At 35.4% G+C, this 60948-nt stretch overlaps 1 protein-coding gene across 1 annotated transcript; it reads left to right on the top strand.

Annotated features, from left to right (window-relative positions):
• The first annotated feature begins 569 nt into the window (after window positions 1–569).
• Window positions 570–45069, top strand: LOC136031783 (pre-mRNA-splicing factor RBM22-like). The gene is made up of 7 exons (XM_065711560.1): window positions 570–727; window positions 21312–21365; window positions 27856–28119; window positions 33725–33947; window positions 39126–39273; window positions 41504–41640; window positions 44572–45069. Exons 1-7 carry the CDS (start codon window positions 674–676, stop codon window positions 44985–44987), a joined length of 1296 nt encoding a protein of 431 aa, XP_065567632.1. The 5' UTR covers window positions 570–673; the 3' UTR covers window positions 44988–45069.
• The last annotated feature ends 15879 nt before the right edge of the window (window positions 45070–60948 follow it).

Here is a 60948-nt window from a genome sequence, read left to right as displayed (position 1 = left end):
TTGCGGAAGTCATTTAGCTGTTCAAAGGCAACGAGATACTCGGCGACATTCTGGACTATATGAAAAATATCCATGAACTGTTAAACATCGGTCTTACAACTCTTTTTGTATCTTCGTGGGGGGGGGGGTCCTTAGTTTCATTAAAAACACGAAAAGGGAGAAACAAGATGCGAACTCGGAAGACAACTCTGGGTAAGAACGCACTTACTGATTTGCAATGCAGCTTGACGATATTTTTGGTGAAATTCAAGTAGCCAGCGCATCATTTGTCAAACCATTTCATTTATCCTCTTTCACACCACCTTTTACAAGGAATGACTAAATATAATCTTTAGCTTCTTTTTCTTGTGTGACTGTCCACGGATCCAATGGAATCTTTTTGGAGGGCAGCATTGAACTCCCGGAAGTATTTCAACAGTGCATACTGCTCTGCTTGCAGCAGCTTCTTACCACAAGAGTTCCATTGGAACAGATTTTTGTTATGGATTCTTTTAACGGAAAATGTGACGGATTTTTCGTTCTCAATCATCGGAATTTTATGGATTTTCGGTCTACCAGAACGGAAAACTTGCCATCATAAAGTGCAAATACCATAAAGTGCTTGTGAGGGATTTGCTGAAATTGAAGAAGGAATTGGAAAAATAGGACAGGCTAAACTTGTACAGCAGCTAAGATGGCTATGTCAAAGAGTACAAATACCTATAATAGACAAACATGGGAAGATGCAGTAAGTATGACCATCCAAGCATTAACTAATGGTATTTTGGGATTTTAACTAGCCTAACAAAAAGACTAGCCTATGAATTTCCAACCCATCTCCTTGGCTGTATCATCTTTGTCTCCAATCTTTTTAAAGCTTTTCTTGAGCTTTTTTACCTGTAAAATAGCAAAGCAACTGGAAAGATATTCTTTGCACCCAGATTATGAAAATAGGTCTAATGTGGTGCAATATCTTGAGAATAAACTTGGGGGGTCAAGGTGAAACTTTCAAGGGGTGCTGGGGGAAGGAAGGAGCCTCCCATTTTTGGTGAAAATCCAAATAGACTACTTTTGACTATCTTGGAGAGGGGTAGGTCAGGAAAAGGAAACTCAGTAACAAATCCTAGGCCAAAAACATACTGTTGGAAGGCATTGCAAAGCTTTTAGGCTACATGCTAGATTGGTAGCCTATTTCCAAGCTATATTGGTAGCCTATTTCCAAGCTAGCTGGTAGAATTTCACAAAACAAAATTATACCTTAATTTTCAGCTTTCAGTTTCTTTTTTTCTTGTTTTAGTTTTGAAAATGCAATTCATTTTGTTTGAGTAGAGTTTTAGGTAAATATATCCCAGTTCATATTATTGACTTACCAATAAAAAGAACATAGCCTACCACTTGGTGCCTTTTTTATACTCTATGAATATAATAATTGCTTCTATTGCAAATTCAAATTTAAGCACTTTTTGACTTTGGAGCTGAATAATTTTGGAAATAATTTTGGAGCTGAGAAAAGGTAGTATTATTTTTGGTAAAATTCTAGTTGACTGACTTCTTGCTATCTCTGAACAGGTTTAGGTTAGGAAAATGAAACTTTCATGGATGGGTCTACAGGCTAAAATATGTCACAGGAAGGTATTTTAAAGTGCCCACCTCCACTCCTTCTCCCTCTAGAGGGCCTAGAAATGTGCCTACATGACAGGTCTATACCTATTGGAATTTTGACATAACTACATTTTACCTTAATTTTCAGTTACTAGTTGCTTTTTCTCTGCTTTTAGTTCTGAAAATCCCATTTCTTTTATTTGAATAGAATTTTGAGCCATATCACTGTTTTTTTTTCAAAATTTAGGAAATGTATTTGCATATCTTTAAAACCTTATAAAATGGGATTGAGCAAAGTTATGAAGCTGAAAACAATTTTGTTGTACTTCAATTAAGCAGAAGATCTATTTTGCAACATTACACTTTTATAACACACATATTTTTAAAGGTCATCAAAGGTCAGGGCCCTCTAGAGGGAGAAGGAGTGGAGGTAGGCATTTCAAAATACCTTCCCAGGACATACTTTAGCCTGTACACCCATCCCTGAAAGTTTCATTTTCCTAACCTAAACCCTTTCCAAGATAGCAAGAAGTCAATTAACTATAATTTTACCTTATATTTTTGAAAACAACCAAGAAAATAACACTGAGAAAGCATAATATTATTTTCTCAAAAACAATGAATAACTCATACTTTAATTGAAAATTCATCATTTTTAAGAGCTCAGAAAGTGCTCAAATTTGAATTTGCAATAGAAGCAATTATTATATTTGTAAAGAGCTAAAAGGACATTGAGTGGTATTTTCAGTTTATTGGTAAGTCAATAATATGAACTGTGATAGATTTAGGATATCACTGGATTTTTTTTTTTTCTTCTAAATTTTTGAAATGTATTTGCCAATCTTTGAAATCTCATATATTTTGATTGAGCAAAGTTGTGAAACTGAGATTACTTTTTGAACTTCATTTAAGCAGAAGATCTATTTTGTTAGGTTCCACTTTCATAACACAAAGATTTTTAAAGGTTAATGCCCTATAGATAGAGAAGAAATAGAAGTAAGTATTTCAAAATATCTTCCCAGGACAAACTTTAGTCTGTAGACCCATCCCTGAAAGTCTCATTTTCCTATCCTAACCTCTTTCTAAGGTAGTAAAAACTAGCTGGTCTAGAATTTTACCCAATTTTGTGTCAGAGGTAGGAATGTTCAAAATATTAGGTTAGGCCTAAACAAATATTGAGCTGCAAAATAGCCAAAAACTGTTTTTGAAATACAATTAAAACTATAGATAAGGTTTTTTTCAATCTTTGAAAGCAGTTGAGGAAGATGAATGAAACTCTCAGAAATGAATCCAAAGCCTTAATAATCCTCTGGGAAAGTATCTGAAGTATCTGCCTCCACCTCTCCCCCTTCTAAAGGACAATGACCTTAGGTGACCTTTTACAATATGTGTTAAAGAAATGAAACTTTGAGAAATAGATATACTCTTCAAATGAGCATCCAGCTTATTTTAAGGCTCAAAATTTTGTTCAATCCTGATTTGTAAGGTTTGAAGGATTTGAAAATTTATTTTCTGTTATAAAAGTTAATGATATCAATTTGTGATGTCCTAAATAGGTATACAAATTTTGACAACTTTTTTATTGACAAATCATGACTGGAATGTTCAACAACAGCTTTTTCTCTCTAATATATTAGACCATATTATCAATTGAAAGTTCATAATCCTTAAAATGTTTTGATCTTTTGTCTAATTAAATCTTATGCCTATTTGAGTGAACTTGTATTCCATAAAGAATTATCAAAATAGTTTTTTCATGTATGTGAAGAGTTCTCATTAGGAATTTGTTTTTACTTTTAAAAATGTAATATTTTCAGTCAACAGATATTTCTCTCTTATTTTGATATTTTTTATTATTGATAGATATTAGAAGTCATTCAGTAATCCATGGTTCCCTAGGTAGAAATTATATATGATACATTTTTTCAAAAGGGCAGTGATGATAAACCAGTACTTGATCAAGCAAAAGCCTTTGATAAAGCACAACATCAATCTTTTTTCCTGAAACTGGAAGCATACAGTGTACTAAGGATACAGTTGCCTGGATTAAAGCCTTTTTTACTGGAAGCTTTCAGAGGGTAGTAGTTTATGATGCCACTAGTAAAACTTTATTTTGATGAGATTCTGTGAATGGAGTTCCACAGGTCACAATACTGAGGCCCATGTTTTTCAGCATATATATTAAAAACTGTACAACTGAACTGAAAAACCCACTGACACTATATGCCAATGATTGTAAGTTCTTAAGACAGGTCTGAATTAGCCCTGATCACTCAACAATGCAAGAACATTTAGATGGTCATCTGAGTGGGGTTTGCAGTTCAACATGTCAAAATGCAAAGTCCTGCATCTTGGACATGACAACCCTATACAACCTCACCATATTGAAGATGGCCTACTTGAAGCTGTAAGTTAGGATAACAACCCAAGGGCTGTTGGTGATGATGAACTCAAGCTTCATAGCCATACAGGAGCTCAAATTGTCAAAACCAAGCCATAGAGCTCATATAACAAATGTTTACCACCAGGAAGACTTGGGTGGTCAAGAAGCTGTACAAAGCTATTGCATATCCACATCTGGAATTAGGAATGAAACTAGTGTCTCCCCATCATAAATAGCTGTTAAAGCAATCAAGATTGTCCAAAGGCAAGCAACAAAGCTGGTACTAGCTTTGCGAGACAAGCTGTATGAGGAGTGTCTTGTTTCCCTCAAACTCCCCACTCTAGTCTATTGAAGGAAGAGAGAAGATGCAATCTACTACATCTGCTGTTTTCTGCTCATCTGTATTAATGCTGCTCTTTACTATCAGCAGTAAATTAATGCTCTGTGCTGATGATTCTGCTTCTTGGGCTAGCCTTATCTTGTGAAGATCATGCCCATTTACAACTGTTTAAATGATCTTAGACAGTTTTAGTCAATGGGCTAGGGCTTTGCTTTTTGAATTCAATTTTGCCTTGTCATTCACTTTGACAAAACGAATATTTCTTGCTCTTATTGTCTCACAGGCTATCTAATCTCCTGTGTAAATAATAAGCAAGATCTTGGACAGTGAATTAAGATTCAGTGCCCATGCTAAGAAGTCTGTTGTTGGTGCTACTTCAACTCTTGGGCTGATTAAGCATACTCTTTCCAATAATTCCCCAAAAGTCATCACTCTTCTGTACAAGGGACTTGCTTGTCCCAACCTTGAAGTTGGAATGTCTCTAGCATGCTTATATTTAAAAATGACATAAAAGTATTCAAAGATGTGCGGAGAAATATCACCAAAGTGATATCTGGCATGCAGTAGCTTTCCTACTCTGCAAGACTAGATGAGCTGAAACTCCCAATACTTTGCTACACTGGGATGAAACTATCCTACCTCCAAATGGGTGTCAAATCAAACTATCCTATGTCCAAAAATGGATTAATAGTCTATCATATGCTGAATCCAAATTTGCTGTCAGAATTGGCACTATGCTGCTAGATTCCCTTTTTCTTTCTTATCCTATGGTGCAAATTTGCTTTTCTCACACTATGAAACTATTCTATGTCCTTATTTGGACTTGGGCTAGTTTCAAGCAGTAAATCTAGTTTCAAGCCTAGCCAAATATTGAGCTGCAAAATAGCCAAAAACTGTTTTTGAAATACAATTAAAACTATAGATAAGGTTTTTTTCAATCTTTGAAAGCAGTTGAGGAAGATGAATGAAACTCTCAGAAATGAATCCAAAGCCTTAATAATCCTCTGGGAAAGTATCTGAAGTATCTGCCTCCACCTCTCCCCCTTCTAAAGGACAATGACCTTAGGTGACCTTTTACAATATGTGTTAAAGAAATGAAACTTTGAGAAATAGATATACTCTTCAAATGAGCATCCAGCTTATTTTAAGGCTCAAAATTTTGTTCAATCCTGATTTGTAAGGTTTGAAAGATTTGAAAATTTATTTTCTGTTATAAAAGTTAATGATATCAATTTGTGATGTCCTAAATAGGTATACAAATTTTGACAACTTTTTTATTGACAAATCATGACTGGAATGTTCAACAACAGCTTTTTCTCTCTAATATATTAGACCATATTATCAATTGAAAGTTCATAATCCTTAAAATGTTTTGATCTTTTGTCTAATTAAATCTTATGCCTATTTGAGTGAACTTGTATTCCATAAAGAATTATCAAAATAGTTTTTTCATGTATGTGAAGAGTTCTCATTAGGAATTTGTTTTTACTTTTAAAAATGTAATATTTTCAGTCAACAGATATTTCTCTCTTATTTTGATATTTTTTATTATTGATAGATATTAGAAGTCATTCAGTAATCCATGGTTCCCTAGGTAGAAATTATATATGATACATTTTTTCAAAAGGGCAGTGATGATAAAGCAGTACTTGCTCAAGCAAAAGCCTTTGATAAAGCCCAACATCAATCTTTTTTCCTGAAACTGGAAGCATACAGAGGATATAGTTGCCTGGATTAAAGCCTTTTTTACTGGAAGCTTTCAGAGGGTAGTAGTTTATGATGCCACTAGTAAAACTTTATTCTGATGAAATTCTGTGAATAGAGTTCCACAGGTCACAATACTGGGGCCCATGTTTTTCAGCATATATATGAAAAACTGTACAATTGAACTGAAAGACCCACTGATACTATATGCCAATGATTGTAAGTTCTTAAGACAGGTCTGAATTAGCCCTGATCACTCAACAATGCAAGAACATTTAGATGGTCATCTGAGTGGGGTTTGCAGTTCAACATGTCAAAATGCAAAGTCCTGCATCTTGAAAATGACAACCCTGTACAACCTCACCATATTGAAGATGGCCTACTTGAAGCTGTAAGTTAGGAGAACAACCCAAGGGCTGTTGGTGATGATGAACTCAAGCTTCATAGCCATACAGGAGCTCAAATTGTCAAAACCAAGCCATAGGGCTCATAAAACAAATGTTTACCACCAGGAAGACATGGATGGTCGAGAAGCTGTACAAAGATATTGCATATCCACATCTGGAATTAGGAATGACCCTAGTGTCTCCCCATTATAAATAGATGTTAAAGCACTCAAGGTTGTCCAAAGGCAAGCAATAAAGCTCATACCAGCTTTGCAAGACAAGTTGTTTGAGGAAGGTCTTGTTTCCCTCAAACTCCCCACTCTAGTCTATTGAAGGAAGAGAGAAGATGCAATCTACTACATCTGCTGTTTTTTGCTCATCTTTATTAATGTTGCTCCTTACTATCAGCAGTAAATTAATGCTCTATGCTGATGACTCAATGCTTCTTGGACCAGCCTTATCATGTGAAGGTCATGCCTATCTACAAAAACAATCTTGGACTGTTTTAGTCAATGGGTGGGGGCTTGGCTTTTTTAATTCAATTTTGCCTTGTCATTCACTTTGACAAAACGAATATTTCTTGCTCTTATTGTCTCACAGGCTATCTAATCTCCTGTGTAAATTACAAACAAGATCTTGGACAATGAACTAAGATTCAGCCCCCATGCTAAGAAGTCTGTTGTTTGTGTTACTTCAACTCTTGGGCTGATTAAGCATACTCTTTCCACTAATTACCCAAAAGTCATCACTCTTCTGTACAAGGGACTTGCTTGTCCCAACCTTGAAGTTGGAATGTCTCTAGCATGCTTATATTTAAAAATGACATAAAAGTATTCAAAGATGTGTGGAGAAATATCACCAAAGTGATATCTGTCATGCAGTAGCTTTCCCATTTTGCAAGACTAGCTGAGCTGAAACTCCCAATACTTTGCTACACTGGGATGAAACTATCCTACCTCCAAATGGGTGTCAAATCAAACTATCCTATGTCCAAAAATGGATTAATAGTCTATCATATGCTGAATCCAAATTTGCTGTCAGAATTGGCACTATGCTGCTAGATTCCCTTTTTCTTTCTTATCCTATGGTGCAAATTTGCTTTTCTCACACTATGAAACTATTCTATGTCCTTATTTGGACTTGGGCTAGTTTCAAGCAGTAAATTTTGATGAGTTGCTGGATTTAGGATAGTTTGTTGATATTTAAGGATGGTTCAGACAGCGTTCGTAAATTTCGTAAAGTTGTTTGCAAAGTTCACAAATTTGCTTTGTTAACGTTCCGTAGACCTTTACGTGAGCAAGCCTCAAAGTTAAACTTTTGTTAACTTTTTTTGTAAAGTTCATAAAATTGACCAATAGGGAAAGAGTTCCAGAGCAAAACTTTTAAACAGATTTGGAAATGTGGAATCAGGAAACTGAAGATATGCTGTTTTCTCTAGTCTGAAAAAAGCCTGGCCGCATTTCCTCTCTTTTGATGTCTTTTCTCAGACCAAGTTAAATTCAGTCAGCCAAGAGCTGGCATGACTAATTACATACAGGCATCTAGTGGAAGTGGTAACATCTAAAGCAAAGACCAAATAGCAACAGTCAGCCTGTCCCTAGAAGCTGAAGAAGTATCACAGGACTCTTCAAAAGAAACTGATGCAGAGCAAGCATTCCAAGCAGATTCAAAGTCTGAGAGGTAATTTCCATCTCATTTATGCATAAGGCTAAAGTGATATCACTGGATTTGGTCACTATTTTGGCTTGTTTTGTATTGTTTGAGAACAAATTGACAGAATGCATTCATACAAGAATGCAAAATTCCCAAGCATCAGCTAGGTTTTAAATGTAAAGCGGCCTAAAGTGAGAGGAAAAAGAAATTTATTGATTAATTGTTTGACCCATTATTCATAAGACATCATGATGCTTTAGTCTCATTATATTCAAACCAAATAAGCATATCTTTCTTGACTTAGCCCTAGTCTGACTTGTGGGGCTCTCCCATACTAAGTAACGAATTGTAGCACACAATTGTTCAGCAGGAGATATGGGTTTCTTATATTTGTTGTAGTTTTTTCCAACTTATTGAATACCTTGCCAAGAAGGTAATTCCAACTTTCTGAAGTCATTCTGACATAATAAGCAAATAAAATCACATCTTTTGAGATGATTAGCTCATTCATCAAGTTATGAGCTGGGCCCTGATCTATCTTTTTTGAAACATCAAAAATCAGTCTAACCTACACACTTCTTTTCGTTTTTCTGGTTTTCTTTCTCTTCTTCAAAAAAAAGAAGCTGCAGCAACTGCAGGTTTAAAGGTAGCTCTTCAGCTCTTTTTCCATTTTGACCTGGAAATGAGAAAAAAATAAGCTAGGGTTGGCTTAATGCATAAAGCCTAAGATTTTCCAGAAATATGATCAACTAGCCTTTATGGTTTCATTAGAAAAAGCAAAGGACAATAAACCAGATAACTATTTGAATGAATCCTCCTAATTTCTGTCATTTGACATTGCTTGGACTCAGATGATAAGTCTGTTTTGTCAACAGCAAATTGAAGGTTATGATGATGGCTTGACAACACCTTGACAAGACTAGGAGCTGACTAGGAGGAATGGTAGGAATTCTCTCTTGAGTATGGCAAAGTGTATTAGACATCAGTGATTTGGAATTTGGTTTCCATATTTTACACTAAATATCTAGGGTGCTATGGAACTGAATTCTTGCCAGGATTTTTGGCACCACTGCCAACTTTACAAGAAAATAGGAAAAACTAGGGAATCTTGATATGCTTGATCCGGAAAACAGAATATGTGACAAGCCTAATGCCTCATTAAATTATATTCACACCCCAAGCTCCATATTTCTTCAAGACCTTTTCTCCAAAATATGAAATGCTTCAGAAATTTGAATAGTTTGCTGCTCAAAACACACGTAAAGTACACGGCTCATATGAGCAGGGAAAACTTTACAGGAAAACTTAGCAAACGACTTTACAAACGCTGTCTGAGCTGTCCTTTAGGATATTGCCATTCTAAAGTATTGATACATCTTCTTGGACATGGAATAATTTGATGGCAACGTTTGCCTTCACCATCATCAATATTTATAGTAAAAATTTGCAATTATAAAGGAAGGGTGAATTGAGGAAGAATACTAATGGAACTAGCTAGAGAGAAAGCCAGGAAAGGTAAGGACTTGGCCTCTGCTAATGAATGTAGTGACATAGAAGAGAATGGGAATACCTCTGCTAATGAACTTAGTGGAATAGAAGAGAATGGGAATACCTCTGCTAAAGAACTTAGTGGAATAGAAGAGAATGGGAATACCTCTGCTAATGAACTTGAAATAGAAGAAAATGACAGTGCGTCTGCTAGTGAACTTAGTGTAACAGAAGAAAGTCCTACTGCCCAGGGAAAGAAGAGGAAGAGAAGACCTTCCAGCTGGAAAAGATACATAGCAAAGAAGATGTTGAATGCTGGCATGAAACACATTAGTAGCAAAGGAAAGACTGTGCCAGAAAGGACTATGACCTTGTAAGTGCAGGATGAAGTGTTATGAAAGAATTCTAGAAGAGACTCAAATAACCATTTTCTGGTCTTACTGGGAATTGGGTGATATTAATAGACAAATAGACTACATACTTCAGCAAGTTAATCAAGCCAAAAAAAACGTTCCAGGACGCGTAAGAGCGATAACGATAATCATGAAGAGGGAACAGAGGGGTAGAACAGTGACACTGAGAAAGCAGAGAATATGGTGTTTTCAGTAGTGTATTCCTTGTGCATTAATGAGGAACCTGAGAAAGTCTGTTGACTGTTTTTCATAAATACGCTAGGAATTTCTGAACAGATAGTGAAAGCTGCGTTGAAGAAAAAAGTACCTGTTAGGGGAGCTGCAAAAAGGGACGAAAGAGGTCAAAAAGAGGAATCCCTCAGATTCACCGATATGAGAGAACTTAAATCATGCAGGGAGCATATAAGACTTTTGAAAAAAGCCCTGAGCCATTACTGCAGAGCTAGACCTAAATCTCAGTACTTGGAAGATGGGATCAAGAGTCATGCTCAGCTTTATATACTCTATTGAGAGTGGTGCGTGGAAAACAATAGACGAGCTGCAAGATCCAACAAATACAGAGAAATTTTTTAGCATGAGTTCAATCTCAGCCTTTTCCGCTCCAAAAAAGGCCAATGTGACAAGTGTGTTGCAATGGAAAATGCTAGCCCTCAGATGAAAGAACAGTTGACCATAAAACACAATGAGCACATCAGAAATAAAGAAGAAAATAAGAAGTTTATGGCAGAGGAACAAGAGAGAGGAAAGACGGACCCTGAAAGGATTATTGTAGCGTGCTTTGACTTGCAAAAGGTCCTACAGTGTCCGTGTGGAGAGGTTTCTTCTTATTACTTATAAGCTGAAACTTGACTGTTACAATCTCAGTATCTATAACTGCAATACTCGTGAAGGAACCAGCTGCATGTGGCATGCAGGCACTTCTAAAAGAGGCTCGTCAGAAATCAGGAGTTATGTTTACAGCTTTATTGTGAGCATGGTAGAGAAAGGAGCAAAAGAATTCGTTTGCATAAGTGACAGTTGCGGAGGACAAAACAAGAACCTTGTTTCCCTTTATTTACACTATGCCAGTAAATTTAAGATAGTAATTACTCACATGTATCTTGAAACCAGGCACACACAAAATCAAAACGATTTGGTCCATGCTGTCATCAAGAGATTTGCTAAGAACCAAACAGTGTATGTGCCTTCTCAGTGTTTTCAGACTGCAAATTTTGCATGTTTGAAGAGTCCTTACAAAGTAAAGAAAATGAGAATGTCTGATTTCTATAATCTTGATAAGCTATGTAGAGAGACCAGTGATAATTTGAACATTGATGTCAACAGGGTTAAAGTGAACTTCACAGAAATCCGAGTGTTGAAATATGATTACACATTGCCTGACATGATTAGCGTTTGGACCAGCTGGGCAGCTGAAGACATAAAGATGATTGATACAATCAGAAGGTTGAAAAGAGGGAAAGCTTCAGCAAAGATTTCAGCTGGGTTGTGCAAATTGCAAAAGGTGTATTCTGGTCCGGTTCCAGTTCGCGAAAGAATGTACCGCAATGTTCAAGATCTTTGTAAAAAAAAATTGATTCCTGTAGCTTACCACCAGTTTTTAGAGAGCTTCCGTTCAATTGTTTACAAGAATGTTCTGCAGAGTCGGATGATTCTGAATCAACTTTGTTTTATTTTTCACTTTTGATGCTTTGAATAGTAATTGTTCATTTTGTTATACTTTGAATATGAATTATAATAATATATGGTGAAATATTTGATATAATACGGATATAGGATGGACTGTGCCTTCCTTCAGCAAGGCCTCTGATATCTATAAGTATCCTATGTTCAAAAATGGGACTTGGGACTTTTGTTCTGATGTAGATGATATGACTACCATCCTATATCCAGTTTTTCGACGTTCTGACCTAAGTAGGTCAAAAATATCTCCACTAATACATAGCCATTACGAAAGAAACTCTACAATTCGGTTGTTCCCCTATAACCCCCTTTTAGAAGTACTGGAAAAATAATCTTCAAAACTTAAAATAGCTCTCCTGAAAAGTAGCGGTTTTGGACATAGGATAGTTTGATTCGTAGCACATTTGGAGGTAGGATACTTTCATTCCAGTGTAGCGACTTGTATCTAGGAGAAATATAGGTGATGCCACTCCAGCCAAGGTTCAAGGTTCAATTGGGTTTAATTAAAAAAAAGGAAATAACTAAACTTAAAGTACACTGTTTTTTGACAAAACTCACGTTGAGACCCATAAACAAAATATTCTTCACTAACACACAGTATGGCTCCCACTTCACTCTTCAACACAACCACACGCCTCTTCATTATATAATTTATTTTATAATCTTAACCATAGGGTTCCTCCCTCCCTCCCTGGATGTACAACCACCTCACCTAAATATACTAAAAAATCTAAACTTTGTCTAATTTAATTTATCTTTCTTTTTTTATCTTTCACTTATTGACCTTTAACTAAATATTTACTTAAATTATTTTTGAAAGACCCGAGGGAGCTCCTACATCTCAGCTCTTTTGGAAGCATGTTCCACACTTTAGCACATGCTACATCCAGGGAAAAATCTGAGTGTACTGTTGGAGTTTGTCTCACTTGAAGGTCAAAGGCAGAGCGCGTGTTTTAATTATGTTGTTCAGATATCAACCAAAACAGATTGTGGAAGGGAGATGGAAGTAAACCAGATAAAAATTTAAAAACAAAACTGAGCACAACAGACGGTAAAGGGAACCAAGGGACAGATAGTTGTCTACATTTCTAATAATTTTCAATTCATGCTTGTGGATTAAGTCAAGTCTCTTCAGGTGTGATTTGAAGGTTGACTGCCAAATTATGGCACAATACTGCAGGTGATGTTTCAGAAGTCCGTTGTAAACTAGACAAAGGGTTTTTTGAGGAAATACGTGCTTTGGTTTCCTGGTGATGCCAAAATTGCGAGAGAGTTTTAGCTCCACAGCCTGGATGTGTTTTAGAAAGGAGACGTTTTTGTCCAGGAGTACACCTAGATACCTTGCTAAACCCGTTTCTGGCCGCCTGATCGTTCCTCTAGAAGTCATAATTTCAGTTATTTCTGGATGAATAGTTCCAATCCTTGAAAAGAATAGCACACACAATTTGTCGACATTTATTACAAATCAGTTTGCATCCATCCAGACGTAAGTTTCTTCTAAGACAATCTCTAGTTTTCTCTGGAGTGACGTCATGCCAGAGTCACAGGAGGCCATTGTAGTATCGTCAGCAAATGCCAGCAGCTCACTAGAGTTGTTGTCATTATTTGAAGTATCTTCACCGCAGCAGAGTTTGCAGCACCGCGAGGTCCTGAAATTTGGTTTCAGAACACAACTTAGGTCATTCACATGAATCAGAAATAACAGTGGACCTAGGATTGATCCCTGTGGCACACCAAAATTTACCATGATATCGTTCAGCGGATCTTCTTTGTACATGCGTCAATTGCTAAGGTAAGACTGAAACCATTTCAGTGCCTCTCTAGTGCCGATTTGTTCTAGTTTACCTAGTAGAATTCCATGATCCATACTGTCAAATGCTTTTTTGATATCAAGTAAAATAGCAGCTGGCAAAAGTCCCAGGTCAAGAGCTTTGTTGATAAATAAGCTCATTGACGTCAGCGCATCTTCAGTTGAATGTCCTTGTCTGAATCCAAATTGTTGTTGTTTGAGGAATCCCTTTGCTTTGAGAAAAGAGTAAAGTTGATTCTTCATAGGTTTTTCGAAGACTTTGGGAAATACCAAGAAAATTGAGATGGGTCAAAAGTTAGATGGGTCATTTTGAGGGCCACCTTTATGGAGAGGTACTATTCGTGCTTTCTTGAGGAGTGATGGAAATACCCCGTTCCGCAATGAGAGGTTTATCAAATGAGTTAATGGTTGTAATACAGACGGCAACACTGCTTTCAACACTTTCGTGTGAACACAGTCGGATCCGGACGCAGATGTACCTCTCAAGTTTTTGACAATCATTGAGACGTCGAGGGAAGTTACGGAAATGACTGCCATTGACTTAACACATGCTGGACCTAGAAAGTCCTTGTAGGATTTTGCTTGGGGTGTTACTGTGTTCGCCGTTTTCTCTCCAATGCTGGCAAAGAAAGTGCAAAGTGCTTTTGCAACTTCGGTTTACTCAGTAAATGTTTTCCCATCAACAGTAATTTGGAGGATAGTTCAAGTTTATGGTCGTTGGGTTGTAGCAGTGAATTAATTGTCTTCCAAACTTTCCTTCCATCCTTACCACTTTCAGCTAGTTTTGTATTAAAATAGTCTCTTTTGGCCTTTCTGAGAATTGATTGGAGGCATTTCTTATAAGATTCATAGATTTTTAGGCTAGCAATACTTGGTCGGTTATGGTATTCAACCCAAAGCTTGTTCTTCTTATTAATACATCAGAGTAAACTCTCAGTAACCCACGGATAAATTGGTTTATTTTTCTCTCATGTTTAGCTGCTTTTTCTTTAAAACAATGTGCTTTGTATAAAGTTGTAAACGTATTATGGAATACTTTGAAACCTTCGTTCAAATCTTCTTTTTCCAGAACACTATCCCATGTAATTTTCTTCAGTTCATCATTTAATGACCTTAAATTTTCTTCACGTAGGTCAATAATCCGTACGTCTTCTCTTATTCTTGAAAATGATCTTGCTACTTCTGATGTCTTGAAGACAGTGAATAGGGGGAAATGATCCGACATGTCACTGACGATGACTGAAGCTGAGAGTGGAGATAAAGTCGAAAAAAATATCGTCTTTTAAAGAATGAGTATTTTCCGTAATTCTTGTCGGGATAGTGATTGACGGATAGAGGGTAGATCCAGACGTGAGCGTGAGGAGGTCTTTGGCGCTACTTGTAAGGGGATGGGCCAGTTTGATATTGAAATCGCCCTTAAAGACCACATCATGATTCTGTTTCTCCAGCAGCTGGAGTGGGTCCGATAATATATCCATAAAAGAAGAAACCGAGCCTGATGGGAATTGGTATATTTCTCCAATGATTACCTTTCTTTGTGAAGGAAGCAACATTTCAAGAAAAAATGATTCAAATACACCCTCCACGTTCCGAGTCAGTTGGTTATTTATATAAACTGGATATTCACTCTTTGTGTAGATTGCCAATTCTCCTCGTCTCGTATCTTTTCTATGTATAATTCTTGTCGGGATAGTGATTGACGGATAGAGGGTAGATCCAGACGTGAGCGTGAGGAGGTCTTTGGTGCTACTTGTAAGGGGATGGGCCAGTTTGATATTGAAATCGCCCTTAAAGACCACATCATGATTCTGTTTCTCCAGCAGCTGGAGTGGGTTCGATAATATATCCATAAAAGAAGAAACCGAGCCTGATGGGAATTGGTATATTTCTCCAATGATTATCTTTCTTTGTGAAGGAAGCAACATTTCAAGGAAAAATGATTCAAACACACCCTCCACGTTCCGAGTCAGTTGGTTATTTATATAAACTGGATATTCACTCTTTGTGTAGATTGCCAATTCTCCTCGTCTCGTATCTTTTCTATGTATAAAATTCGATGTGTACTCGGGGATATCTAACAGGCTATCATTCTGTCTCGTCAGGAATGTTTCGCAAAGTCCAAAAACATCAGGCTGTACTTGCCGACACATAGTCATTACATCTGTCAGTGATGAACATAATCCTTGACAGTTCAGTTGAATTACACTTGAGCTCAGATTTGGAGCATCCTTGGGCCATATTTATTATTTGATTATATTTTGTTTGAGGAAACTTACTACTGCTAAACAAAGAATAATCTGTTTCATTACTTATTACTCAATCAAAAATTTCTTCCAAATTCAAAAACGATTTTTCTAACTGTTCTAACCTATTCTGAGCTATCGGCAAGGCATTGCACCCCGGGGACAAAGAGTAGGAACTCAAAACTTACCTAAATCTTTCGGAGGAGTGTGGGCGTATCTTGAAGCGAAGTGAAGAGCCATGAGAAAAGTGCACACCCGAATGAATTTTTTTCCAAACTGCAATAGTAAACTAACGCAAACAAACATGAATAACTAGAAAACACAGGAAAAAAAGGAAAATGAGACATTTTTGGAAAACGCATCAATCACTTAGGCAAGCGGAAACAACTTATTGATCAATGACATTCTTGCCCACTTCTGCTATTATAACCACAAAAACTGAACTCTAAAATCTTTGAGAATCCGAATCAGGATCGTCAGGTTGTGCTGTTATTCTCAGTGTAAACGGATCAAAGCACTCGTCTGAAAATTTGGACCAATCAGAACTTCGCGACTTTTTTACATCCAACCACAGTCTTATTCCTTGTTGGACCACCCGCGTTTTTTAAACCTTTTCAGCTGCTGATTTCGAAGTTTTCAGCTTACACCCGAGCGCTAGTAATTCTTTTCTTCTTTTACCAAGCTCAGCTGGTAAGTCTGTTGACACACTGAAACCCGTCTTTTTCAGTTTTCCACACTCCTTCATAATGGCTGAGTGGTCATTGTCACCAAGGCTAACAAAAATCGGCTCAGCAACTTTTTGTTTTTGTGTATTACATCGCAGATTCAGAACGGCTGAAGATTGAGAGGGGGTCGTTTTTTTAGAAATGCAATACATGGTACCCGTTTGTTTTCTGCTCTTAACACTTTATTCTCAGTCTGAAGTTTCGAAATTAGTTATTGAAGCTCATCCATATGGCGGTCGAAGTGTTCTTTCGTCACTGACATTTTGATACCAGTTAATACCGTTCTGCCTTTTTAATCACGTTAAAAAGCCATAGAGTGAAACTTACACGCAAGGGTCCCTTTATGTACTAAAACCAATTATCACTTGGGGCCCGCTTTCATCAAAATGCAGCTGCTCCAAATATCCTTTTAATCCTTTAGATATAGCGTCTATGCTTGTCTCCGGCACAGGGCGTGGCTAATACACATTCATTTCACAGGGCAAGGAGAACCTCTCTGCGTGAATGATCCCAGGTAATCGCAAGGGCCCCTTTCTTCTAAGAAATAAAAATCCAGAGGTGCCCGCTTTCAAACAAAGTCAAGATAAACAATAACAAGCCAGCGCTTTGAAATGAAACAGCAATCACCTCTGATTGCATTAACTATTATTTCACTTGGCAAACATTCATAAACAGGTTATGCTAATAACTGAGCACAGACTAATGCTCTCTCAGCATAATACCAATCATCCAACTACATCTGATCACTAAACTACATTGAAACATACTTCAAACATCAACTCTGGAACTTCACAAGAAAAAGACCTTAGATTGCTCAAAGCTGCAATTTTCAGTAGTCTATATCTATATATATAAAAATAAGTTGTCTGTCTGTGGATGTGTGGATGGATGTGTGGATGGATGTGTCAGGTGACGTCACCTGAAAAAACTGGATTAGGTGACGTCAAAACTGAAAAAACTAAAAAAAGGCAAAAAACTACAAAAAAAACTAAAAACTAATAAAAAAAATAAAAAAGCTAAAAAACTAAAAAAACTATAAAGGTAAAAACCAATAAAAAACTAAAAAAAAAACTGAAAAAACTAAAAAAAGGCAAAAACTACAAAAAAAAACTAAAAACTAATAAAAAAAGTAAAAAAGCTAAAAACTAAAAAAACTAAAAAAACTAAAAAAAGGTAAAAAACTAAAAAAAATAAAAAATAAAAAAAAACTAAAAAAAAGGAAAAAACTGAAAAATAAGCTAAAATAAAGGTAAAAACCAATAAAAAACTAAAAAAAAAAGGAAAAAACTAATAAATGACGACACTCAAAGAGAAAGCGACCAGGACAAAAAACTAAAAAAAAAGGCAAAAACTACAAAAAAACTAAAAACTAATAAAAAAAATAAAAAGCTAAAAAACTAAAAAAACTAAAAAAAGGTAAAAAACTAAAAAAACTAAAAACTAAAAAAAAACTAAAAAAGGTAAAAACTAAAAGAACTAAAAAAGAAAAAAATAAATGACGACACTCAAAGAGAAAGCGACCAGGACAAAAGGAATGTTCGATTAGCAATCAACAAAGCACCGGGACACAGGGAGTATAAATGACGACCAGGACACAAGTAAAAAAAAAAATTAACAAAACTAAAAAGAAGGTAAAAACTACAAAAAAACTAAAAAGAAAAAAAAACTAAAAACTAATAAAAAAACTAAAAAATCTAAAAATCTAAATAAACTAAAAAAGAAAAAAAAGGAAAAAAATAAAGGAGAAAAACAAAACTAAAAAACGAATGTATATACAGACCGGTACACCGGGATACAAATGACGACCGGGACACAGGGAATATAAATAACGACCGGGACACAGGGACACAACTACAACGGGGACACCGGGGGAAACAGGGGGATAACCTGACAATCTATTTATATGCAAAGACAATGGGACAGCAAAGAATGTTGTATATTCGCAAGTTTTACGTAGTTAAAACCATATATATATATATATATCTATATTCACAGGTGGGACATAGGGACACAACTACAATGGCGCGTAACTATTATGGCGCGTAACGACTTACGCGCGCGGGGGGGGCTTGGGGGGGGCGCGAAGCGCCCCCACCAACTAGGTGTTGGGGTGGCGCGAAGCGCCACCCCAACAGCTAGTATATATATAAAAATAAGTTGTATGTTTGTTTGTTTGTACGTATATGACGTCATTATAAGTATATAAGGCTTTGTATATGACGTCATTATAATTATATAAGTGGGCGATTCAAAGAGAAATTTTAGTATAAATCCTACAATGGTGGAAGAAACAGCCGAGGAAGCTGCTCAAAGAGTTAATTCAAAGAGAAATTTTAGTATAAATCGTACAATGGCAGAAGAAACAGCCGAGGAAGCTGCTCAAGAGTTAATGCCAAGAGGCTTGCAGCTAATAGAGAAAGTAAGAAAAGAAAGCGTACCGAGGAATCACAAGAACAACGTGAAAACAGGCTCGCGGCTCAAAGAGATAATACCAAAAGAAAGCGTGCCGAGGAATCACAAGAACAACGTGAAAACAGGCCTGGGGCTCAAAGAGAAATTACCGGAAAAAATCATGCCGAGGAATCACAAGAACAACGTGAAAACAGGTTTGCGGCTCAAAGAGATAATGCCAAAAGAAAGCATACCGAGGAATCACAAGAACAACGTGAAAACAGGCTTGCGGCTCAAAGAGATAATGCCAAAAGAAAGCGTGCCGAGGAATCACAAGAGCAACGTCAAAATTATCGCCTGGCATTCAGGTACAGCCCAGTCGATGATTATAGCTTGAGTAGATGTGTTCAAATCAGGACTATGTCTAAAATTTGTCCCTATTGCAAGGCCTTGAAATTTAATGGTGAAACAATGGGAATGTGTTGCGCCTCAGGAAAAGTTAAACTTCCTCAACTGGCTGCACCACCAGAGCCATTGAAGACTTTATGACGTTACAGACCGGGACACAAGGAATATAAATGACGACCGGGACACTCAAAGAGAAATTACAGACGGGACACCGGGACACAAATGACGACCGGGACACAGGGAATATAAGTGACGACCGGGACACTCAAAGAGAAATTACAGACCGAGACACAAATGACGACCGGGACACTGGGAATATAAATGACGACCGGGACACAGGAACACAACTACAACGGGGACGCCAGAAGGGCACAGGGGGGATATATAAATGACGACGGGGACACAGGGAATATTCGATTAGCAATCACCATCAACAAAGCTCAAGGGCAATCATTAGAAAAATGCGGTATAGATCTGAATACGGATTGTTTTCCATGGACAATTATATGTTGCATATTCAAGAGTCGGTAAACCTGACAATCTATTTATATGCACAGAAAATGGAACAGTGAAGAATGTTGTATATTCTCAAGTTTTACGTAGTTAAAAAAATATATATATCTATCTATATTCACAGGTGGGACACGGACACAACTACAATGGCGCGTAACTACTTACGCGCGTGGGGGGGCTTGTTTGAAATAAGAAACTATAATTTTTAAATTTTCTAACAGTAATACAGCACCTAAAAAGTTTATAATTTATAATATTGTCTTTGTTATGGAATGTTCATTTAGGCTCAAAGGCAGATCTAGAGAAAAATCTCGGGGGTGGGCCCAATATGACAACAGCACCAATAATTGGCCCATTTTTTTAAAGTAAAAAAAGCAAGAAAAGACAGGGTGAGGGAACCATAGAAATTTTGAGGGGCTTTACTTTTATTATCTTAAAAGTATATAATGTTTTATATTTTTTTCTATTATGGAATGTATGTTCAGGCTTACTGAAAAACACTGCTCTCTAATGACTGATTTTATTATAAGTTATGTCTTCCTTTATTGTTACTCCTAGTTGCATCTCATACCCTGATTTAGCAAATGTTTTTATCCACTTATCATAGTGTTCATAGGTGTGTACACAGTCAAACTGTTTTGGTACATTATGAAGGTATATACTTTGGGTGAATGTCTTAACCCCTCTCCTATAGCTCAAGATGTTAAGTACTAATTTGGCCTTCTAACTCCCCACCCCACCTGCCTCAGGTAGGGCTTTGCACTACTTAGACTGCTTAAGGCTCCCCAACCAGACAACCACCCTTGCTCTATTTAAGACTTGTTGTTAGCATTTAGTGCAGACTAAAATGTGCTTAAAGTCTATAATAGTTAACCCCCTTTTCCCAAAAAATTCCTGTGTATTTCTCTGTATCAGAATATGCTTTTTGGAAGAAAGGGGAGGGACAGTAAAATTGCCAAAAAGAACAGTTTTATACATCAATTTCCTATTTTTCTTTTTAGGGGGAGGATTGATTATTTGGGTGACTCTAAGGAGGAAGGAATTGTCCCCTGTGTGTGGATATGATACTCCTTGATTATATTTGGTCACAACCTGGCAATACTTTCCCATGGCTTTTTGCAACATATACCCCAGTTGCCTTTTGAACATTGATTTTTCTTATTTTTGTTTTTCAGGACTCAGTTAGGGAATCCATTAGCCTGCTTCTAAATGACATGCCTGTCTGTGATGTTGAAACCAATTCACTCACTCCTCAATGGAATGGGGGAAGTAATACCAAATTTTGAAAATCGTACTTTGATGCCTGATTTAATGCCCCTATGATGTCTCAGTACCCCCATGAGTCCCTTCCCCCTAAAAAAGGGACTGGGTTGGACAGCATCAAGAGAGGGATCATAATTATACTTGACCTACTTCTTTGAATGCATGACAAAATTTTTCTTGTCTTCTAAATTTTCTTTTATACTTAAACTTTCTGTATTAAAAAATATATATTATTGCTGGGAAATTCCTGTTTTTTTTTTTTTTTTTTTTTTTTTTGTGCTTTCAGAAAATTAAATTATTTTTAATTTAATATGTATCTATTTCTTGCAGGATTTTCCCATATTGTGTCAGACCTGTCTTGGGGACAATCCATATATCCGAATGGTAAGATTGTTCTTTTTTTTTTTTTTTATCTTTGGAGTAGGCTATATATGAGCGGCTCAGAAGCCAAATCGCTTGAGTCTATTTTTTTAATTTTGAAGGATCTTGGCATTAGTTTGTTTAATTAGTTTGCTAATGTTTGCATCAGTTTGTCTGTGTGGCATTAGCTTCTCTGTTGTATGTTCATCCAGGAAATCTGTGAAAATAAGAACTAATGCCTCATAACAACTAAAGTGGCAAATGAATACTTTCGTCTTTTATAGCTGTGTTTGTTCTTTACTAAAATTTAGGCTAATTGAGCAAGACACTCAATGTATTCTTGACTGTTAGTTTGTTTTAGGTCGTTATTGATATTACATCTAAATGGTGTAAATCTATAAACACAGATTTTAGATTTTCATTTGTTATGCTAAAAAACCTTTTTGGAGTTTCAGCACGGCTGTTTTTCAAGATAAGTTAATTTTTTCACAATATTAATAGATGATGGCTTTGTCTTTGAGAGTGATGCCAACCATGTCTAAATTTTTGTAATCTTATGCATTTTGAACTTATTTAATAGAAAAAACAGTATTGGCTGTTGTCTATAACTGCGTTGGATTTAGTATTAAAAAGGCAACAGTTGATGAACAGTCAGGAATCGTCCTAGCCAAGTGAATGACATGCTGGATTCAGAATTCTTTTTCTGAAGGGCCTGGGTTTGATTCCTGGTGTGGCCAGTTATTTGGTTTGGGACGAGAGTCAGTGGCGTGACCCTGTAAGCTCAGCCAAAGTTGCACCAGCTCTGAATGGGTACCTGGAGAAATCTAAGCAAGGTAAGCAGGAAGGCTGTGCGTAATCACAGGATGGTCGACCCCATCCCCTTTTTTCATTTCCTGGCCGAAGGGCCTGATAATAGAGATCAGCACTGCTGGTTTGGACTTTAAGGGTCTAGTGCTATATCCATTACCTTACCTTTTTTTAGTCAAAGAATATTGACTTTAATGCCATTACAGACACCAAAAACAAGAAGAACAATAGGGAATTCCCTATTGTTCTTCTTGTTTTTGGTGTTTGTGATGGAAAGGCAGTGTGGTCTTCGTCGTTATTTAATGCTATTTGATACTAAATTAATCAGCTGTCAGCTTTTATTTAGTTAAACAATTGATTCTAATGCTTCTTGTCATTCTTGGATGCAACAAACTGAAAACAATTGAAATTGAAAACTAATATTTGAAATTCGAAAACAGTTATTTTTCTGTTTCTTTTTAAATTATCATCAATTTTCCTTCCGTTTTGAATTTGATATATAAATTAATAATTTGTTTGTCTGTTAGGGAAACAGCAGACCTTTTTTTCTATCTTCAAAAGATGGTAAAATATTGACAAGGTCTCAACTGTTTACAATTCAATCAACTGCCATGTCATCTTAAATTCGATCATACAGCATAATCCCTTTTTTTGTTGATTAAGTTGCTAAATCAAACAAGACTTATCAAAAAGTTTGTGGTAACAAACTGTAGTAAGGAGTGACCCGGTTCAATAGTAACCAAAACTCTAAAAAATGAAATTTTGATATTAATAGTTACATCAAAAGAATCACATTTTAATGTTGATTTTAAATATATAAGTTTCATCAAGTTTAGTCTTACCCATCAAAAGTTACGAGCCTGAAAAAATTTGCCTTATTTTAGAAAATAGGCAGAAACCCCCCTAAAGGTCATATAATCTTAACGAAAATCACACCATCGTATTCAGTGTATTAGAGCACCCTACTATGGAAGTTTCAAGCTCCTATGTACAAAAATGTGGAATTTTGTATTTTTTTGCCAGAAGACAGATCATGGATGCGTGTTTATTTGTTTGTTGTTGTTTTTTCCAGGGGTGATCGTATCGACCCAGTGGTCATAGAATATCGCGAGAGGGCTCATTCTAACGGCAATTAAAAATTGTAGTGCCCTTTTTAAGTGACCAGAAAAATTGGAGGGCACCTAGGCCCCCCTCCCGCGCATATTTCCCCCCAAAATCTCCAAATCAAAATTTTGAGATATCCACTCTGTTCAGCTTAGTCAAAAACCTAATAATTATGTCTGTGGGGACGACTTAATCCCCTATAGTCCCTGGAGGAAGGGGTGCAAGTTAAAAACTTTGACCATTGTTTAGATATAGTAATTGTTATTATGAAGTGTACAGACGTTTTCAGGGGGACTTTTTCGAGTTGGGGTGGGCATGGGTCGGGTGTTACGTGGGAGGATCTTTCCATGGAGGAATTTATCATGAGGGAAGATAATTTCAATGAAGGGGGCGCAGGATGTTCTATTATTATTTTTTTTAAACAATGAGAAAATAAAAATTGTTTCACCTGGAACTAATGAGTAGCATTAAAACTTAAAACAAACATAAAATTTTACGTATATAAGGGGGTTCGTCTCCTCCACAATACCTTGCTCTTTACGCTGAAGTATTTTTAGTAATTTCAACTATTTATTCTATGGCCTTTGTGATTCAGGGGTCATTCTTAAAGATTTGGGATAAAATTCAAGCTTTAATGTAAAATCAACTCCCCCCTCCAACCCCCTCATATACATAATAGAAATTCACAAATATAGAAGTTTGTTACGTAGGTTAATTCGTAAAGTACGTATGTTTATTACTAACAAAAACGTTCGTACAAAAAAAACCTAGTTGCATTTTTAAGTAAACGAAAATTGGAGGGCAACTAGGCCTCCTCCCTCAACCCTTTTTATGACACTTGGTATTTACCAAGTGGCATATTGCAATCGCAAATTCTGTCGGTCTGTCTGTCTGTCGGTGCCGGTTCTGCTAGTTTAGGCACTTCCAGGTAAGCTAGGACGATGAAATTTGGCAGGCGTATCAGGGACCAGACCATATTAAATTAAATTTGAAGAATAAGCATAAGTTCAGGATACATGACTGACATAACCAGACCGGATCCGCTCTCTTTGGGGGAGTTGGGGGGGGAGGGGTAATTCGGAAAAATTAGAAAAATGAGGTATTTGTAACTTGCGAACAGGTGATCAGATCTTAATGAAATTTGATATTTAGAAGGATCTTGTGCTTCAGAGCTCTTATTTTAATTCCCGACCAGACACGGTAACATTGGGGGGAGTTGGAGGGGAAGACAGGAAATCTTGGAAAACGTGAAAATTGAGGTACCAAAATCAAAACATACATTAATTCAAAAACATTCAGAAATTAAACTAAAAAAATAAATTAACTGCAAGTAAGGAGCGACATTAAAAATCAAAACGAACGGAAATTATTCCGTATATGAAAGGGGTTCTCCCCTCCGCAGCGCCCTGCTCTTTACGCTAAAGTTTGACTCTTTGTCACAACTCTACTTTTTAAACCAATAAAGAAATTTTAGCGTAAAGAACGGGGCGTTGCGGAGGGGAGAACCCCTTTCATATACGGAATAATTTCTGTTCGTTTTAAGTTTTAATTTCGCTCCTTACTTGCAGTTAAAAAAAAAACTTGTTTTTTTTATTTACTGCTATGTAAAGTGCATTGCTCGATTGACTTTTTTTTAGGATTTGTAGTTGATGTATTATTTACCTTAAATTACCTTAAATCGCACTGGCCGGCGAATAAGGTTGGGTGAACATCCTGTAGATTAAACCTATACATTTTCTTTTGATAAAGTAAACTCATTACGTCGTTCAGAAATTTAACTTATTGCACTACAAATGAAAGGAGTGATGTTTGGTTTACAAATTTAAGTATTTTTTCTAGTTATTTTAGCTTTTATATTAGTTATTCTTTTATTTAGAAATGTGTATGTAACACCTAGCACTTATGTGTTAGCACCTAGCACCTTAATTTTGTTAAGGGAGAAGAGTTTTTAAAATTTGACAAAATAGGTGAATTGAATGGCAAACAGGGGGAGGGAGAGAGAATCATAATAAAACTTTTCTGATAATCTTCATCAAGCAGATAGATATTCCAAATAAATGGATGAATGATTTAGAATCTGTAAAAAGCACTACACTGTGGCTGAGGCATTGAATTTAATTAAGGCATTAGAGGTTCAAAATATGGTATGGAGCTCTGCTAAAAAGATTTTAATAGATGTGGCATGTGGTAGAGCTATAGACATGTTTATTTTAAATTTGGGTTCTCTTTACCTATGTCTGATTCATCTATATATAAATGAATAAAATCAGTCAAAGTTATATATATAATCATCGAAACACTGGTATACCTCTTAATTTGGAAAAAAAAAATGTTTTTATGACAGCAATCAAAAGTGGCATCTAACAGAGACTTCCTGGGGCGGTAAGGAAAAGGATTATTGTTGAAAGATAAATTATTCCAATTAGAGCTCCACTGATGAACCGATTTCCTTGGACATTTTCAATGTTATTTTCCCGGATGTTACTTCTGACAAGTGTTTTTCGGAATAAGACATGCATCTCCCAAAACATTGAGGCCTGAGAAACATCATTTCTTCCAATGGAAGCTTGTTCTTCCATTGAATTTTTTTTTATATCTAATCCAGAATTTTTTTATAGTTGTCAGGTGCTTTTGAAACCGTGTACCTATCCAAATTGACGAAATTTGAAGTTGTTTCTATCATTTAAAAACTGATGCTGTTGAAGTGGCAAAGAGATGGATACCATTCCCATTCTAAATGTTATATACAGTTTATCAAATTTAATTGGAGTTACTGGAGATGACCCATATTTTGGCCTCACGGGTCTTCTCCGAAGTACTAGTTCGTTTTTATTAATGATTTGTATCAAAGATTATATTTGATCCTCCCAAGACCATGGGCGGATCTAGAGAAAAATCTTGGGGGGGGGGGCTGAACCAAGGGCGCCAATATGACTCGAGGTGGGCGCCAAATTAAAAAGTTTATTTTAAAAAAGATTAAAAAAAGAACGGAATAAGTTTGCCAGAAGTGTCTTAGGAGGAGGGTTGCCTCTTCCGACCTCATGTATCTGTTCTTGGCCTAAATTGCTTTTAATTCTTTCATTCTTCTAATTTCAACCAAATTAGCTATATAGTTAAAATAAATAAATAGATAAATTTATTCACAGGAAAGCCCTATTGGGCCATTCGCTATTTAATTTGTCACAACACTAAAATTAAGGAGTTTTGGAGGGCGGAGGGGGTTTATTATTAGTTAAAACTTACCATTCGATTTCCGGGTATTTTCGGATATTTTACCAAAATATCCGGAAATATGCTTCGATCCCCTTGCACATTCAGCCATCAGTCTTCGTCTCTTATCCATTCTATGCTCGTGTCCAGATTTTTTATTTTTAAATATTATGAACTTTTAGCTACAAGGCTACAATTCAATATGTCATTGTGAACAGACAAATAGCTATATAACTGTGCTACTACGTTTATGAAACGTCTTAAAAGATACCACTTATTTTCAACAGGTTTTTGTGAAATAGGGGAAAGTTCCATGTTCGTAGAAAAATCTTTGCAGCAATCAAAGATTTTTATGCAAATTTGGCAGAAATTTGATTCTGAACCCGCTGAAGATAAATAATTTTGTTCGTTTTAAGTTTCAACTTTGCTCTTTATATTCACAGGAAAGCTTTGCTTTTCCTATGGTAAATCACCTACGAATAATTGATCAAATTCACAATTATAGTTAAAAAAAGAGTAAAAAAGAAAAATGAACGGAATGCGAAGGAGAGCGCCAGAAAAATCTTGGGGGGGGGGGGCCACGTTTGAACCTAAATCATGTTAACCTAGTAATAATGTTATTATTTTATTAACTAAGATATATTGTTAACCCAAACCATGTTAAATAAGTGAATCCAGTCACTTATATTGTGACTATTCTGGTTTTTCAATTATCAAGTCATTGCATGATTTTGAGGATGTTCTTGTATTTATGCTGAAAAGGTTTAAAATCTTGTTTTTTTATCTTTAAAATAAATGAATGCTCTTCCTCACATGAAGGAGAATTTTAAACAGGAAAATTGTTTTATCACGTTGATTGGTTTTCCCTTTTTCTTTTTAGTTAAAAGACTAGTAATGAAAAGAATGTAAATATGTTCTGGGCCTTTCACTATATTTTGTAGGTGTCTTGGAGTGAAAATGAGGTTTAAAAAGACGATGATATGCCAAACATGTGCCAAATCAAAGAAAGTTTTTCAAAGTTGCACCCTGGGTCTTTAATAGGGTTTACTAACTTAAGTACGAAATAAAGCATTTGGAATGAAGAATGTTCATTTTCATCGATTTGTAATCTTTTGAACATTCTCCATGAAGGCTTCTTTGGGGCATCTTATCGAAAAATTATTGTTGAATCAGAAGATTACTTAATAAACGTCTTAAGCGGTATTAAATAAGTGATTCTATTGCCGACTATTTTGGTTTTTCAGTTATTGAGTCATCTCATGATTTTGAGTTATGCTTAATCTTCGAGTTATGCTGAAAAGTTTTACAGTAAATGTTTTTCCTCATAGTAAGTAGAATTTTACACGGAAAAACTGTTTTATAGCATTAATTGGTTTTCTGTTTTTCTTTTTAGTTAAAAGACAAGTATGGAAAAGAGTGCAAAATATGCTCCAGGCCTTTCACTATATTTCGTTGGTGTCCTGGAGTAAAAATGAGGTTTAAAAAAACGGAGATATGCCAAACATGTGCCAAATTAAAGAATGCTTGTCAAACTTGTATTTTGGATCTGGAATATGGCTTACCAATCAAAGTGCGAGATAAAGCCCTTGGCATGAAGAATGAGGTGCCTATGAGCGACGTGAACAAAGAATATTATATTACAAATGCTGAAAGAAAGGTAATTGTAATTCAGTTTTTCTATTTGTTTAGTGGTAGGACAATGTGTTGGAATTCTGAGAATCGAGGGTTTTCAAAGGATTGGAATCAAGCACGTCTTCCTGATTTTTAAGATGATTTCACAGTCAAATCTTGTTTTTTTGCAAAAACGTTGCATCTTGTTCGGTATGAGCCCACCGTTGACGCTGATGAAAATGGAACACTATAAAATTCTGAAAACCACTTCAACAAATCCTAAAATATTTACATCATTCCTAAAGGGGTTGATTTGGTGATTTAGTTGCTGATTTCATCGATGCTTTTCCGTTAAATCTATTTAGACTAAAAAGTTACGTGATCAAGAAACAGAAAACTGCATGGGAAATTTCGTGATCGAGTATCAAAAGGTCATATCTCCATTATTGTAGTTTTTCACAAGAGTATAAGAAACCTCGCAACTTTTTAGTTTCCCCTTCGGTAACTGTAAAACGAAAACGGATTGATATTAAAAATCAATGTATATCAATTCTTCCTTGTTTTGGAGTTAATGAAGGGGGAAAAAAAGTTGTGAATTTTTTTTTGCTCTTCTGAAAAATTACAATTATGTAGATACGACCTTTTGATACCCAACTGACAATATATAATTTGGGCTATATATTTGCATATTAGAGAGGTTGAGGATAAAGTAAAGTAAAGCGTATTTGGGAATGATAGAATCAAGTATGTTAGGACTTTTGAAAGTTGTTTTCAGAACTTCGTTGTGTTTTCTTCTGAACAACCAAAGCTGTATATCTCTTTTTTTCAGTAATTGTAAAAAAAAACATATATATATAAATAAAAATATATATATAAATATACAAATAATAAAAAAAGATACCTCTTTTTCAGTAATTTGACTAAAGCAAGTGCTTGAACTCTCTAATACTGGATATTACATTTTATCCATGGGCGTAAGAACAATGTCAACAAGGAATGCTTAAATAATCTATAATAGCTAATAATTAATTTAATTTCAAATAATCTAACCTAGATATAATCTAAAATTATTTAATCAATCTGAATTAAATAATTATATTAAATAATTTTATTTTTTTCAGTTAATAATTATGCTGAAACTAGTTTGATTAGCTAATTAAATTAAATAATCTAAAAATATTTAAAAACTATTAAAAATTATTAAAAATTATGAAAGAATTAAAATTGATAATTGAGTAAAAGACAAAGATCTAATGAGAGAGTAAACTTAAGGCCCCTTGAAACCCTAAAGACTACGCCCCTCTCTCCTGTTTAGAATTAATCATTACATCATAAAGTTAAGTTTAAACACTTAAATATGAAATATCTGTTTTTACTCATTTTTCATCTCTTTAGACTTTTCTTTTTTATTGATCCAAAGGTTGAAGAACCACTTTTGCTAAAGGGGAACAAAGGCATATTTGCTTTGGTTTAAAACTATTATATATTCCGCACACTAATCTAGCAACAATTACCATATTTTGGGAGACAATAGTCTCATGTCATTTCTTTTTACTCCCCACAAGGATACTTATTATAAATGCTCATAAGGAAAAGCTCAGAAAGTCTTATGGCTAACTTGCTAGAGTTAAGGGATAATTTAATAAAAAGAACGTTGGGTATTAAGTTCATATAAGCTCATATAAGTTTATAATTGCTAATTCACAAACAAATAAACAATTTAAACAACTCTCGCGCTGGAGAAAACCTATGAGGGTTTGTGGTCGTGTAAAAGTCTGTGTAACTACTTACCTATTAACTTAACTATTTATTTAAGCCTCAATTGATCATTTAAAGCTATTATAAATAAACCGAAAATAAATAAACAATAACACACACACACACATATATATATATATATATATATATATATATATATATATATATATATATATATATATATATATATATATATATATATATATACAAAAGACAGAGCGGATTTGATTGCAGTCGGTAAACTTTGTAATTCATTTTTTGTGCCCCATGTATTTTTCCTTACTCTAATTTGGCGTTTTTTTTTCTGCTACCGAACCCAATCAAATCCGCTCTGTCTTTTTTTGATTTTGTAAATATTTATTTCAGTCTCCTAGTTGTACAAGAAATGGTGTTATTTCTAGGTGTTGTGATGTTTTTGAAATTGGTGAAAAGATGGATGAGCTATCAATTAATATCCGTACACGATTTGACAAAATAATTAACTTTCCTTTGAGTTGCACTAGGCCAAGTTAGAGCAATTTTGCTTATGTACGTTTTAATGTGAACATTATGAGTTATACTATGCTAAAGTTTGTGTTAGGCCAGTTATAGTATGTTTTCTTTTAAGAGTGAAATAATTTTTTTCCTTTGCGTCGTGTTTTTGCTCAGGGAGAATCTTATTCTTGTCCTAGTGTACTTCTTGTCTTGTCTTGCTTTTTTGTTTCTTTTTTTGTTGCTGTTTACTCTTCTACTGTGCATTTTGTATATACCGGTAGATGGTATCTATAGATCATTATTATAATTAATAGATTAAAAGTAAAATAACTAACTACCTTCCGAAAATCCCATGTTAGATCAAACTAAACTGAGACATTTATACCGGAGTTTTTTTCTGGGTGAGAGAAGGGGGGGGGGGATTTTGAAAATCTAAACAAGGCTAAAACTAAGCAAATTTCTGAGAATTTTTGATCGTTTTGGAATTTCTACAATAATACAAGTTCCCCCCTCCTCCCACCCCTTATATGTGCATCACAAAAATGCCTGAAGTTTGCAAGGAGTCTATTCAAGATTCTTAAAAAAGATAAAGAGAGGAAGGTCACTCACCAGTATGCCTTCGCGGTATATTCCGTGTTGTTGTTTGCAACAGTAGTGGCAGAACATTGGATTCGCAGTTTTCAGAAATTGCTGTTATATTTGCATTAGCTCATATCTAGCTAGACTCCATCACAGAAAGCCATGGTAATAAAAACCGTAAATGTTCATGTAGCCACTCATGAGTTTGACAACTTCATCAAAAATCCAGCAAACCTGTAAACTGTCTGCTCAATTTCTCCATCCTGTGGTTTTCAGACAAATGTAATTTGTAAATTTTTTCTCCAAATACTATTATAATTTTTTCTGAAAACTGACATGCTACCATTTTTGGTGCCAAAAAAAAGATCTAAATTCGTCAAGATTTCAGGAAATCCGTTTAGGGCCTTTATTTTGGAAAAATATTTGACGTCTGAATAACGGCAAGAATAGTTGAAATGATTTTTTTTTCTGAAAATGAGTGTCTGTGTGCTAAAATATTCTAAAAAGCACATTACAATTTAATTTGATTGTCAATTATGTAGAATAATTTATCAGTATAAATATGCAAAACGGCTTGTGGAATAAAATAAAATGAAATTGAAGCTGTTTTGCAAAAGAGGTTAAAAAAAAATTCTTCCTTTTCACCGATCGAAGCTGGGTCTCCTAGTACCAGTTGTAAAATACTACTATTACGACTACTAAGAACTACAACTCACCGCAGCACCAGACCGCCTGAGGCCAACACAGCTACGCGCTCTTCCACCCCAACCTTTTCAAAGTCTTCCTGTTTACACCCTCCCAGAAAGTCCCATTTCCCCTAAGTTTCTACTTTTAAGATCTTCACTGCTCTCACCGTCTATACTAGTAATGCTACCAAGGTAAGTGAAGTTGCCCACCTGATCAATCTTTTTGTTACCCAACGACACATTTTCGTCTTCACTTATTCCTAGCCTTAGTGACTTCGTCTTCTTAACATTAATTTTCAAACCTATTCTAGCACCCTGAACTCGCAAAACCTCTAAAAGTTCATTCATTTTGCTTACACTTTCATCTAATATGCTTAAGTCATCATCATAATCTAATTCCAGGAGAGTTTTTCTTCCTCATTTGCTTCCGTGGTCTCCCATTACCTTTCCTGTACTCCTTAAGACAAATTCCATCAAAATAATCCAAATAAAGGGGGTTAGAACACAATCCTGCTTAACTCCTGATTTCATACAAAACCAGCTGCTAACTTCATTTTCTAACCGCAGCAGTATTATTCTCGCACAAGTCACTAATTACTTTAATGTATTTGTCTGGTATACCATATAAGGATAAGACCTTTGCTGAAGGTCTTCTATCAACAGAATGGAACGCTTGCTTGTCATAAAATGCACTTTTCTTCTCTTAAGATCCACTCTCTTTGGTAGAGTTGTGGGGGGGGGAGTAATTCGGAAAAATTAGAAAAAAATGAGGTATTTTAAATTACGAGTGGGTGATCGGATCTTAATGAATTTTGATATTTAGAAGGACTCGTGACTCAGAGCTCTTATTTTAAATCCTGACCGGCATTACGCCTCTGATTTTCCTTTTAAAGCAATCTATTGATTCTTAGAATTTTGCCATAGCTCATACCATATGAGCTCTTGGCTCTTCCGACCTCGTCACAAGTGCCATATGAGCTCTTAGCTCTTGTTTTTGTGGTATTTTGTATTCAAATTTTGTTAATAAATGAAAGGTTAGTTAATAAAGGACAATTTTGTTATAACTTGGCCTTGAAATTTTGGGGAGACAGGGGAGAGGAGGGGTACTAATCAAGATTTTGCCCCGGGTATGTGAGAGGCAAGAACAGCCACTGTCAGTAGGTTTTCTGAAGTCGGTTTTCTTCCCGTCTTTGTAAAACTGTTTACTGCTGGATGTTGATACTAGATTTTGTACTTTTGCTCTGGAAAAGGGTGATTTTTTTCACCTCTTAGGAAAAAAAAAACAATAAACAAATAAATAAGGCATACAATAGGCTGTATCTCAGAAAGCCGAGCAAGTAAAAAATTCTGAATGCGCCATTGGACTCTTTGTGTCGAGATAAGGGGAGGTCAATCCTTTATTAACATTAAATTTTAAAAAAAACGAGTTTTTTCAACTGAAAGTAAGGAGCAACATTAAAACTTAAAATGAACAGAAGTTATTACGTATATGAGGGGGTTTGTCCTCTCGTCAATACCTCACTCTTTGCGTTAAAGTATTTTTAGTACTTTCTAAAGAGCAATTTATTCTAATTAAATGGCCTTTCTTATTCAAGGGTCATTCTTAAAGAATCGGAACAAAATTCGAACTTTAGCGTAAAGAGCGAGGTATTGATGATGGGGGCGAATCCCGTCGTATACGTAATAAAGATATAAGAATATAGAAGTTCGTTATGTAAGTTAATTTGTGAGTTACGTATGTTTATTACTAATAAAAACGTTCGTAAATAAAAATAAAGTTCTATTGGCCCTTTTAATTAACCAAAAAAATTGGAGGGCATGTAGGCCCCCTCCCCCGCCCTTGTTTGACTCTTTCTCACAACTCTATTTTTTTAAAAAAATAAAAATTTTAGCGTAAGGAGCAGGACGTTGTGGAGGGGACAGCCCCTCTCATATACGGAACAATTTCTGCTCGTTTTAAGTTTTAGTGTCACTCCTTACTTTCACTTTAAAAAAACTTTTTTTTATTATTTAGTCTCAGAAACCTCCGCAGGTTGAATACTCTGACTGCACTATAGGATTCGTTGTGTCGAGATTAGGGAAGGTCAATCCTTAATTAGAATTTATTTATTTTTTAGTAGATGCTGGATATTGGTTTTAAAACTTTTTTTTCAGTTTAAAGAAGAAGGAGAAGCTAGTGGTGCATTAGAGGGTAAAGCACAAGCGCCATCAGATTTACTGTTAAAGTTGGCTCGCACAGCTCCGTACTATAAGCGAAATAGACCTCATATTTGCTCTTTTTGGGTAAAAGGTGAATGCAAACGAGGGGAGGAATGTCCCTTCCGCCACGAAAAACCAACAGATCCAGACGACCCATTAGCAGATCAAAATATCAAAGGTAAGGCTTTTTTTGTTGTGTACTATACAAAAGGGTGCAACACCTTGAGGTACACAAGGCTAAAGTATGCCAAGTACCTCATGGTACCACTGGGTGTTCCTGATTTTTAAGGATTTCCACAAATCACCCCTAAACAAAATTGGGTTCCCTGAAGTTTCCCTAAAGATTAACATCAATGAAAATTAGTGATTTGTATTTTGTGTTTACTCTTCTATATTTATGAATATTAATTTCTGCGGGATTTCGGAGAATCCAGTTTTCTTTGGGGAAATTGAGGGAAATTGTGAAAAATTCTGGAATAATGAAAGCAATGATGTCACTTTTCTTTATATTTAATGTTAATTTGAAAACGTCTGAACAGAAAGTATAGAGTACCTAAGATCAATAAAATTGAAGTTCTAACAACATGCATTAAGTGTTGTCAGGTATAAATGACCAAGAAACTTTGCTCCTTGAATTCTGGGTTATTTCAAATTAGAAATGATTCTAATATCTGATTTGGGTATCTCAATCTGGATTCTTAGATATTTTTCTTGTAATATTTCGATAAAACGACTTCAAATGTTTATCTAAAGTAGGATGCCGAGGACAAAATATTTATTGAACTAAGTTTTCATTAGAAAAACAATCCTTAGAAAAGAAATTATTCATAAGAATTGAAACATTTATTCGAAATTATTGTAAAATTATGACAAAAATACAATATTAAAATGAATTTTTAATTATGAATTACATTAAAGAAGAAAATTCATTAGAAAATTTTTCACACGAAAAAATTCCTCATTTTTGTTAGATATCTTCAGGAGCCTGTTGAATGCCTTGCCGGGTTTAAAGGTCCAAGTCTTCGTGCCGCTTCCTTTTCGCGATATTTTTGTGGAAATCACCGAAAATATGAAGATAGTAAAAGCACTGAAGAGTACGCAACTGATGAGCCAAAAGTAACGAAAGATAGAGGTGATGCCGAACTCTCAGCTGCCATTCTTGGGTGATAGTTTAATAGTGGCCACACGATTCCTGTATTGTTTAAAATCACTTTTCTGTGGCAGCGTAGATGCGGAGTGCACGTGACACTTCGACGATAAATTACATTATTGCACCCCTAGGCCCAGGCCTAGAAGCCCATTGGTAAATCTGGATTGAATGCTTTTTCTCTTAAATCAGAACAGTCAGCGTAAAAAATGAGCTGTTGATCTGTTTGAGCATAATTTGGTGGACAGAAAAGCTAAAGGATCTGACGCGAAAACTTGTTATTCATCGGCCCTCCTGAAATCTGGCTCACGAAGCAAAGTTCATGTGATTTGAAAGTGTGCTGAAGCTGAATTCTGGCTTTAGATAGTGGTTTTCAAGGGTGGTTGATTGCCCAAAAGGACTCGAGCTGCTTGTTCCTGTATTCTTCAGTATACTACAATTCTATTTTCTGCAAAAATATTTTTCTTTCTATGACGCAAGGATATAAAATCGAGGGGCATGCTCCGTGGTAAGCTCATAAAAATTGGTAAACGGTCATTTAAGTATTTCTATTATAATGATGGAATGTTCTAAATCAGAATGGGATGTATTATTGGAGGTACCTGTGGCACAGAAAAAAGTTCTAGTATCCTTTTCTCATTTACAACAACTCTCGCCATAATTGCTTGTATTTCTAAAGTTTTATTTGTAATCTATAGGTTATTAGAATAGGATGTATTATAGGCGGTACGTTTGCCACTGAAAGGTTTCAATACCTTTGTATGGTTTACAATAGCCCTCGCAATATATTTGTATTTTTATTGTTTTTCTGGTATTTTTATGGCTATATAAAAATGTTTCTCTGGTTGAAGGAAAGAGCAAGAGTTCAAACTTGAAACTAACGAAGATTATCGTGATATATTCAAATTATATGAAATTATATTTTTAATTATATTATTGCTTTATTATAATATTCAAAATTTATTATATTGTAATAAAAATTATATAATTGATTATATTCAAAATTATATGCTATATTCAATGGTTACCACTCACCGTTAATTCCATGCTATATAATTTTTTACATTATGGTGGCTGGCCTCTTAAACCCCCTACTCTTTTTACTTAAGCATGAGTAGCGTTTTCTACAAAAACATTTAAAAAAGGAAATAAATTACGGTACGGTTGATTTTCTTTGTATGATCACAAATCAGAATAATTGAATTTCCGAAAATGAAACTGTATTTTAATAGTTTTTTGTAACACTCTTGTGTGCGATTTTTTTTATTCAATAGAGTCAAGATGATAGAGTCCAACTTTGATGTAAAGAGCAGAGGGTTTAGGGGGGTAGGGTGGCGAATGCCCATCTTAATAGCGGGGATTATATATAGTATAGGATTAAAGTGGGTGGCAGTTTCCTCAATATATAGGAAAACTTTGTTCGTTTTAAGTTTTTGATTTTCCTCTCTGGTTCCATCAGAAAAAAATAGTTTTCTTTGTTAATTTCGCTCTTTTTTCGAGAATTTCTCTTCATTTCCAGCTTTTTTAACTGCATCGCAACAAAATGGTTTGAACCAAACAACTCTGCTTTTAAACCACCACCTAGACATTTCTAAACTCCTAATGTCCCCCTCATTATATTTAAATTGTTTCATTCAAAATTTTAAGTTTAATCACCCGAAGGAAGCTTAAACCTTAACTTGGTATCTTTTTTCAGATCTTCCTCTAGATATATTTTTATACTAACGAAAATATAATACTTTGGAAACAAATTTAGGCTGTATATTTGTACATTAAGAGGGGGGGGGGGTAAAGTAAATAAAGTACAGCGGGTCTGCATGCAAAATGTGTTAGCTACAATTATTCTGATATTATGAAGTAAGAATTGTTTTCTGACATCGCACTGTCCAAAATACTTTACCTCCACCCCCTTTAATGTGCAAATATATAGCCCAAATCATATATTCTCCATCTATTCTGTCAATTCTCTTCGTCTTTTTCCACGCCAAGTTGAAAGAAACTAGCGAAGGAAACCGGTTTACAGTACGTCAATGCATGAACAACTTGAGCTGTAGGGGTATATCACACAAATACCTGAAAAATATTTTCTGAATGCAACACCTTTATACAAAGTCTGGTGTATTGCAATTCTATCATTTATCGTTTTTGTTCTTTAAATATATATGGATGTGATGTCATTCACATGAAAAATGTGTTTTTTTTTTGTTAAGGCTTTAAAATGTAGTTAGCTAAAGAGTGCACGTCCTGCCCATGACCCACCAGTGGGACCTTCACTCAACGTTGGGAATCATGGTTTTAAGTTAAACATTGTTCCAACCATAACAACGATACAAATAAAAAGGTCAACGCGATTTTCCACTTAAATATTGCATTAAACATAGGTTATTTTTTCACTAATCGGTTTTTTATGTAAAACTAGTTTTAATTTTCAGTTATTAAGGGTACTTGGACGGGATTAACGAAGAGAGGGATTGTTAATATCCGGTTGAGAGTTCTTGACCATGGTTATTCTAATAGTACACTTATGTTTCCAACTTTCAAAGTCCAGAAATGGCTCCAAATAAGTGCCACATTTGGTGCCAAATGGCACTTTACTCTGGTGTTACCAAAACAAATTTATAAGAAGTGCGTACATATGAACATTAGCTTTTACAAAAGTCATTGCCGTTTAAATTTTTCGTTCGGTTCAATAAAGACTACAAAAATACTGACATGTCATCTAAAGAAATTTCGAACTTGGTTGGTAAATGCAGCAGTTTTTCCTACTCATTTCGTGATTTTACAGATGGTGCCACAATTTTCCTTTGGTTCATTACTCAGCATTAAAATAATGACATTATATATACCGAAATCTGAATCTTCGATGGTAATGGTAAATGTAGCGGTTTTACCGACTCGTGCAGTGATTTTGCGTATTGTATTCTAAACGGACATCTTGCTAATTTTTGACAAAAACAGTCGGTAAAAATGGCCAGTCAGTTGATAAAATCTCTTGCCCTCCCCTCTAAACATTTTGGCTAGTAACGACTTTGGTCTTAGAACCAGTGTAGGATGGTGTCTAATGTATATTATCAAGTCTATACGAAAAAAGTGACTTTAAACTATAAATTTAAACTGTTATATATTATTTATATTATAATAAACAAACGAGAATAGCGTTTCATTTCTTTCAGCACTTATAAGCATAACACGCACAAAAATTGCATTATCAGGTATTTTGGAACGAAAATAATAGCAAGATATTCATTAATGATAATTGTTTTCTAGAACGCAAACCTAAATTTTACAAAAGAGCAAAAACTTTAAAATTTTTGTTTTGGCTTCGTTGGCTGTTGCTTGAGATTTTCTCAAGCTTCTCAATCATTCTTTTTTTTTCTGACAGTGCGATTGGAAACTTATTGATTCACCAATTTTGCCAGTTACACTAATTACACAAATTTGACTTAACATGAAGAAGAAAAAAAGCCAAGATGCGCCAAAGTTATAAAGAAAAATCTTAAATCTAATTATAAAGAAAAAACATTAAAAGCATTGATGTTATTTATCTTTTTTACTTTGTTTGCTTTGCTTTATACGTTTGCTTTGCGTCAAAACTAAAGTTCGCATTTGTAAAAAAAGCAACAGTTTTTTTTTGTCTTTTCAGTATTCATTTTTTTTGGATTCTTGCACTTCTAATATTTCCCTTTGTTTTTTTAATTTCATTTTAACTTCTATTTTAATCCAAATCCAAAATTAAAAAAAAAAGTTAAACTTTAACCAAGACCCATTGTCTCTGGTGTTCATGACTTTTAATTCATATTTGGTCAAGGTGTCTGATTCAGTTTCTGATTTTCTGTGCTGGCCTAGCTGTGTTTTCACACAGAAACGGCTGTTTTTGCGTTTTCATTTGGATTTCATCCTGTTTGTGGTCAAGTCACGACAGTCCTACAGCTTTTTTGAAGCGTTTTAACTTAGCTGTTGAAAAGCGTATTCGTTTTAGCAATTTATTGTTATTACTCAATCTCATGTTTCTAGTTTTTGCCGTTTGCGGTTTAAAAGATAGAAAGAACAGATCTGAGATAATTATTTTGGGTTTTCTGCAGCTGTGTGAATTCAGTGCAGTTCAGTAGCATTTGGTGCAAAATTTATTATGATTGGTAGATGGCATTAGAGAATAGGGCTAGAAATTGCTCACTAAAAACTCATATAAATTACTATATTTTTGTTTAGATCGATTTTACGGAGAAGTGGATCCCGTAGCCGACAAGCTGCTACGTCGAGCTGATGAAATGCCCCGCCTCGACAAGCCTGAAGATAGGTCTATTACAACTGTATACCTCGGTAATCTCAGTGCAGCCATCACTGAGAAAGACTTAAGGTAAGTGCACTTTTTTTACTGAACAGTTTATCGTTACCTCTTATCCCCCCCTCCCCCTTAGAGGTAGGCCTATGTCACGTGGTATTCTTAGGATATAAGTAAGCACAGCTCCGCCTTGACCGGGACACAGGGAATATAAATGACGACCGGGACACAGGGACACAACTACAACGGGGACGCCGGGGGGCACAGGGGTTATAAATGACGACCGGGACACAAGGAATATAAATGACGCCCGGGACACTCAAAGAGAAATCACAGACTGGGACACTGGGACACAAATGACGACCGGGACACAGGGAATATAAATGACGACCGGGACACAACTACAAAGGGGACGCCGGGGGGCACAGGGGGATATATAAATGACGATGGCGACACAGGGAATGGTCGATTAGCAATCACCATCAACAAAGCTCAAGGGCAATCATTAGAATCATGAGGTATAGATCTGAATACGGATTGTTTTCCCATGGACCATTATATGTTGCATGTTCAAGAGTCGGTAAACCTGACAATCTATTTATATGCACAGACAATGGGACAGCAAAGAATGTTGTATATTCGCAAGTTTTACGTAGTTAAAAACATATATATATATATATATATATATATATATATATATATATATATATATATATATATATATATATATATATATTCACAGGTGGGACATAGGGACACAACTACAATGGCGCGTAACTAATATGGCGCGTAACGACTTACGCGCGCGGGGGGGGCTTGGGGGGCGCGAAGCGCCCCCACCAACTAGGTGTTGGGGTGGCGCGAAGCGCCACCCCAACAGCTAGTAAACTATAAAATAGAATAAATAACAAAGTGAATTATCCGAAATTCGCACTGTATTTTAATAAAATTCATCATTCTAGTGTTTCACAAAGTACGGAACAAAGGATGATAGATGCCATTTGGGCTAGAGCACAAAGGAACAGACAAGAAGAAGTGAGGACTCTGCCACATCTTTTGGGCCGACTGGTCACGGTTCTTGAAAATCTGCTCAAATTCTGCAATGGGTATCAGATTTCAGGCATTTTTTGCCACCAAGATGGTGGCACCTTTTAGATAAATTAATCGTATTGAGAGGATTAGGGAATTATATCCGGGGAAAGGGAAACGAAAAGTTTTAATATAAATCTCTTTTTGATGCAGGATTTTTCTGTAATTGTTAGCTTACAAACCGTTAACTTACAAATTTTGTCCATTTTTTCTTTTCAGCTATGATTTGTAAATAGGGTAAGTACCCGCAACTGGAGAGGCAGATGCGTAGGTAGAGGGTCTTGGGGTCACACAAAAACTCATGACTGCTACCAAGAACGTATTCAGGATTTTTTTTTTTTTGGGGGGGGGGGGGGTAGTACAAAAAAAAACTTTAAAAGACGCATAAAAAATTTGTTTATATTCATTTTTGTTACATTTTTACAAGTCGGACAAGCATTTCGGGGGGGGGGGATCAACCTTCCCCCGTCTGGATACGGCCTTGACTGCTGCCATTTTTCTATTATTTCCTGTAGTCTGCCTTCTTTCTTTTACTATCTTGATGAAATTGATATTCCCCAAAAAGACAAGTTTTTTTATATTTGTGATTAAAGAAAAATGAAAAGTTTCATTTATGGTTTAATATTTTTTGACTGTGTAAAAAATATTTTGAGTTGGTACATGGATTTTTGCTAATAAGTAGTTGCAAGGTCTCAAAAGTCTGGATGTTCTGTCTGAACGTATCTTATCTTCCGTTTAGTTTACTCTGCCACGTATGCAGGATTTTCCTTTTGTAGCGGGTGGGGGTGACTTCAAAGAAAGTGTCAAAACTAGAGAAGTTCTGTGAAAAAATAGAGGTACAGTCTCAAATTTTGGAGGAGGAGATGTCTGATCCCGACGGTATCTCCCTCCTCTATGTAAAGGCTTGATTTTATTATCTATTGGATCCTGTGTGTCAAATAAGTTGAACGAGCAGAAGCTGTTAAAATTAGTCGCAATAATCATAATTATTATGCAGTGGTAATGCACTATCAACTAACTTGTGAAACTTTGTCAAATCCCTGTATTGTATTCCTTTCATACTCGAATATAGATAGGGACAGGGTCCTTTCTATTAAATTTGTCCAAATATTCCTCCCAGGAAAAATGTTCGTCTAAAAACAAACTTCGTGTTTTGAACCCTCTCCCATCTAGGGAAAGATACCACTTTGATTAACTTTTGATTTATCCTTTTTAGAGACAATTTGTACCAGTATGGTGAAATCAGAAATATCCACATTTCAGAGCGTCAGCAGTGTGCTTTTGTGACTTTTACAAACCGATCAGCTGCTGAACATTGTGTTGATAGCACATTTGAGAAACTTATCATCAATGGTAAGTGTTTAGATGTTTTCTTTGGATTTATTTTCGTACCTAGAACAGCTCGGTTGTGGTTAGTTCTAAGGAGAACCGAAAAACATGAAAAGGTTCAGATCTTTCGGTTCAGCTTGGAAAAAGCTCGTAAATGAATCTGTAAATTACTATCCTAAGAAAAAGAAATGAGTGGTTTATATGAAACTATTGAGTAGCGTTAAAAACGAATGTAAATTATCATAAATATCCCAAGTCGCGTCTAAACCTTTTTTCGCACTGAAGTTTGTCTTAAGGCTTAAATTGACGACACTAGAGCTCATATTCTGAACTGAAGGTGCTGATGTCCGTTTCTCCGCTGAGGAAGTTCAACTCACTAGAACACGTGCATAATATCAGACGTGTTTTTTGTTTGTCAGAATGCATATATAATGATGCTTATCTATCTGTATTTAGAGCAATGGTGTATCCAGGATTATGTGGATATTTAGAGGGTGCTACAAAAAAGAATTTTAAAAAACGCATCAAAAATTTATTCGTGTTAATTTTTAGGGAAAATTTTGTTTTTTGAATGTCATGGAAAAAAATTACTGTAGCTAATATAAAAAAGGCATCAGGTAATTCTAAATTTTCCTGTAAATTCAGAAGATTTTAATATAGTTTTTGATGTCCCAAAATTCTGCTTGACGTTTCAATTAGTGCAATCTAATTCTGAAAATTATAAAAAATGATGTATTTTTAACTTACGAACAGGTGATCGGATTTTAATGTAATTTTATTTTTAGAAGGATATCGTGCCTCAAAGCTCTTATTTTAAATCCCAACCGGATTTGGTGACTTTGAGAGGGAGTTTGGGGGGGACCTAAAATCTTGGAAAACGCTTAGAGTGTAGGGATCTGGATGAAATTTGATGGGAAAAATAAGCAGAAGACCGAGATATGTGATTGACATAATCGGAACGGATCTGCTCTATTTGGGTGAGGTTGGGGGTTTAATTCTGAAAAATCATAAAAATGACGTATGATCGGATCTTCATGAAACTTCATATTTAGAAGGACCTTGTAAATCAGATCTTATTTTAAATTATTTTAAATCCCAAGCAGATCCAGCGGCATTTGGGGGGGGGGCCCGGAAATCTTAGAAAATACTTAAAGCGGAGAGATCAGGATGAAACTGGGTGGGAAGAATAAAGACAAGTTCAAGATGCGTGACTGACATAACTGGACCGGATCCGCTCTCTTTGGTGGTGTTGGGGGGGGGGATAATTCGGAAAAAAATAGAAAAACTGAGGAATATGTTACTTACGAACGGGTGCTCAGATCTTAATGAAATTTGATATTTAGAAAGATCTTGTGCTTTAGAGCTCTTATTTTAAATTCCGACCAGATCCTGTGACATTGGGGGGAGTTGGAGGAGAATCCGGAATTCTTGGAAAATTTTAAAATCGGGGTATCTTTATATTACGAATAAGTGATCGGATCTTAATGAAACTTGATATATAGAAGGATCTTATGTCTCAGATGCTCCATTTTGTACTCAAATTGGATTCGGGGACATAGAGGTTTGGAGGGGGGAAAAGGAAATCCTTGTACACGCTTAGAGTGGAGAGATCGGGATGAAACTTGATGGGAAGAATATGTACAAGCTCTAGATACGTGATTGACATAATTGGAACGGAACCATTCTCTTTGGAGGAGCTGCGGGTGTTAATTTGAAAAAAATTACAAAAATTGAGATATTTTTAACTTAAGAACGGTTGACCAGATCTTAATGAAATTTGATATTTAGAAGGAACTCGTGTCTCAGAGCTCTTATTTCAAGTCCCAATAGGATCTGTTTACATTGGGGGAGTTGGAGGGGGAATCTTGGAAAACGCTTAGAGTGGAGGAATCGGGATGAAGCTTGGTGGGTAGAATGAGCAAATTTCGTAGATACGTGATTGACGTAATCGTACTGGATTCGCTCTCTTTGAGGAAGTTAAGGGGTGGGGTTCAGTGCTTTAGCGAGTTTGGTGCTTCTGGACGTGCCAGGACGATGAAAATTGGTAGGCGTGTCAGTGAGCTGCACAAATTGACTTGATAAAGTCGTTTTTCCTGATTCGAACATCTGGGGGGGCTGAAGGGAGAAAAAATTTGAAAAAATGAGGTATTTATAACCTACGAGTGGGTGATCGGATTTTAATGAATTTAGATATTTAGAAGGACATTGTGACTCAGAGCTGTTATTTTAAATCCCGACCGGCATTAAGCCTCTGATTTTCCTTTTAAATCAATCTATTGATTCTTAGAATTTTGTTAGAGCTCATACCATATGAGCTGTTGGCTCTTCTGGCCTCGTCACAAGTGCCATATCAGCTCTTAGCTTTTGTTTTGTTTTTGTTTATTCGTTTTTCTTTTCTTTTTTATGGTACTTATTATTTAACAAGACTCAGAAATCAATTTCCTCCTCTTTCCCTGATTCCTCCCCCTATTTGCTGGCGCAGTATATTTATTTTCTATTACTGTGATTTTGCTTCAGTTTCATCTTAAGGTAGAGATAAGATATTCATTTCAAAGTCGCTATCACAAGTCATAAAGGGTCGAATTTGTATTTCTTGGTCAAAAAAATAAAAATTTGGAAATACTCATCAAAAGAAGTTTAGAAACATTACTCCTAAAACTGGTTAAAGAATGCAAAATTGAATTGGCAAAATGAACAAATCATTCATTAACCAGTATTTAGAATTGTCATTTTATATATTCTTCATGATTCAGGGCTTTTCAGAGCTGGTGATAACCTTCTATCAATATATTTTTATTCTATCTTTTATTTTCAATGTAGAATAAAAGGGTCAGAGGATTTACTTTCAAACTAAATTGAGTAACGGAAAAATTATTCAATATCTTCGTTTAAGAAAAAGAAATACAAACATCATTTTTAAGAATATAAAATAAAAGCCTTTTTTTTTTCTTTTAGGTCGCAGACTAACCGTTAGATGGGGAAAATCACAAGGGAAATTTGAAGAACGTGATATACTCGGAGGAGATCAACCAAAAACAGAACCAGTTCCAGGAATTCCTTCAGAATTGCCACCGCCTCCTTCTGAAGTACAGCAGAACTATTTCAACATTGCCCCTACATTAGCGCCGCCTATTACCGCTGTGTCTATGATCCCGCCCCCAGCAGAGGAATACGGTGCTAGATTCAGAGTACCTTTCATTGGCGCTCCTCTTCCAATGCGGCCAGCTCCGATGATGATGACAGTCCCACCTTTTATACCTAGACCTATAGGGTTGCCTCCTGTTGCACCAATGTATCCACCCCCAAGAGTTGGTTTGGGTATATATTACCCATCTATGGATCCAAGTCGCCTCGGTGCAAAACCAGAATAAACTTCTTTCTGGATCAATGAAAGTGAATATAATTTTTTAATGACAAATCGTCTAAATATAATATTGTATTACGTTTCCGATACCTGGTTAGTTCTTTTCTTCATAGTCCAAGTTAGCTAAGTACGCCTATCACGCTGCTCTACGTGTCCGCTAGAATGTAGACTCAATTCTGATTGTAGATTATTTTACCTCACTAATAGCAGCTCAGCTAAATTCAGACCTACAAATTTATAAAAGTGTGAAGGGGGGCAACTTTCTTGGTCAAAATCTAGGGTGTAATTTTATTGTTTTTTTTTAATGAAATACTAAGAAGGGGTATTTTTTCAATGAAAATAACAAAAGAAAGATATTTCCGTAACTTGGGGGGGGGGGGAATAAAAAAAACAATAGGAGCAAATACCTTCCAACGCTTCTTCTTCTCAATAGATGCCACTGTCTAGAGTTATTTTACTCTCAAGTAAAATTACGGCTTTTTTTTATTTTCAGTAAAGCAGCAATAGAATCCAAGAAGTTATCATCAAAGAGTTAATTTTAATTTATCAATATAAAAAGCAGTATAATATTGGGGGAGGGGTTCGCCAATGTAAACATCTTGCTTGTTTTTTTTTCGTATATTCGATTTAAGGGGGGGGGTGGGGTAATTTAAATTGATAGATAAAATAGAAAACTTAATTAAGGAAACAGAAAGGACAAAACACAAGAAAAAGACAACGAAAAAAGGGGGTGGTTACTTCAAAATGGAGAAAGGATATAACACAAAAGAAAAGGCAAAGAAAAGGGGATATCAATAGATAATTTAAGACAAATTGTTTTGGATGAACAACATGATGTTGAGAGAGAGAGAGAGACTTTTATTTTAAAAGCGACTTTTACAGCGCGAGGTGCCGAATTATTGCTTTGCGTCAGATAAAACTTGTCAAAAGAAAAAAAAGGAAAACCACAGACAGAGACACAAAGTGTGAGACAGACACTTGTCAGATTCAAATAACCGATCATCAACTAAAAACTGAGTCAATGCAACAAATTAATAATGTTTACAAAAGCAGGAATGAATCTCTCGTGAATTGGTGGGAGAGGTTGAAGGATGGGGACTTTCTGGGAGTTAAGTCTTTGAGGTCGGGAAAAGCAGGAATGAAACTCTCGTGGATTGGTGGGAGAGGTTGAAGGATGGGGACTTTCTTGGAGTTAAGTCTTTGAGGTTGGGATCTTAAAGGTAGAAAGGGCGGGGGGAATAAATCTTGGAAACGGGGGTTTGTTATGACTTTATTGCCAAACCGGGTACACGGGAGGGTTCTTCTCTGATAGGGTAGTGAGCTGGAAATGCTTAAGAAGAAAGTGATATGGGAGCTTACCTTGACAATAGATAATACGTAATGTTCGCTTCTAGCCTGACTTTATTGAATAAGATTGGGAAGTAGTTAAGCCAAATTGCCAAACCGGACAAGAATATTCAAGAACAGGGCGAATGAAACTTGTATAGATTCTTAAAAGGTGGAATCCAAGGCAAGAAAACTTGAAGAAAAATTTAAGCGTGGAAAGTGCCAAATTAGCTTGCTTTGTGATGTTAGTAATGTGGACCTCCCACTTCAGACAGTTCGAGATAGTGATACCGAGGAGTTTGCACTGCTTGACGGACATCTCTGGAGGGATTGGTTGCTTGAATGAAGATGTACTCTTCAAGAAACTGATAGTCATGATATTTGACTTTTTGGCATTCATAGTAATGTCGGCCTGTGCAGCGTCACTGGAAATGTCTTCCATGATTTCCATGGCCGAACTCTTCAAATTTTTCCAGTAAGGACATGTCGTCGACAAATTTCCAGTGGTCAGGGTATTCAGTAGCAAGTCCATTTATTATAATCAGGAACAGGAGTGGGCCAAGGAAGGTACCCTGGGGCACACCACAGTAAACTGGAAGGAGATCTGAATAAACATTTTCATACTTATGAAACAAGGTACTTTTTTTAGGTAATTTTCATACTTATTTTCATACTATTATTCTAACAAGGTTTGGGTTAACATGAAATTCTTTTAGGAGTTTTTCAACTAAAACATTGTGGTTAATCAGATCAAAAGCTTTTTGGTGGTCTATTAGAAGTAGATTTAGCCAAACATCAGGGTTTCCAGATTTTTATAAATTGTATCCAATAAGCTTACAAGATAATGAGCAGTAGAAAGGCCACGTTGATTATCAAATTGCTTTGGGTCAATAAGTTCTTCAATTTTTGATTTGAGCCAATCAGTCAGAAAACTTTCAGAAAATCTCAAAAAAAACTGAGGTAAGCGTAATTGGTCGAACTCCCCTCCTCAGTGCCCTTCTTCTGAATCAGCGTCACAAATCCCTGATTCCAGGTGTCAGGGGAGCATCCACTTTCAGTGATCGTGCAGAAAATATCTGCCAGTGGTAAGGACAGCTTGTCAGCGAAGGCTTTGACAAGTACAATCGGGATATCTGATGGGCATGTACTTGTTCTTTTTAGGTTATTTATCTTCTTCTCGATATCCTTTGGTGATATATGGGGAAGGTTTTCGTCCTGACTATGGGGAATAGACTCAAGAGTCTCTACGGAAAGTGGAGGTAATGCCTGGACAATCTGGTGTTTGTTGAGATCATTAGCAGTTTTAATACTAGGTTCATCAAGCTGGAAATCAATATTACTGATTTGCTTGCCAGAAAGTTTTTTAACTAGATCATACCACTTTTTAGGGTTCAAATTAAAAATATCCTTCATAGTATTTTTATAGTACGTGGCAGCTGCTTTTTGAATTTGTTTTTTTATCATTTTACGCATATGGTTGGCTTCATCTTTTTTATCATTACGAAGTAAACGATTTTTTTTTATCTTGGCTTTTATAGGTTCATTAACTTAGGGTTTATCATTTGAACACTTTTTAGTTTTCTTTCTGGGAGAATATTTTCCATAAATATCAGATAGCTTTCTTTGAGTTGAAACTTTAGATTTGAACTTTAAAGAATTGAGATCAGGAGTATTAGGACCTCAGACCAGCGCTCTTCAGAAATCCAGGAACCGAAACCGAGAATACCTTTGTCGGCTAGTGGGCCATGCAACGTTTCTGTGACTTTGTATTCGACCTTGATTTAATCCAGTGATTGCATTCTGAGAATATAATGGTAGCTCCCTCCTTATGGTGGTAACGCTTCTTGTTGACTGTAGAACTTATGCAAGTTAGTACAGATGGCATCTAAAGAAGAGCCTCCTTTGGTAGCTCCTGATGTTGTTGGTTTACGCGAGACATTTTTGGATTCTGGCAATGAAATGCTATTGGATATCTATGGCTACAAAATGGAACATATAAACCGCTGCAAGATGGGTAAAGGAGGTCTTGTCATTTATATATCTAGTAATTTGTATTACTGCTTGCGGGATGACTTATCAAGGCGTTGAAGGTATCTTTAAGTCACAATTTATACAAATTAGATCTAATAGTATTGATGTAATCATAGGCAATATTTATCGTTCTTCTAGTGGTGCAGTTTCGTTGTTTCTTCGGAATCTTGAGGAAATACTTGACATAATATTGAAAGGTCCGTGTCAGTTAATCATAATGGGTGACTTTAATATAAATTTGATGGATTGAAATACTTCGGCTTCAGTTGATTTTCTTTCAACCATGCTTCCCACAGGAACTCTAACAACTACATCCATCCCCACACGAGTAACTAATGTTACAGCTTCTTTGATTGACAATATCTTCTCTACGCTTAGCTTGAAGAAAACTCAATTTTAATTAGTGATACCTTCGAGCTTTTTCCAATATATTCTTGTTTCAGCTTTAAACAGGGTAAGAATAACCAGGCTCAAATGTTGGATTCCTATTCTATTAGGTTTGGTGAGAAAGAAATATCTCTTCTTGGGTCTAAATTGGTGGAAAATTCCTGGGGCTTATTTGATAATGATAAGGAGTTTTCTTGTTTATTTGAGTCCTTTTATGGAACCATAGAAGTGGCTATTCTTAATAATTTGTAAAGTACCACCTTTTAATCGCGGGTCTAAGGGATTGTTACTCTAAACCCATGGATGGGATCCGGACTTCTCAAAAGCTGAGAAAGAAAAATAATCTTTGGAGTCTTATAAATGGCTAAACTTTCAGTGAGTGCTATTCGTCTTCGTCAATTGAAGATTTACCAGAATATATATAATTCCTTGTGTAGGAAAGCCAAATCTCTTTATTATCTAAATAATTTTTCTGTGTATGGCAACGATATTCGTAAAACTTGGAAGGTAATAAATTCCGTGCTTAAACCCGGCTCTCAATCTAGCTCTTTACCTATGAATCTGGTCATTGGTGGTGAAGCTATAGAGGGTGAGCTTAATGTTCAATAAGTATTTACTTCATTCTTTGTTGGTGTTGGTAAGAATATTGCTTCCACAGCTACTTTATCCCGGTCTAAGCCGGACTTTGAATCTTACCTCGGGCCGTTTTGTATTAAGCCTATGTTTCTAGAGCCAGTAACAGTAATTGGAATTACTAAAATTGTTAATAGCTTGAAAAACTCGTCCTCATCTGGGCCAGATTCTTTTCCTACTAATGTAGTTAAATCTACTCTTCCTTCAATACTTGTGCCGCTAACAAAACTTGTCAATCTTTCATTTAAATATGGTATTTTTCCAGATGCTCTCAAGCGTGCTCGGATTACTGCTCTGTATAAAGAAGGACCAAGAAGCAAATTATCGACCAATTTCAATTTTATTAGTATTTAGCAAGATCTTTGAAAAGGCTATGCTTTCTCGTCTCCTTATTTTTCTAAAATCTAAAAAAATTGTTCATGATCTTCAATTTGGTTTCCGAATGAAGCATTCCACTTAATTCATAGATCTTAATATTGATTTGTTCGTTTTTTGGGCATTCTTGTTGATGAAAACTTGTCTTTCAAACGTCACATTGATTTGATTAAAATGAAGATATGCAGGAATCTAGGTATTTTAAGGAAACTTAAGCATATTTTTCCTGGATCAGTTTTTCTTCCTTCATTGTCCACAAGACTTTTCCTTCATTGTTAAAACCACTTTCTAAGGTCTACATTAAAGCTAGAAACCTCATTCGGGAAACTAATCGTTCAAGACTTTTTCCATTTCTTGATTTCGAGTCACTGTATATTCTTTCACGTGCATGTTTTACTTTTTCCCAGGTTCAAGGTAACCTCCCCCGTCCCCTAAGTGTTCCGCCATCTTTCACCTCTGATCAGAATAATTATAATCTTCGCAATACCAAAAATCATATTCAAGTTCCTTTTTCTCCTTGTTTAAGGTCAATCCTTTAATTGCGAGTCATATTGTGCGGAATAAGTTGCTCGAATCAGCTCGAATTCCTTTTATTCGAAAATTTTTTTTTTAATTCTTCGGCTTCTCAGAAGTTATTTTACCTATTTTTTTTTTCATACGAGTCTATGTAATCTACCGATCTACTTAATTAATTTAATCTATTCAATCTATTAGTCTATTTAGTTTTGTTTTCTATAGTTTTTATTTTATTTATAATTTATTTTCTTCTCTCTGCGAGTAAGTGACTTGTTAATCTTCCCCCTTCTTTACAGGCCAAAGAGCCTTTGGGGGAAAAGTAAAATGTAATATTGTATGTGTATTTCATGATGAATAAATCTTAAAATGGAGAAAGGATATAACACAAGCAAAGAAAAACCTCGGGAGTGACTGTTTTGAAAACAAAATGATTTGGGAAGAGAATAAAAGTCCACCGTTCTCTACTTTTCACAATGTGATGGCGAAATCAAACCAATCAGTCTTTTTTTAGGTAAAAATATGTTTGTCAGCAGGAACACAATCAAGTTTACTTCCATTTAAAATCTTCCGAATTTTGAAAAGCAACATAGCCGCTACCAAGTTTCGGATGAAACATATTTTGCGTAGAAATAATTTACTGTGTAGTTGAACTGAGATACGTAATGTCCATCAGGGGCGAAATTTTCTATAGGGAGGGGGGAAAATGCCCCTCCCCCAGGTCCTTGTTTGCTTCCCTCCCCCAGCTGAAATTTAATCTATTGAAATTGAAATATCGTGTCAAAACTAAGGTAAGCTTGTATAATTCAAGCATTCAGACAAACGTGTCAGTTTTATTTAGTATATCTTTGTCTTTATGGTACTATATACCGGGTAGAGTGATTTATCGAGCCCTTGGGCGTGGATGGACAAGACCTAAAGAAGCAATTAACAACAATGAACATTGAGTAAAATTGATGTGGGAAAAAATCCTATTAAGAATTGATGTCTTTCGATTTTAGAAAACCAATAATCTGCTATCAACGCCATACCCAACAGGGAATACTAGGCTTGAGTTATCCCCCAATTCGAAAGGCAATTATGATCTAATTGATGATGCTTTGTGATGTTGAATACCTTGCCTCCTTTTCCCTCCAAATTTTCGTCACAAACCTACCTACATTTTCTTCACCTAAGTCAGCTATTGGCATCCATAAACTATGCACGCTGATCCAACTAGTTTGGTCTATTCTCTTTTGGGTAATGCTGATATTTGTGGCGTTTTTCGTTCGCGGAAATGACTTGTAATAGGAGCTTTTGATGCCTACATCAGGTATGTTGTTTTTCGCTACTAAAAAAAAACAAAAAAAAAACACATAACTAAATCCGAAGTTTTTTCTCTTTCTCGTAAAATTTATTTGGCATCAGATTTGGCATTCGATGTTTTTTTTTTCGTTGCCACCATAGAAGAATAAATGTGCCATGTATGGCCCGAAAAAGGTACCATTCATTGTCAATGAAGTCAAATTCACGTTCTCCACCAGTAACAGACGGTCAATGTCATAGAAGAACTATACCTATCAGGATACTTTCTAAGGCTCTATTGCAGGAAAAGCCTAACGTTTTATGGATGAAGGTTGAAATATAGTACCCTATTTTTGGCTATCTCTTGGGGGCCAAATCTTTTCGAATTGTGTGAAATAATTCGTAATGAACGATTTAAAGGAAATAGGAGCTTCATGGGAGGGGATTAAAGGAGAAACAGATTGGGTTGGAGGAGAAATGTACGCAGCTGTGTTGTTCTCAAATGAGTAGTTGCTGGGATAAGTTTTCAGCAGAGGTAGGTAAACCCGTAAAAATGTAACCGTAGCCAGGGTAATTCGATAAAAGTGTATGAAGCCTATAAAGAAAGTACATTAGTACTACTCGTCTGCATTTAAATTAGCATTACTAAATTTTGTCGATAATCTAAATAGATAATAAACTCACGAGGTCAATAATAGCCTTGCAACCCAAATAAAGGTAATCCATATGGCCCAAATAAAAAGTGCCACAAAAGGTTCATTGGTACTATTCGTCTGCTTTTGAATTAGCGCTACCAAGTTTTGTCAGCAAGACAAATAAATGGCAAATAAATGAGGGCAATAGCAGCCTTGTCACCCAAATAAAAAGGTACCACAAAGGTAAAATAGTACTATTCCTCCTGCTTTTGAATTAGCTTTTGCGAATGTGTCCATAAGCCAATAAGTAATAAACAAACATGGGCAGTAATAGCCCTGCAGCCCAAATAAAAGTACAACGAAAGGTACATTAGTACTATTTGTCTGCTTTTGAATTAGAACTACAAAAATTTTGCCCATAGGCAACACAAATAGTAAACAAACAAGGGCAACAATAATAGCGACTGTTTATTTGACCTAAAATGTTCTTTTTAACAAGTTAGAAGTTTCAAAATTACCTCACTGTTATAAAAGAGATAAAAATTAATTACAGAATTATAGCTGAACAACCAATTAGACGGCAAATAAACATATCGTGGCACAAATTATATCACTATGCGGAATGTTTTCTTAAAAAAAGTATTATCTCCTACAGATTTTTACTTTTACTTTTACAGATTTTAAATTAACTTTTACACAACACATAGTTTTGTTTCACTTTAGCTTTTGTTCTTTAGCTTAATCCTTTCACAGGAAATAAGAAAAAATCGCTGAGTCAAAGGGCATAACTGGAAAATAAACACATACCAGGAGAACGTTGAATGAATTTGTCCATATTTTGAGGATGTTCCTCAAAATAGCATTTTATATATTAGAATCCTTTGCTGATGATAAATATAAAGTAATTCGCGATTCCTCATATTGTGAATTCTGTGGCAAATGATTGACAAACTTCAAATTCATCACCACCATACATACTAATTCCTTTTATTCACCCTCATTATTAACATCAGTACTGTTTACATTTCATTGATTTTTTTCTTTTTTTATTGTTATTCATATTTATTTTATATATTTCATTGGAACATTTTAATTTTTGTTCATTCCTATGCTTTTATTGTTTACCTGCCTAATGGAATGGGAATTTTACGTCTGAAATAGACTGTAGACGTCAGCATCTACACAAACATTCAATCTTTATAGGAATGCACCTTCCTTTAACTCGATATGGTGAGTCCAATGGCGCAGGTAGAATTTTTCCATCTGCTATACGCTCTAAAATGCGACCTAGCGTCTACAGGTAAAAAGCAAGTTTCACCATTTTGTCAAAGTCAAAAGCCTGTATATAATAGACACAGCTTAGTATTTTATGTCCAGCAGAGAACGGAGAGGCAAGGATTGGAAATGGAATAGGCTATGGATGAAATTCTTTAGCTTTATCTGTTGCTATTCTTCTGGAAAAATAGAAAAAACATCGCTACTTTATGATTTTCTAAAAAAAAAATGCAGATACCATATTTTGGTAGAGGCCAGCCATTCAGGATCGATGTGGCATCAAATAACATGAAGTATGAAGACCTCATCCTCAAGGATTTTGTTAAAGGCAATTTAAATTTGTTAAAGGGAATGTAAAACGTAAGGTGATGGTACTGTTAAAGGTAAATTAACTTGCTGTTAGTAGTTCACCCTCATTATTAACATCAGTACTGTTTACATTTCACTGATTTTTTTTCTTTTTTTATTGTTATTCATATTTATTTTATATATTTCATTGGAACATTTTAATTTTTGTTCATTCCTATGCTTTTATTGTTTACCTGCCTAATGGAATGGGAATTTTACGTCTGAAATAGACTGTAGACGTCAGCATCTACACAAACATTCAATCTTTATAGGAATGCACCTTCCTTTAACTCGATATGGTGAGTCCAATAGCGCAGGTAGAATTTTTCCATCTGCTATACGCTCTAAAATGCGACCTAGCGTCTACAGGTAAAAAGCAAGTTTCACCATTTTGTCAAAGTCAAAAGCCTGTATATAATAGACACAGCTTAGTATTTTATGTCCAGCAGAGAACGGAGAGGCAAGGATTGGAAATGGAATTGGATAAAGCTATGGATGAAATTCTTTGGCTTTATCTGTTGCTATTCTTCCGGAAAAATAGAAAAAACATCGCTACTTTATGATTTTCTAAAAAAAAAATGCAGATACCATATTTCGGTAGAGGCCAGCCATTCAGGATCGATGTGGCATCAAATAACATGAAGTATGAAGACCTCATCCTCAAGAATTTTGTTAAAGGCAATTTAAATTCGTTAAAGGGAATGTAAAACGTAAGGTGATGGTACTGTTAAAGGTAAATTAACTTCCTGTTAGTAGTTTTTTTGAAGTGTATAATTTGATTTCAAAATTATTCGAACATCGATGATATTGAAAAATGTGGCTGGGGTTAATCCGTACGGAGCTTGATCTCGTCTAGGTAGAAAAGTTTACTAGTCAGTGATCGCCAGATACATCGAGATAGAAAAAGTTGAGCCCAACCAATACGGGGTATTATAGAATCACAAAGAGCATAAAAAAATTTTACGAAAAATCGTAACAATAAGAAAAAAGCTTTTGGAGGCAAGGTTTTAAAAAAAAACAACACTGATGGTTAGGAAGGGTCGTTGTAGGAACGACCACACGACCAGAATAAGACTGAAGGGGAAAACGCTATCCTTAAGGACAAAGATTATGTACTTGTTCCTATTAAAAATAAGATCGAATATCAATATCTTTGCAAAAAAAGTCTTTTAAAGCTAAAAACAACCACATTTCATTTTATTTTTGACCTAGGATTTAGTGAATATGCAAAAATTAGTGCAACTTTACAAGTATCGATTGGGTATTGCATTATTGGGTGCGTATTATCTCGAATCAGTCGTTATGAAAATTGCTTACAAAACATGCATCCAAAACACGCAAGGAAACACTATCAAAAAATTAAAAATCAACGAATTCCTGTATCGCCTTTTTATCGCAGCTATAGCTTTGTATCACTGCGAATACATTTTATACCCAACAAGGTAAGAATATATAAACTACAATCTTTAAATCCAAAAATATATACTTTAGCAGAAATGCCTTCTTTGACTAAGCGAAAAAGGACATTAACGAGAAAAGAATTACAATAGCAGCAACATTGAATAAATCGGTTAATCAACTCATATGTATTAGTTGACAAGGGGGGGGGGAATCTGAAGCGAAAAATTATATCACTAAAGCCATATCCTTTCTATTGGGTAAAGGGGTCTTCTTCCCACTCCACAAACTGCTGTGAATGGTAAAGGCGTCAATTTTGACTGTTAAGGTTTTATTATGAACTGGTGTAAAGCACTTGCCACCCGAATTATATCTGAAAGGAAAACAGTAAAGTTAGTAATACTTCGGAATTGTGAAAATTAAGAGGGGGGCGGGCCCAATACGTTGTTAAGAGTGCATTGAGGGTGTGTACCGTCAAAGAGTGACTAATAAGTCAGGCAAAATGCAGAAAGATGCAGAAAGACCGCATTCCTCGAATGGTTCAACTAAATTATTCGCTACATGATTAGAGGAAGATTTGAAGTCACAGAGGAGATAGTAAAAGACTGTTTGAAAAAAATGAATGGGGATTTTTTGGAAGATGATAACGCTCACCGGCGTTTTAGTTTCAGATATTGTAACATTACATGAAGTCAGCAGTACTGGTAGCTCATTGTTCTTTTATCCTTAAGCTCTGACAGCGGACGGTAAATTTTAACACTTAAAATGACCAAGCAGCGTTGCGATGTGAATTTTGGCGAGTGTCTGGGATTTTAGCGAAATACTCGAAGGAAATTTTTCGAAAATATTGACAACCTTTGAATACTTATCTACAACGGATAACACCACTCTATTTCTAGCAATGCATAAATTTAAAAATTGTACCAGTTCAGTTGTTCCTATCAGAATTTGCTTTGAGCACTACTTTTGTTCCACTAAGAAAACTAGTCATGTGTCCTTTTTACTTCATTAAAAATATGCAAGTATGAGCATGAACAAGTTGTTTCTAAAAGTTCCATACGTCTTGCTTAGGGCTCATTCACAGTGACAATTTTCTCAGAACACGGTTCAATTTTTGGAATTAGTTGAATCGAAAACCGTTCACAACAAATATTTAGCCAAAAAAAAAAAAAATCAGAATCAATTTGTTTGAACTTGGTTAAGATTTGCCAATCAGAATATCCTAAAAAGAACATCGTAAGTAAGTTGAACTTCGCTGAAGTAAGGATGCTAGGGCTATATTTTAATAAAAAAAAATGTTTTAATAAGTGTTTTTAACTAATCAGTTTTAATTCTCACAATTTGATGTAAGTTCTTTTATATATATATATAGTTTCTTGTATTGTGCTGAAGACGGCCCTTGGACATAGGGCTGAAATATCTACATAAATAATTTCCATTGTCTCGAAAAATTTTCCCTATTGTCTCTACGTTGTATTTGTTTACTAGTATGCATTTAAATTAGCGTTACTAAATTTTGTCGATAATCTAGCACGAACAGGTTGTTTCTAAAAGTTCCATACGTCTTGCTTAGGGCTCATTCACAGTGACAATTTTCTCAGAACACGGTTCAATTTTTGGAATTAGTTGAATCGAAAACCGTTCACAACAAATATTTAGCCAAAAAAAAAAATCAGAATCAATTTGTTTGAACTTGGTTAAGATTTGCCAATCAGAATATCCTAAAAAGAACATCCTATTTGCAGTGACATAAATTAACGAAAATTTCGGGGAGGGTGAGGGGCTTCATATTCCAATATTTAACTGAGGGGATAAATCTGTTGTTTTTTATTTATTACTCAATGAAAACACCACAATTTTTTTTTTCAAAATCTAAGAGAGGACCAAAAATTCTAGAGAGGGTGCGCATGAAAAAACTGCCATGCACATTAATTCCAATAAATTGACGCGACACACTGCACAATTTTGATGTAAACTATACAGGTCTTTATACAGGCTCTTTTCGTGAAAAATTTGTTTTGAATGTTGTTAAATTTTTACTATGTGAATGCAGACATTGCTGGCAAATCAGAAAATTATTCTCAAATAGGAGTCCAGTTGAGATATGAAAAATTAAAACATAACAAAGTTAAAAGTACAGAAAGGGGATTCTTTGCTATTGGACAAATTTGAATTAAGTTGACAGGGGATTTTTGGATAGTTCACCAAGGGGGACCATAAGAGTAATATCCATGCCTCCAAACAAAGAGTAGCCGACGAGTTTTACGAAAGAAGGTGAGAAATGGACCTAGGAATATTGCCGACACAGCTTCAAGCTTGACAAAAGAAAAATAAGTTTTGAGTGACAGAACATGAGAAAAAAGTACGGAAAATAGACTTAACGAAAAGAAATGGAAGTAAAAGATAGAATATTGGAGGATAAGGAAGATATAGTTAGATGGTATTCTATTTTCAGGTCTTAAGAGTTAAGAAATGGAAAAGTAATGATTCTATTTGAAAATAGGAACTGGGGTTAGATTAGCGATAAAGATTAATAATCAGATGTGAGCTGAACATTTTTAAGGAGCGTAATAAGGTTTTACAAGGAAATTTTACTATTAATGCTACATGGCCCTGAATATAATCGATAATCTCCTGCTATATTTTTACTTATACTTTTACAATAATTTCTACTGAAATATGTAAAAACAGTATTTGACAAGGATATGTTTACCATAATTTCTGTCATGCACGAATGTCTCTTCAAGGGGTGCTGGGAGGATCACTCCCTAAAGTAAAATAATATTCTTCATAAAATGTTGCAGGTTTGGAAATTATTTTTCCCAAAAGTCATCCTGATCGTAAGATACAAGTATTATAGGCTTAAAGTCAACATATAATGCTCAATATATATGTTTTTTTTCACTTCATGGCACTTGAAAGGGTAATACTCTCACAGATCATGTAATTATCTTCCCTCGCTAGGCCAGTAAATATTCATAAAAAAAAGTCTGCTTACTAAAAGCTCACTTTTAGCTATAGGGGTCAAACGGGGCGAGAAGGCTTTGTCAAATCCTAAATGTAGCCCTATGTGAAGTTCTGTTAGTGTAAGACACTCTACTAAATAGGAATTTTTTTTGGAATGAGTTGCTGATAGTATATAATATAATATATATATATATATATATATATATATATATATATATATATATATATATATATATATATATATATATATATATATATATATATATATATATATATATATATATATATATATATATATATAATTATATTCGTTTTTGCATGGAAATTGTGCATTGTGTCGTATGAATTTACACGAATTGATGCGTATGAGTTTGGGTATGAGTATTAATACATTTTGCCATGTGTGCACTCACTAACATTTTTTGCCTCCCTACCCAAGATTTTAAAAAAAATACTGTGTCTGGGTATTTTTATTTAAAAAAGGAACAATAAATTTGGCCCCCCTAGAAATCAAAATATACAGTATGCCCCTCTCCCCTTAATTTTCGTTGATCGACGCCGCAGCAAATAGGTCATCTACTTTTATGCTGCATCGTTTATGCTTCTATACTTTTATAATTTATATTTCTACTGTATGCTTGGAGGTATGGATATTATCCTTGTACTGCAGACTAATGGAACACCCGAAAAACTCCTGTCAACTTGTCTTTAATGTGTCCAACAGTAATGAATCCCTATTCTTTACTTTCAATTTTATTATGTTAGTTTTGTTTTTCTCAATTGGACTTCTATTTAAAAATGGTTTTCTGATTGACCACCAATGTTTACATTCTCACGAACAAAATTTAAGAAAAATATTTTGGCAGAAATAGCTTCGTAAATGAACTTGTGCTTTATTTGCACATTATTGTATTTTCTAGGCTCGACTAATAATAACGAAAACGAATATGAGGGAAATGCAACATCTCGCAATCCTGTGAAAAGAGCCCGTTCCACTGGGATAGGCAATGCTATGAGAACAACAAGCATTACCTCACCTTCAGGTATCAATGGTAATTTTTATATTCTTCCATTCTATTTTTTCAAAGTCATAGCTTGTGCTTTTAATTGTCTTTCTTGTCTCCGTTTCTGTTTTATTTACTATTTCTTCAGTATTAAGTACTTGTTTTTTGGGTAGTTAAACTAGCACTTTTCTAGGTCTTTTGTTTCCCCCGATTATTTTTTTTCATCTAACGAAAAAGATATAACCCGCGTTTGAAAACTCAGTCCTTGATAAATTATATCCGGAAAAATTTATATATTCCTTAAGTTGTAGACCTGCCGGGTCTTTTTTTTCTTTCTTTTTGCCTCTATTTTTAATTTTTCAAAAACTATTTCAAAAATTTTCAAAAATCTAATCACTTTCTGCAAGAAGAGTGCAGGTAGCTAAGACCGATAATATGAAATAAAAGCTAGCAGGGTCTAGACCAGAGGCGCCATTTGGGTGGGGCAGGGGTGGGCAAATGCCCACCCCAGATTTTCCAGGGGGCCCAACCTTCCAGCAAAAAGGGTCCTTTGCTGGTCATAATAATAACACTATTTGCTATTAACCATTGTAAACTTTGAAAGGAAGTTAGATACATAATCTAATTCTCGAGTTCTGTCAAATGCCCGTTTCCTAGTTGATTATATTAATATTATAAATTCTGAATATTTGCAGTAATTCCTCTAAGTTGATAGACTAAAATAGGTCAGTTCCTGGCCTATCGTTTCTTGATGGAATCGTTCCTTGTTATCTTCCAACTACACTATATAGAAGCAATTACGCGAGCGACGAAATCACTGTCTCAGCAACTCCATGCCGTCGCTGTCGACTTGGTTATTTCTTGATTGCGCACCCTGACTCAGGCCACAAGAAGCAAACTCACCAACCTGCATTCAGATGCTTCATTTGTATCGCTTTTCAAGAAGGCTAAAGAGTTTGCAACAGAACTCGAAATTGAAGTACCTGCTGTGAATGGACCCGCGACTAGACCCTCCTCTGTTGGTCAGAAAGGACGATCTTGAAGAACTCAAAAGATCACCAAGCATCAGAAACAATTTGTGACAACTTTGACGCTAGGAAAGAATTTCATTGAATCTGGAAATTGGACTACTACTTTGGCGGATGAAATGAAGCAAGAATACTTCAAAACTTTTGACCGTCTACTAGCTGAATTTGACAGAAGGTTCACAGATAACTTGCCAGTGCTGAGTACGCTCGAAGCCTTGGATCCAAGCTCAACCAAGTTTATGGACACAGAGCTCCTCAAGCTTTTCTCTTTACGGCGAGTTGGATATCGACAGCATTCTTTTCGAATCACAAGCTGGTATTGCCAAGCGTTTCTTGCCCAATGAGGAGAAAAAGCCGAAAATCTTCCTAGACATTGTCGACCATCTTCAGGCATTACCAGTGGCCTACTCAGAAGTAATTAAAGTACTTCGTATTGCTGCAAAACTTCCTGAGACTACAGCGAGCAATGAGCGTTTGTTTTCTAGCCTAGAAATAGTGAAAAACTACTTGCGGTCTACAACAGGAGATGATCGTCTCAGTCACCTCCTTTTGATATTTGCAGAGAAGGATTTAGTAAAAATTTGGACTACAACCAGCTTGTTGACGATTTTGCAAAGATGAAAGCTCGGCGGTTCCCCTTGTTACCTTGAATGTTGTTATATTTTTTTTCTTGTTATGTTTTTTCCGTTCCACATTTGGTTACAGTACATTTCCAAGCAACACACGGGTGCTGAAAATGCATTTACTTAGAATATTCAATCAAT

The sequence above is a fragment of the Artemia franciscana genome, chromosome 10, assembly GCF_032884065.1.
Source record: "Artemia franciscana chromosome 10, ASM3288406v1, whole genome shotgun sequence".
In the NCBI taxonomy this organism is placed as follows: Eukaryota; Metazoa; Arthropoda; class Branchiopoda; order Anostraca; family Artemiidae; genus Artemia; species Artemia franciscana.
Note: the sequence above shows the minus strand (reverse complement) of the source record. Positions and strands in the feature narration are given on the sequence as shown.

Excerpts from the sequence above, each read along its gene's own strand:
- LOC136031783 (XM_065711560.1), top strand. The coding sequence starts at position 674 with ATGGCTATGTCAAAGAGTACAAATACCTATAATAGACAAACATGGGAA. Across the intron at positions 728-21,311 it reads GACAAACATGGGAAGATGCA|GATTTTCCCATATTGTGTCA; the intron begins GTAAGTATGACC and ends TATTTCTTGCAG. Across the intron at positions 21,366-27,855 it reads ACAATCCATATATCCGAATG|TTAAAAGACAAGTATGGAAA; the intron begins GTAAGATTGTTC and ends TTTTCTTTTTAG.